The 71,854-nt window shown below is 47.4% G+C and overlaps 1 protein-coding gene across 1 annotated transcript; it reads right to left on the reverse strand.

Moving 5' to 3' along the window:
- Positions 1–7,583: 7,583 nt before the first annotated feature.
- Positions 7,584–24,843, reverse strand: LOC135976357 (uncharacterized). Its single transcript, XM_065571578.1, has 9 exons — positions 24,692–24,843; positions 20,995–21,033; positions 19,831–20,124; positions 19,394–19,459; positions 17,750–17,845; positions 16,247–16,271; positions 11,016–11,071; positions 8,810–8,841; positions 7,584–7,976 (listed from the first exon to the last, which is right to left on the reverse strand). Exons 1-9 carry the CDS (start codon positions 24,711–24,713, stop codon positions 7,905–7,907), a joined length of 702 nt encoding a protein of 233 aa, XP_065427650.1. The 5' UTR covers positions 24,714–24,843; the 3' UTR covers positions 7,584–7,904.
- Between the last annotated feature and the right edge of the window lie 47,011 nt (positions 24,844–71,854).

A 71,854-nucleotide genomic window follows, 5' to 3' on the forward strand; every position in this document is an offset into this window, starting at 1 on the left:
AGAGGAGATTAAAGACAATCTAGGCATGGCGCAATATCTCAATGACTATTTTGCATCGGTGTTTAATGAGGCCAATGAAGGTATTAGGGATACTAGCACCATTACAGAGGGGCATTCAGGATGGGGGATTACCATATCCGAGGTAGAAACAAAACTTGAACACCTTAATGGGGCTAAGTCGGGAGGACCGGACGATCTTCATCCAAGAATATTGAAGGAATTGGCGCGGGAAATAGCAGGCCCATTAGCGATAATATTTAATGAATCTGTAAACTCGGGGGTGGTCCCGTTAGACTGGAGAATAGCTAATGTGGTTCCTATTTTCAAGAAAGGGAAAAAAAAGTGATCCGGGTAACTACAGGCCTGTTAGTTTAACATCTGTAGTGTGCAAGGTGTTAGAGAAAATTCTGAAAGAGAAACTAGTTGAGGACCTGGAGCTTAATGGCAATTGCGATAAATTACAACATGGTTTTACGAAGGGCAGATCGTGCCAAACGAATCTGATCTCCTTCTTTGAGAAAGTAACGGACTTATTAGATAAGGGAAATGCAGTGGACCTAATATACCTGGATTTCAGTAAAGCGTTTGATACTGTACTCCATGAGGAATTATTGGTTAAACTGAAAAACATGGGGATCGATATGAAAATCCAGAGGTGGATAAGGAATTGGTTAATGGGGAGAATGCAGCGGGTCGTATTAAAGGGTGAACTGTCAGGTTGGAGGGAGGTTACTAGTGGAGTGCCTCAAGGTTCAGTTTTGGGACCCATTTTATTTAATCTGACCTCGGAACCGATTGCAGGAGTGGGTTGATAAAGTTTGCGGATGATACGAAGGTGGGAGGCGTTGTAAATTCGGAGGAGGATAGGGATATTCTGCAGGGAGACTTGAATGAGCTTGTGAATTGGAGTATCAGAAATAGGATGAAATTTAATAGTGAAAAGTGTAAGGTGATGCATTTGGGGATGACTAATAACAATTTTAGTTACAAGATGGGGATGCATTGGTTAGAAGTAACGGAAGAGGAGAAGGACCTAGGGGTCCTTGTAGACCGCAGGATGACTATGAGTCGACAATGTGACGTGGCGGTGAAAAAAGCCAATGCTGTCTTGGGATGCATTAGGCGAGGTATATCTAGTAGGGATAAGGAGGTCCTGCTTCCGTTGTACAAGGTGCTGGTGAGACCTAATTTGGAGTACTGTGTGCAGTTCTGGTCTCCCATGTTTAAAAAAGATGAACTCAAACTGGAACGGGTGCAGAGAAGGGCGACTAGGATGATCAGAGGAATGGAAAACCTGTCGTATGAAAGGAGACTAGAGGAGCTTGGGTTGTTTAGTCTGACAAAGCGAAGGCTGAGGGGGGATATGATTGCTATCTTTAAATATATTAGAGGGATCAATACAAGGGAGGGAGAGGAATTATTCCAGCTTAGTACTAATGTGGACACGAGAACGAATGGATATAAACTGGCCGTGGGGAAGTTCAGGCTTGAAATTAGACGAAGGTTTCTGACCGTCAGAGGGGTGAAATATTGGAACGGCTTTCCGAGGGAAACGGTGGGGGCGACAGACCTGTCTGGCTTTAAGATTAAGTTAGATAAGTTTATGGAGGGAATGGTTTAATGGTAAAACATAGTAGTCAAGGAAAACCAAGCAATGGTAGGTAAATAGTATAATGGCTAACAGGGGTCAGGCTAGAGACTCTTGCCTATATGCTCGGGGTCTTACTGATCGCCATATTTGGGGTCGGGAAGGAATTTTCCTCCAGGGTAGATTGGCTGAGCCTCTGGAGGTTTTTCGCCTTCCTCCGCAGCATGGGGCAGGGATCACTAGCAGGAGGGTCTCTGCCGATTGAAGTCACTAAAACACAGGATTGGGGACTTCAACAGCAGAGTCCAGGGAAGGGGTAGGGACGGTTTTATGGCCTGCAGCATGCAGGGGGTCAGACCAGATGATCATAATGGTCCCTTCTGACCTTAAAGTCTATGAGTCTATGAGTCTATGAGTCTATTCACCAGCTGGGGAAACAGAAGATGACTTACATCCTTATGGCATTGGTGAGCACATCTGGCAAGTATGAACCCCACTGGCCTCTCTTATGTGAAACCTTTGGGGAGGGACCCAAGTCACAGAGTTGGAGTGAGAGATAAATCTTGCCCTGAGCTTCCCCAAAGTTTGGAGGAGTTCATATTTCCTATTCTGGTCTGGTCCCGTTCTAGAGATGCTGTTCTAGTCTATATCGGTTCTTATCCCAGTCTCCCCATAGTAGTATCTGAGCGCCTTATATATAATATAGAGATATACCTATCTCATAGAACTGGAAGGGACCTTGAAAGGTCATTGAGTCGAGTCCAGTCCCCTGCCTTCACAGCAGGACGAAGTACTGTCCCTAATAGATTTTTTGCCCCAGATCCCTAAATGGCCCCCTCAAAGACTCACAACCCTGGGTTTAGCAGGCCAAGTGCCCCTCAAAACCTCAGGTTTAGAAGCAGATAAGTTCTTGGAGCAAAATTAATCTCACGCATATATTAATGTGTGTCTGTCCCTCTGTCTCATGTTTTGAAATATGTGTATGCACTTCTATTCAGAGTCAGGATCCCTGGTTCTAACTTATAGACTCTGCAATTGCAAGACCAGAAGGGACCACTGTGATCATCTAGTCTGATCTCCTGTACAACACAGGAAGAGAACTTCCCCCAAATAATTCCTAGAGCAGAGCTTTTAAAAAACACTCAGTCTTGGCCCATCCAATCTGTTGTTACCATGAGTCTGCAATACACAAGGGTTTGAGTTAACAGACTCTGATCATCAGCAGGCAGGATCAAACCTGGGACCTTAGAGCTTAGTGCATGAGCCTCTACAGCATGAGCTAAAAGCCATAGCCCTGTTAACTAAGGCCTGGGATACACTAGCGGTGTGGTTCAAACTAAGCTATGCAACTTAGTTTGACTTACCTGGCCGTCCTCACGGCGGCGAGTTGACTGCCGCGACTCCCCCATCAACTCCGCTTATTCCTCCTGCCGAGGTGGAGTACGGCATCAATTTGCGGATCAATTTATCGCGTCCAGATGAGACGCAATAAATTGATCCCCGATACACCCGGATCAGCGGGTAGTATAGACGTACCCTAAGGCTATAGAGCAGACTCATTAAGCTCTAAGTGGGCTCAGTGGCACTAGCTGGACAGAACACCATACCCAGAAGGTATGTGGGTTACATTAACAGCCATATTCCCTCTGGAGTTCAGGTTGGGCAGTTGAGTTGCTGTGAATGTTCATTTTTATGACGTTTCTCTCTCACACCCTTTGCAGGTTTTGGTCTCTAATGTGGCTTCTCTGAGAGCACAGAGCTCAGTTCTTGCAAACGCTTTGGATTTGTTTTCCTTTTTGTGCATCAGATTTTTTTTTCCCTTTTGGAAACATATTACAGCTCTGAGTGACTGATCTGCTTCAGAAGAACAGCAGCTCAGCTCCCCAAAGAACAGAAATCTGCTCCCTAGCATCCCCTCAGTCATATCAGTCAACCAATAGCTATGCCTTTTGTGGCGCAAATGGCACATGAAAAACACAGAATTTAAGATAGATAAGAAGTTCCATGTTTCATATTTAACATTATATCAGACTATTTATACAGCATGGCCTGGACTGGGAGCTGGGCTCTTATCCTGGCTGTGCTGGCTGGGTGACCTTGGACAAATCACAGCCCCACTCCGTGACTCAGTTTCCCCATCTGTAAGTTGTGGAAAATGACACCAACCTCCTTTGTAAAGCACTAGGAGCTCTAGAGATGGAAAGCACTAGATACAAATCAACTATTTTTACTCCTGATGGCCAGATGCTGCAAACCTCGCTACTAACGAGTAGCTCCATGAGTGGTTGCCTTGAAATCAATGACACTTCTTGGAATAAGATGCTATGAAATGGGTGACATTCACTCCTCTGCCACTTAAGACCTATCTATCACTTAATCAGGGGGTAAGAGGCACATAAGCAGTGCATAAGCCTTGTGCAAAGGCATGAATTTCATTCCAGGTAAACAAAGGCAGAAACATCCAGCCTGTAGTCTCTCTCTCCAATACACAGTAGCTTGCAAACATGTGCTTTCATTTCCCTTCATATATATTTCAGCATTGATGATTTGACTATGTTCCTTCTTTCAAGAAAGCTACTCTCCTTGGGCTAATATACATGCAGTGTTACAAGTTACAAACTGCCATGCACTGTGTGATGCTGGAGAAATGTCTCCACCGGTTACACTGCAGACATTTTGCTTCTTCTCTTTCCCTTTCCACATGCACAGCTATGGCCCATTGATTTATGAAGCAGTTTTGCTGTCCAGTGTGTATGTGAGCCACCCCAGATATTGACAGAGCTGCGAATTCTGGAATTTCACAAATGTACATTGCTGAGATGAAACTGAAATGTTGTCCTGCAAATAAATGTTATTGTACCCTTCGATCTAGAGCCTACTTTTGTTTTGTGTCTAGTGTGTAGCCACAAAGGAAACACAACAATTTCACTTGCTGGATCATCCTATTTATCATTAATATTTATTATTGGGATGATCTTTGTGGTGAAAACACTCGTTTGGGACCCAGAAGATCTGGGTTTAAATCTCAGCTCTGACACAGACATCCTGTGTGTCCTTGGACCAGTCACTTGGGGTGGATAGATGGATACTTAGCAGGATTCGCTAAGCTTCTAGTCGTCTAATCCCAGTAGATTCCAATGGGAGTTAGACACACAGGTGCTTTTCAAACTCGCACAAGGCCCCCATCTACATCTCTAGGTGCCTAAATACCTGAGGACAGGGGGTGGGCAGGATTTTGCTCTCCGAGAAAGAGACCAAGATGGGTGAGCTGCAGCTCATGAGAAAATTCTGCCCCCGTAAGAGAAGCTGTGAGCGGCTAATCACAGCAGTGACATGCACTGGAGGGTCGGACGCCTAGAAGAGGTTTTTGCTGGCTGTCCCCTCCCCTGTAATCCTCCCAGTTATTGCCTAGCTGGAAGCAGCAATGCCAGGGGCTCCTTATCACTGCTCTGCCCCCTGGTCCTTATCTTCCTGCCGCAGGGATTCAAAGTGCAGCAACGGCCTCTCTGGGGTTTGGTGCTTCAGCTCAATTCATTATTCAGACACCTTTGGAGACAGTGAGTAGAGAGAATCCCTGGTGAGCAGAGACAGGGCCGGCTCTAATTTTTTTGCCGCCCCAAGCAAAAAAAAAGAGCGCTGACTCGCCATAACACACACACCCCCAGCGCCACGCCGCCATAACACACACCCCCAGCGCCGCCCTGCCCCACCGTAACACCCCCCCCCCCCCCAGCACCGCGCTGCCAAAATCCCCCCCACGGAGCGCCGCACCGCCGAACACCCCCCGCAGAGCACCGTGCCGCCGAACACTCCCTCCCCACGGAGGGCCGCACTGCCGAACCCTCCCACCGAGTGCCGCACTGCCAACCCCCCCCGCCACCGAACAGCCCCCGCTGAGCGCCGCGCCACTGAACCCCCCCACCTCGTGGAGCGCCACGCCGCCAAACACTCCCTCCGCCGAGCACCCCGCCACCACCCCCCCACCAAGCGCCCCGCCGCCGAACAAAAACAACCCACCCCACCCCCAGCGCCGCCCGACCGAACCAAAAAAAAACCCAACCCAACCGTCCTCCCGCCACCCCAAGATTGGCCGCCCCTTACCAGGTGCCGCCCCAAGCACGTGCTTGGTCGGCTGGTGCCTGGAGCCGGCCCTGAGCAGAGAGCTGCCATGTATGGAAAATCACCCAGTAATAAGGGAAATGGAGGGCCAAAGGTATACCCTGATTTCTGAGCATCTCTGTGCGGAGGCTGGGATGACAAGGATTGGAGGGTAGGGCTGCTGTGCATTAGAATGAGGTGCAGTGTAATAGTCGAAGGGCTAGTAGATTTCTTTTGTTGGCTGATGGTTATGAAGTTAGCAGGCCTCGTTCAAAATTTTCCAACTAAACTTTTATTTGTCAGAAAACTGGATTTTCAACTAAACAAAAAGTTTTGCAAAAAAAAGTGTCTGCTTTCCTCCAGCATTGTCATTTATTTGTTGGAAAACCAAGAGCCTGAAAAACAAACATTTTCAGCCAAAATAAAAATATTTTGGTTGTTTTTTTTTTTATTTGCTCCTCTGCAGTTTTTGGCCTAATTTTTTTGGCTTTCAGTTCCAAAAAACAGAAATATTTTGGTTTGGGGGATTTGGGGGTTGGTTTTTTTTTTTTTTTTTTTTTTTGCTTGCTTGTTTTTTTGTTTATTTAAATAAAAAGTTAACATTTTACAAGGGGGAGGGAAGAAATTCTGACCTACTTTACCAAGAGACAAAAGGGATTGGATATTTTATGGATAAGAAGAAGATCCAGAGTTTATAATATTTACTGCTAAATCAAAGCATATAGAAGAGATGTTCTAGCTCATACTTCAGGGTTTAAACCAACCTTTGACTACCGGGGTTCAGAATGGAACCTGGAGGGTTCACCCATCACTGTCTATTGCGGGGTCTTACACTTTCATCTGAAGTATTTGGTTTTGGCCACAATCAGCGACAAACTACTGCACTACTAGATAGACCTCAGTTCTGATCCCCAGTGGGTTTGTCTAGTCTATAGCTTGTGGCCCTGTGGTAACTCAAGTTGATTCATTACCAATTAATTCATGTTAACTACCAGAGTTAGAAGTCTAGTCCAGACACTCCACATGCATTTGCGACCACAGATTCTCCATGTGTCTGAAGAAACCATTTGTGGGGTGGGTAGATGATCATTTGCAAAGGTGTTTTAGTGAACTCCAGTTCACTGGCAATCGAGAGTTGCAATGGGTCCCCAAACTCTAGCCTGGACATAGTGAAAGAGGGCAGTGCAGTCCCGTGGTGTAACGGTTAGTAATTCAGCTCATCTCAGGCCAGGTCTACACTAGGAAATTAGGCTGGTATGACTATGTCACTCATGGGGAAAAATCCACACCCTTGAGCGATGCAATCAAACCAACCTAACCCCCGGGGTAGACAGCACTAAGTCAACAGGAGATGGATTAACTACACTGATGGGAGAAGCCCTCCCATGGACTTAGTGGCATCTTCGCTGAAGCACAACAGTGGTGCACCTGCAGGGTTTTAAGCATAGACCTGCCCTCAGTGGGACCTGTATGTTTCACAGCTGGAGGGCAGGGAGAGAGACTGAGAGGAGAGAGGCTGCTGGGCTGTGCAGCATCCCTGCCTATGGGGCCTGGTTTTGGCCAGACTTCAGTCCAGGCTGGATCTGCTCTGGAAACCACGAGGAAATTTCTGGTTGGGCAGATAAGAGCTCTGAGATTAGGACCCTGCTGTTTATGTGCCGGCCGGCCAGGCAGTACTGCAGGGGGGCAAACGCTAGGGTCTGTGTGTTTGAGTTTCACACAGTGAGGATCAGGAGGTGTTTGGAAACCTTCATCTCCCCCCTGTGCTCTGTACCCAGCCCCCTCCTGGCCGGCCCAGGCCTGTGGGGAGCACGGGGTCCATGGCTTGGCAGAACTCCCTTGTTCTGAATGGGAGCCGAGCTCATGAGCATCCAAGAAGGAATCACCATTGCACAAATTCACACTGCAGGTTTATTGCAATGGGAATAAACACTCTGACATCTGACCTGGTGTCTATAAAACTCCAGACAATGGAGGTGAGCAGGGATGGGGGAAGCTAAGAGAAATGCACAGAGAGAGCGCTGAGATGTTGGAGAGTGGGTAAGAGTAGGGAGGGGTCTGAAGTGAGCGGAAAGACTTTCCCTAAAACTTTGCAAAGTTCTAAGGCTACTCAGCCACTAGCCCATACAGGAGCCACTGGCCTCTTCAGCTCCCATCATTTCAGAGTCAATGTAGACCAGAGGTGCAGGCTGGGCCATGTGTTTTAGAAGCCGGAGCATTATCTGGGCCTGCCATGGCCTTTCCCTATGACAGCGTATGTTGTAGTCTCATTTTCCAGCACCTGAGGAATCTTTAAAACAAAAATAAAATCCTGTTATTCATGTGATAACCCCAAACCCCAACAGCTAGAGAATGACACCGCAGCAGAATAGTCCTTTGAAGGGAGCTTCGGACAAAGCAGCTGGTCAGAATATGGAGAAACAATTTTTCAAAAAATATGTGGATTTGGTTGCAGCTCACTGGTTTCAGATGGAGCTGGTTTTTCTTTTTGCACGGTTTGCCATTAATTTTTTTTATCAGAATTCTCAACAAATGTTATCAAAATCATTATAATTGTTTTTGTTTACTGAAAATTCAATTATCAGTAAACAAACAATTTTAGTGACCACTTTGATATAAATGTCCACCAGATTGTTGCATACAGAATAGAAAATTTCAAAAGAATCCTGCAATTTTATTGAAAATTTTTATTTCAGAAAAAAAGGTCACTTTTCTACAAAAAATGATTCTGTTTGAAAAATTTCAATCAGCTCAAGTACACAGGCAGGAGCAGGTAGAGCTAGAAAACTGGGCAGAAGGAGAGAGAAATCTTGTCCTTTTCATGGGTAGTTAAAAGCAATAATTGCAGTGGCAGAAATTCTGGGCAGGACATAGGAATCACTGGGTGAGACCCTGCAGGAGTGCAGAGCAGGAGTCCCTTCTGCATTACAATCTCTGAGGCAGCTCCCTGTGCACAGCAGGGCAGAGAGAGAGATGCTAATCCTGTCTCACACCCCCAGCACTGGGGTCAGCCCTGCTGTGCTCCTGCATTGGACAGTGTCTCTTGGCACAAATTCCTGCTGGGATGCCCCAGATCCTGAGCCTGAAATTCACAATCAGGATTCAACCAACACCGTGACTCACCCTGGCTGTGCCAAATTCGCCGATGGCGGCATCTGGGGAGAGAGTTAGCAGAGAGCAGGGGGGTAAGTGCTGCTCCCTGGGAGAGTCCCCCACAGCCCCTCTCCCAGGCATGCAGCACCCCCTGGGAACACCCACCCAGCCCCCCATCCTCTCCCATCCCCACACAACCAGCGCCATGCAGGGGCCAGGACCAGAGGGGCAGGAGAGAGGCTATTGTGGCTGGGGATGACTTGCTCTGTGTCTCTCCAGTACCTCCAGGACCTAGGGGAGGGGGATGGGCCATTCCCACTTCAGCAAAGAGGTCTGAGGAGCTGCTGTGATTCTTACGTGGGCCCAGCTGCCCCAGGTGCCTGTGTTAAGCTCAGTACCATGCTGTGCTTTGTGGGTGTCTCAGCTCATGCCCCACCTCACAGGAGCCTGCTGAATGCTATCACAAGGTGGGGCAGAGGACATGCAGGGCCAACTCCACCCCACATGAGCCATCACTTTCTGCCCCTCACCCTTCTCAGCAGCGGGGTCCGTCCCCCGGGGACATCAGTGGATCTAAGTTCTAGTTCTCTGCCTACTTACACAGCCCCTAGTGCCACCCATGTTCATGGAGTTATTCTCCCAACCCCTCCAGGTGCAATCGGACTGTGTCAGACTGTGTTATACAGGAGATCAGACTTTATGATCACAATGGTCCCTTCTAAACTTGGAGTCTATGAAAAAGCTCATTAAATTGTTTGCCACCATAACTCCGATTGGGAGGCTGTTACAGAACCTCACCCCTCTGACAATTAGAAACCTGGTTTCCAGCCTCAATTTATTCCTGGCTAGTTTATTGCCATTTATTCTTGTGCCAGCTTTATCCTTTAGCTGAAATAGGACAGGCCCTCCATGTTCCTGATCATCCCTGTAGCTCTTCTCTGCACCTCTTCCTGTTTGAATTCATCTTGCTTGAATATGGGTGACCAGAATGGTGTACAGCATTCCAGAGGAGGTCATACCAGTGCCTTGTACAACGGCATTAATACTCCCTATCACTACTGGAAATACCTTGCCTGGGATCACATTTGCCTTTTTCACAGCCCCAGCACATTGGCAGCTCATAGTCATCCTGTGATTGACCAAAACATTCCGTTATTTCTCCTCCTCTGTCACTTTCTACTGATGAGCCCCAACTTGTAGCAGAAATTCTTGTTATTAGACCTTACATTTTGTATTCTTGAATTTCATCCCATTCCATTAATCCAGTCCTCCACATCATCCAGTTCTTCCTATATCATATTCCAATCTTCCTCTGCATTGATGATGCCTCCATCTTTGTGTCATCAGCAAATTTCATTTGCACCCTCCTACTTTTTGTGCCAAGGTCATCCATAAAAATATTAAATAATTGAGGTGGGATTTTTTTTTTTTTTTTTTCAAAAAAACAAACCCCTGAAAATCAAAATATTTCAGTTCTGAAATCCCACCACTGTCCCTCTTGGGAGTTATAGTCTGGTATCCTCATGTGTCCATTCTCTTCTATTGTGGGGGCTCCCCATCTGGATTTTATCCTCCATGATGCACTGTGATCAGGATGCACCTAGAAGGGAGTCCATGGTGCATCATGGGAGATGCAGTCCAACCACAGTGCATAGAGGAGAATGGAAGCATGAGATATATGAAGTATAACTCCCATGATGCACCACGTTGGGGCCAAAATAGTTCTAATTTTTATTTTTCCCAAAAAAATGCAAATTTTCATAATAAAATTTCCCATGAAAAAAGAAATTCTGACCAGATCAGTTCTGAAATACCAGGATGGGACTGAAGTTCAGCCATTGTTTTGATTTTTAGCTAGATGGGATTCAACCCAGATGCCACCAATAGGGAATAAAAGTTAGAGATCAAGGTGCCATCTGACAGTTCTCATAGCTCCAGCCCCAGGCAAATAACTTGAATCACCAGCAACTGGCAAGGAATGACCAGGGACAACACTGACAATGGGAAATCAGTAGCTCTTAGACTTCACAGCCGCTGGCCCCTAGAACTCACTGAACTCTCCTCATCTGGTTCTAAAGATACTTTTTGTACTGCAAGCTGCTGGCAAGGCAATGTGGTTAACTAGCACGCTGACCATCCATACAACCACCCATATGATGATCCATACCCCGTGTATCGAAGAGACCACTGGGCCTTACCCATCCAGAACTGAAAAGGGAAAAAGGCAGGTTCTTACACTGAATCAGATCATCTGTGCCCATGTTCTTGGTGTTACTGCTTAGACCTTGTTCCCTGTGGACAGCAAGAATGAAACACATCAGTGTAGCTGGGAATTTCTCTGTGTTTATGCCGCACACCTGCCTTCAGGCAGTGAGGTGTGAAAAGGGGTCACACTCCCTGGGTAGCTATTTCTCAGACTGGAGTATGGCCACCAGAACTGGCACTGACATAAGAACAGCCATATTCGGTCAGACCAACAGTCCATCTAGCCCCGTATCCTGTCTTCCAGCAGCAGCCAATGCCAGGTGCTTCAGAGGGTACAGAACAGGTCAATTATCCAGTGATCCATCTCCTATCATCCAGTCCCACCATATGGCAGTCAGAGACTTAGCCATCCTGGCTAATTATGGACAAATTGGAGAGAGTCCAGAGAAGAGCAACCAAAATGATTAAAGGTCCAGAAAATATGATCTATGAGGGAAGATTGAAAGAACTGGGTTTGTTTAATCGGGAGAAGAGAAGACTGAGAGGGGCCATCCTAACAGTTTTCAAATATCTAACAGGTTGTTACAAGGAGGAGGGAGAAAAATTATTCTCCTTAACCTCTGAGGATAGGACAAGAAGCAATGGGCTTAAATTACAGCAAGGGAGGTTTAGGTTGAACATTAGGAAAAACTTCCTGTCAGGGTGGTTAAGCACTGGAATAAATGGCCTAGGGAGGTTGTGGAATCTCCATTATTGGAGATTTTTAAGAGCAGGTTAGACGAACACCTGGCAGGGATGGTCTAAATGATACTGGTCCTGCCATGAGTGCAGGGGACTGGACTTGATGACCTCTCAAGGTCCCTTTCAGTCCTACAATTCTATGGACCTGTACTCCGTGGCCTTTTCTAATTCTGTTTTGAACCCAGTTACACTTGACACCAAGAGAAAAGCAGGGCAATCCCAATTCAGCATAGGAATCATAGAAATGTAGGGCTGGGAGGGACCTCAAGAGATCATCTAGCCCCTCCCCCCCCCCACACTGAAGCAGTATTAAGTATCCCTAGACCCTCCCTGACTCCTTGACAGGTGTTTATCTAACCTGTTAGAGTTGGGAAACTTTTCTTAATAGCTAATTTTCACTTACTACAGATTAAACTAATCACTTCTTCTCCTGCCCTTGATGGACATGAAGAGCAATGATCACCATCCTCTTTATAGCATGCCCGATTTTTAACCTTTCCTCATAGATCAGATTTTCTAAACATTTCTTTTTCCATTGCCGTTGCTGTCCTCTGCACTTTCTCCAGTTTGTCCACATCTTTCCTAATGTGTATTGTTCAAAACTGGACACACCAGCTGAAGTCAGACCAGTGTTGGGTAGAGCAGGACAGGTACCCTCCACCCCCATGTCTGATATATGCCTCTCACTGCTAATATGCCCCAGCATGATATTAGCCCTTTTCACAACTGCATCACATTGTTGACTCATATTCAATTTGTGATCCACTATAACTCCCAGATCTGTTTCTGCAGTGATACCACCAGTTCGTCCCCATTGTGTAGTTGTGCATTTGATTTTTCCCTGCTCAGTGTAGTCTTTATTGAATTTCATCTTGTTTATTTCAGACCAACTCCCCCTTTTATCAAGGTCATTTTGAATGCTCATTCTGTCTCCAAGGCGCTTGCAACCCCACCCAGTTTGGTGTCATCCCCAAAATTTATAAGTATACTCTCCACTCCATCATCCAAGTCATTAGTGATGATAAAGAATAGTACTGGACACAGGAAAGACCCCTGTGGGCAGGGCCGCCTCTAGGCACCAGCAAAGCAAGCAGTTGCTTGGGGCGGCAGATTTGCAAGGGGTGCAAGAATCCAGCATGGGAGCTAAGAATCAACAGGGGCCCCTGGGAGCTGTAATTCCTTGCTTAGCCAGCCCTGGATCAGGGAAAGAACTACATTTCCCAGCATTCCCTTGGCCACTAGCAACAGGAAGGGGTGTGGGAAAGGAGTATGGAACTGAAATCTGCAGCTTGCTGTGAATGGTAGGAACAGAGCCAGCTCTAGGTTTTTTGCCGCCCCTCCCCCCCCCCGCCCTGGGCTCCCCCCCGCCCACACCCCCTACCGACCCAGCTCTGGCCCCGACCTGCACCCTCCTGCCGCCCCGCCCTGGGCTCTTCCCCCCCATCCGCACCTCCTGTCGCCCCAGCCCTGGGCTCTCCCCCAAAGAAGGAATTGGGGGGACTAAATGGACGGTGCACCTCTCTATCTGAAGCCTAGCAAGGGAGGTATGTGGATCCCACTAGAATTTAAAATGAAAAGTAAGGGAGGGGAGGCTCTAGACCTGGGGAGCTTTAGATACAGTACCAGGCACTTAGGTAGGGTTACCATACGTCCTCTTTTTCCCGGACATGTCCGGCTTTTCGGCAGTCAAACCCCCGTCCGGGGGGAATTGCCAAAAAGCGGAACATGTCCGGGAAAATGGCGGCTCTGTTTAAGAGCCGGGCTGCCTGAACGCTACCGGCTTCGGGCAGCCCCGTGCCTGGAGACCCTGCACCGCCAGAGCCCGGGAGGGGAAGTGCCCGGCTGGGGGCGCAGGGTCTCCAGGCACGGGGCTGCCCAAAGCCGGTAGCTCTCGGGCAGCCCGGTTCTTAAACAGAGCCTCCAGCGGCTAGGGCTCTGTGTAACTGACACTGTGTCAGTTACACAGAGCCCCGGCGGCTGGAGGCTCCAGTCCCCGCGGCTCTATTTAAGAGCCGGGCTGCCCAAGCACTACCGGCTTCGGGCAGCCCCGTGCCTCCAGACCCTGCGCCCCCAGCCGGGCACTTCCCGTCCCGGGCTCCGGCGGCGCAGGGTCTGGAGGCACGGGGCTGCCCGAAGCCGGTAGCGTTCAGGCAGCCCGGCTCTTAAATAGAGCCGCGGGGGCTGGAGCCTCCAGCCGCCGGGGCTGTGTGTAACTGACACAGTGTCAGTTACACAGAGCCAAAGAGGAGAAAAGCTTCCAGCCCCCGGGGCTCTGTGTAACTGACCCAGTGTCAGTTACACAGAGCCAAAGAGGAGAAAAGCCTCCAGCCGCAGGGGCTCTGTGTAACTGACACAGTGTCAGTTACACAGAGCCCCAGCCGCTGGAGGCTCTGTTTAAGAACCGGGCTGCCCGAGAGCTACCGGCTTCGGGCAGCCCCCTTGCCTCCGGACCCTGCGCCCCCAGCCGGGCACTTCCCCTCCCGGGCTCCGGCGGCGCAGGGTCCGAAGGCACGGGGGCTGCCCAAAGCCGGTAGCGCTGGGGCAGCCCGGCTCTTAAACAGAGCCTAAGAGGAGCAGAGCCTCCAGCTGCGGAGGCTCTGCTCCTCTTTGGCTCTGTGTAACTTATACAGTGTAAGTTACGCAGAGCCGCCGGAGCCCCGGAGGGGAAGTGCCCGGCTGGGGGCACAGGGTCCGGAGGCATAGGGGCTGCCCAAAGCCCGAGCGCTACCGGCTTCACGGTTTGCTGGGCAGCCTCCAGACCCTGCGCCCCCGGCTGGGCGCTTCCCCTCCCGGGCACGAGCTGCGCTGGGGAAGCGCCGGCTGGGGGCGCAGGGTCTGGGGGCTGCCCGGGAAACCGTGATGCTGGTAGCACTGGGGCAGCCCTTTCCCCCTGGCTGGGAGTGGGAGGGAGGAGGGGGCGGAGTTAGGGTGGGGGAAGGGGCGGGGTTGGGGCGGGGCTAGGGGTGGGGAAATGGGCGGGGCCATGGCCCGTGGAGGGTCCTCTTTTTTTATTTATGAGATATGGTAACCCTAACTTAGGAGGATTTCCAGTTCTGAGCCATGGAAGCAGAAATTGACTTTTCCTCTCCAGATAGAGCTAATATTCAGAAAGGGAATCTAGCACCTGCTTTCCAGATTTGAACACCCTCAAAATTCAGGAGTGCTCAAGCTCAATTTGGGCAGCTGTTACTTCATTTCCCCCAAATCAAATATACTGATCCACTGTAACTTGCTGTAGAAAAAGTAGAATAAACTGAGCAAGAAATGCTTCCCAGTGGTTATTAGGACTGGAATTGCTATTTTCAACAGCCATTGCTTTTTTTTTTTTTTTTTAAGTTTTAGTTTTATTTGCTTAAAAGGAAGACCGTAATAGTGCATTCCCCATAGAAACAAAGAACAGAACAAAAGAATAATAAAGGCACCTCAACTTTTCCTCATTTATGTAGGACAGTCTTATAATGTGCATCCAGATATCCTCCAATCACACAAGCTGAAAAATGTTCCACTTTACTGCAGTTCTGTAACCATATGGGAACCAATCCTGTCTGTGTTCTGTGCACATCCAAAATTCCTGCTGAATGACCCGCCCTGGGAGCAAGTTACCAGTGACCCAGGGCTGGGGCAGCAGGAGGGTGCAGTTGGGAGGGGGAGAGCCCAGGGCTGGGGTGGGGGGCAGCCAAAAAAATTTTTGCTTGGGGCAGCAAAAAACCTAGAGCCGGCCCTGCCTGTGGGACGCTACTAAATATACCCTCCCTGTTTGACAGTGAACCATTGCTAACTACTCATTGACTAAGGTTTCTAAATCAGCTGGGCATATTTCCCTAGTTTATATAGGAGAATGTCATGTGGGACTGTGTTAAAAGCTTTACCAAACTCAAGCTATTTCATGTCTACTATTTCCCCCATCCATTAGGCTAGAAACCCTGTCAAAGAAGAAAATTAGGCTGGTTTGGCATGATTTGTTCTTGACAAATCCATATTGGCTTTTTCTTGTAACCTGTTATCCTCGATATGCTTACACATTGATTGTTTAGTAATTTGTTCCAGTATCTTTGTACATATTAAAGTCAGGCTGTCCGGTCTATATTTCCCTGGATTCTCTTTGCCCCCCTTTTAAAAGACAGGTACTATATTAGTTGCCATTCTTCAGTGCTCCGGGACCTCACCTGTGCTCCAGGAGTACTCAAGAATAAATGCTAGCGGTTCTGAAATGGCTCCAGCCAGTTCCGTAAGTACCCTAGGATGAATTTCATCAGGCCCTGTCAACTTTAATACATCTAACTTATCTACATATTCTTTAACTTGCTCTGTCCCTATTCTGGCTTGTGTTCTGTCCCCGTTATTGTTAATGTTAATCATGTTAAGCATCTGGCCATGATTAATTTTTATTAGTGAAGACTGGAAATCACTGCCATGACATTCACCAGGGAAATTCCAGGGCAGCTGAGCCCGCAGTTTCCTTCCCTGCCCCATCCACTCCCATCTCCTTTCACCACACACTAAGGAATTATTGCTTCCTACCTTTCACGGTGCTGTTTAGGTGCAACTAAAACAAAAAGGAAAAAAAGATTATTGGAAAGCCTCCCCTCACGCCCCTCCTGGCAAAGAGATGGAATCAGCGATGTTGTGACCAGGGGCTGGACTCAGCACCATGGTCAGTGTGGGCTTTTCAAAGGTGCCAAAGGGATTTGGAGGCCCAGTTCCCAAATTAAAGAGTCCAAAACCCCAAAGCAGGTTTGACAAATTGAGGCATGAATGCATCTGCACGTCTGCCTTCAATGGGCCAAACACAGCTCAGTTTAGCCACCTTATTATTAGTAGTATTAGTATTAGTATTACGGTAGCACTTCTCAGCCAGAAAGGAGAGCAGAGAGCAGGATTTTAACCAGTCTATCAACAGCTGATCACTACTCTCTCCACCCATCCTTCTTGCCTTTGGAACCCAGCAGTGACTAGGCATTTTCAAAGCATGTAAATCAATTAGGAGGCTAAGCCGTGTCGCCAATCCCAGATGTTCAGAAATCATGTCTCAGGCTCCAGAAATCACAAGATTGGCTTAAAGATCATGAGATTTTAAAAAAATAAAAATTTTAAATTAATCTTTGGTTTCTCAGCCTTAATTGGACTCAGGTCACATTTTCAAGGTTTTCTCTGCAACTACAAGGGATAGAAACTTGCTTTTTTTAAAAAAAGTTGAGATTCTCCCACAATCTGTTGATTCCATCAGCTGGGACTATTAGGAAAACACCAAGTACCACGAGAATCACAATTAGAGGTGAGCGAATAGTTGATTATTCAGTGCAGGGGCCAAACTGAAAAAATCTAACCCCCTGCCCCTCCCCCCAAAAATCAAATGAACTATTTCAGTTTTTCTTGCCAAAACGGAAAAAAAAATGTTGTTTGAACTGAACAAAACATTTAATTCAACCCCAAACAATCTTTTTTTTTTTTTTTGGTCATTTTGGGATATTTTTCCTCCTTTTAAAAAAAATTAGCTAAATTTCTAGATGAAACTGTTTCAAAGGGAAACATTGAAATATTTCATTTTGAAGCAGTCAAAACAAACTGCTTCAATTTAAAAAAAATAAAATAATTTGTTTCCAGTTGAAAGTTTTTATTGAATTTGAACCAGATTTATAAATAATATCTGTACCCCAAAAATGCATTTTGGGGTAAATTGCTATTTACAAAAAAAAAAAAAAATTCCAGCACTACTCAAGGTAAAATCACAAGAGACAGCAACTCTACCAGAGCCCCATTGAAACTATCACTTGAAACTTGACTCCCAAAGCTTTCACTGGGACTTTGGTTTTTTGGAGAATGTTCCTGTTCATCTCCCATTGGCTGACAGGGCTACCTGACTGTGAGGAGCCCGGGTGGTGGGCAGTCTGGCCTAGGGGCAGGAGAAGGAATCAGGCTTAGTGGGTGGAACGAGGGTCAGAACTGGAGTGGGAGATGCCAGAGCCCAGGGTTGAAAAAGATACAGAGCCAGGAATCAGAGCCCAAGGTCAGAATATCACCTACCTTTTTTCATCAGAAGATAAGTCACTGGAGCAAGAATCAGACAGGAACCCACTGCAATACCAACTGCAATGCCCAATATAATCTCTAGTCGCAGTCCTGGGGAAAAGAAATAAACATGAAACGTCCTGTTCTGGCAGAGAGCTAATACCATAGGTCTTACTGCCCGAGGAAGTCTTCTGAGTTATTACTGGACAGTGCATACAAATGCTGTAACCACATGTTTGTGCTCTCTCTCCCTGCCACACTGACCCCCGAATAAGGCAGCTGTTGTGTTTCAAAACATCCAGAAAAGTTAGATTAAAAAAACACATTACTTTATTTCTTAGAATCCAGAACCTTAAATTAGAAGAAACAAAAACAGAGAGAGAGAAAGCAGGCTGCTCCGTAAGGCAAAGAGGCTCAACTCGCCCCACTTTGATCCCCACTGGCTCTTGGTGGACTGACTACTGCTAGACTCAGATTGCACGCTTTCCTACAGAGCTCTCAGCCTGCAAGCAGGACCAGGTAACCCCCCTGAAGTTGAACATGAAAGCTTACAATTTTAACATGGTTTTCCATATCCCACATCAGCAAAGCCACAGCAAGTGCTGGACAAGGATGGAAGGAACCTCAGAACAAATACGCAGAAGATCTAGGGCATTTCAGAGCCACACAGCACTTTCAGGACCCATGAGACAAATCAAAGTAATGGGAATAGATCCCTAGAGAGACCAAAACCAGCATTTGCAGTTCAGGAGGGAGCATGTAGCGGGGGAGGAATCATCGAGGGATGGAGATATTACACAAGTGGCCTGGGACGCAGAGGATACTGAATGTGACTGGATGATCCACACAATTTCTCTCCCCACATTACATTACATTTCCCTGTCCTAGACACACCCAGAACAGTGCTGGGCATTTTGGGAACCTGGGCCACTCACCCCCCCACCCCGCGATGGAAGGGGCTAGCCAGACCCCTGCTGGGGGAGAGAGAGCATCCCTTGGGCCAACCAAGATTGGGGCCCGCTATGCTAGGTGCAGTACAAACAGAGAAATAGATGGCCCCTGCCCCGCACTCCAAACAGACCCAGGGTGGAGGAAAGAGTAGGGCGCACCGGCAGAATGAGCAGTATGATGGCAGCAAACAGCCTGTTGGTGCCAGGGTGGAGTTTTTTGGTTTTGTTTTTTTGATGGGTTTAGTTAGGAGAGGACCAGCATAATGGGAAAAGTGAATGCTGCAATTCCAGCTGTGCGGGAGGCCCTTAAAGGGGCCGAAGATGCCCTACCTGGCTGGGTGGCAGTGACCCCTAAAATGTGCCCTACCCCTCACACAAGCCCTGGGAGATGCTGCCAGCTGTGATAGGGGGAGTGGCTCTGCAGAGACATACGGTTAGAATCTCTCTCAGCCCTGGGTACTCCTCAGTGTGCTGCTCCCCCCACGCTCCCTGCTGTGGGGCAGGTTGGATGGGGGCTGCTCAAGGCCACGCCTACAACAGGACACTCCCCTCCCATCTCTGAACATGGGAGGCACCCGGCATTCGGGCCTGACCCACAGCCCACTGTGCTCAGACAATGAAGGGGAGATTTTGAAGAGCTCTGAACCCAAAGTGCTCTCAGCATGCTGAATGCTGTGGAATCAGGCCCGTGGTGAATACAGTCACTCACCTTCCAGAGGTGGAGTTTTCTCAGGCTGGCTAGTGACTGGGCTGTCATCAGGGGGAGCCTTTCTGTCTGGGCAATAAACACAGGAAATACCACAGTGTCTTAGCTGGGAATGAATTCAAGTGGGGTCTGCATCTTACCATGTCTGAATACCTTTACATGTCTGGCTCCTGGCTCCCCTGTAGCCATAACTCGACTTTTCAATACATGTGAAATCTACAAACTGCCCTGTCTTCACTACAGTTTTACCTCGAGTTAGTTCTAGTGGAGGACACAGCTGTTTTCCTATTGAATGCACAGCCCCTGGAGCAGAAAATGATACAACGACATCTGAGATGGCCGGGTAGAGCAGCGGTAGCACAGAATAATGTACTAAGTGCCTGATACCTGCCACTTGAGCCCTTTCCCCTGCCCACACTGTGTAGCTTGCAGCTGCTCACCTGTGACCTTCAGTTGCAAGAGGGCACTGTGGTTGGAATTGGCCACCTGGTTTTTCTCATCCTTGTGCTGATACCCACAGGAATAGCGCCCTGCACTCATCATGGAGGTGTTAAGGAGCAAGGTATAACTAACTTGTCCTGGTTCGAATTTTTGGCTGGAAAGCTCCACCCCGTCTTTGCAGAAAATAACTTTGGTAACAAGAGAGTTTGGAAGATCTGCACATCGGGCTAAAACTGGGTCCCCCTTCAGAGCTGATGTCGTATTCAGGAACAATCGAGGCGCAGAGAGATCGCCTGGAACAACAAAGAGACACGAATGCGTGTTCCTGAGGGGAATGACAGGGAGCTGAGCGTTAGTGATCACTGAGATGAGAAATGCAGTGACTGGTGAAAGAAGAAGGGTCTGTTCACTTGGGAATTCACATTCATACACCAAGACACGTGTCAGACTTGCTTATTTAGTCTGTTTTATTTTGGGTGGGTGTGAATTCCTGCTACACTGGGCTGCTATAAACTGGCATTGTTCCACTGGAGTCAATGGGCCAGATCCCAGCTGGTGTAAATCAGCCACATCTCCATTAGAGTCAATAGGGCCGGAGCCACAGCCTGTGTAACTCAGCCATAGCTCCACTGGAGTCAATGGGGAAAATACCCAGCTGGTGTAAATTGGCCCCACTCCATTGGAGTCAACAAAGCTACACCCAGGGCCGGCTCCAGGCACCAGCTTGTCAAGCAGGTGCTTGGGGCGGCCGCTCCGGAGAGGGGCGGCACGTCCAGGTATTCTGCGGCAATTCGGCGGACGGTCCCTCACTCCGCCTGGGAGCGAAGGACCTCCCGCCGAATTGCCACCGCGGATCGCGACTTTTTTTTTTTTTGTTTTTTGTTTTGGCTGCTTGGGGCAGCCAAAACCCTGAAGCTGGCCCTGGTTACACCCCCTTACACCATATGAGAATCTGCCCCAAACACATTTCCTTTTCGTTAATACGTATGGCCGACCAGTGTGAGAATTAATTGCTTAATTAACAGCGTCATTAACAGGATTTCAGGCAGGGATCGCATAGAAGGTTTCTCCCCTCCCATCTCCCCCCATTGCAAGGGCCTGGGCATTTTGTTCCTTGCCTTGCCAATGTTTTTCCTTCCCTTGTCTCTTGTGCTCTCACTCACCTGGGGAGCTGCAGAAGTCCTGGCCAGTGACCCCAGCACCTGCACCAAACAGCAGAGATGTTGAGTAGCAGACAGGGCATCTCTATCAATAACTAGCCTGCGCTGGGGAAATGTTAACATTGACATTTAAACAAATAACAGAAATTCCAAGCAATCAGAGGCCCCTGCCCTTTAGTGAGATCCATGCTGACGCAGGTTCCTCATACCTGATCTGACTCCAGGATCGGATTCGGGGCCTTAACTGCGTCTTGCATACACTCACCGCACCATGGCTTCTAGGATCACACAATGCTCACAGCAGTAAGAGACGTGCAGGGTTACACCATCCTGTCCAACCCTCCTTCCCCTTTCCCCCACCCGGCACATGGCCAGAGCAGAATATTCTCTAGGGTTTGGGCCATCTCTCTCTCTCTCTCTTCCCCATCACCATAGCATGTAAGCACCAAACATTAATGGATTGATGGATTATACTTCCCCAGTGAGATGGGGAAGTATAATTATCCCTCCTGTTACAGGTGGCACCTGAATCACAGAGCGATCTGGGGTCACACTTGGACTCAGTGGCAGAGCCCCAACTTCACCCCAGATCTCTCGGGATATCAGGCTGGGCATTAACAACAACCCCAGCTGCCTCCCCTTTCTCCAAACAATTTTGAAAAGTCTCAACCGATGGGGTCACAGCCATGTGCAACGACAGACCTAACTGCTGAATGCCAAAACCTCCATTTACTGAACTAGACCAATGAACACTCACTACTTAGAGTTTGAAGAACTTGGACTTTTGTAGACATTTCATATTCTGCTTGCACAACAGAGGAATTTTAATAAATGTTATTGTAATTATTAAGTAATATTAGTCCTGTATTGAGGTAGCGCCTGGAGATTCCACCTCATTGTGTCAGATGCTGAACACAGTCATAACTGGGTTTGGCAGAAGGCAATCTTTATTTTTTTTTATAATTTCAATGGATAATATTAATGGTTTAAGCATTTTATTTCAATTTTATCAATATAAATGTGCACAGTTGAAGGAAATTATGGTGGCAGACAACCGGAGGGTCAGCCAAAAATTATTTAATGACAGTCAATGCTGAGACTCAAAAAATGAAAGCTTTAGAGCTATTAAAGGACAAATTGTCAACAGCACATGTCAAAATATACAGAGTAAACATCCTTAAATCAAACTCAATAAGGTCTCAGGCAGCACTTTTTTCTGTGCCCAGCTAGACATTTGCATTATTACTGATGGAAATATTGATTTATCAATTTCTGTGTTTGTATAGTAAAATCTACATTTATTGGCATGTACTGATAAAAATCTAATCCTTCCAAGCCTAAATTGTAATAAAAAAAATAGTCACTGCACTTGAGAGTTTACAGCTTAAATAAATGATGCATAATTTAGCCCCTGGTCCTTCACACAGTTAAGTATGTGCATAACTTTATTCATGCGAGTAGCCCTGTTATCTTCAATGGGATTACTCACAAGAGTAAAGTTATGTACTTGCACAAGTGATAGCAGGCGCAGGGTCTCAGTAGTTAGGGGTTTTTTTCCTTCCAAACTAGCAAAGCCAGGGTTCCTAACTGGGGTACGGCCATGTAGAAAGTGTGACATTTTAAACTTCATCCATTTAGTTCAAACTTCGTTGTAACAATGTTTTTTGAAGTGAGAAATACAGCTTTTCCCTTCTCACCTGTCTCTAAAACAATTGAACAACCTTGTAATATTAATTAGGGGGGCTCTTTGCAAAGTCTCCTAGTTGATGTAGAATATTCCCAGATTGCTTTTCAATATCATAGTCTTACCACTGTAGGTCACTGTCCATATCCCCATTGTACAGATGGGGAAACAAAGGTTGGATGAAAAACTAGGAGAAGGGAGCAGGGGAAAAAAGCAAACATTTTGTCTAAAATTTTCCCATTTATTTGCAAAGTTTAAAATATTCTCAAATTTTTGACCACGTCTAATCCCCCTTGTTTTCTGCAGACTTGATTTATTAATCTTCCCAGAATCCCATGCACTGCTACAGACTAGGGACCGAATGGCTAGGTAGCAGTTCTGCAGAAAAGGACCTAGGGGTCACAGTGGATGAGAAGCTGGATATGAGTCAACAGTGTGCTCTTGTTGCCAAGAAGGCTAACGGCATTTTGGGCTGTATAAGTAGGGGCATTGCCAGCAGATCGAGGGACGTGATCGTTCCCCTTTATTCGACATTGGTGAGGCCTCATCTGGAATACTGTGTCCAGTTTTGGGCCCCACACTACAAGAAGGATGTGGAAAAATTGGAAAGAGTCCAGCGGAGGGCAACAAAAATGATTAGGGGTCTGGAGCACATGACTTATGAGGAGAGGCTGAGGGAACTGGGATTGTTTAGTCTCCAGAAGAGAAGAATGAGGGGGGATTTGATAGCAGCCTTCAACTACCTGAAGGGGGGTTCCAAAGAGGATGGAGCTCGGCTGTTCTCAGTGGTGGCAGACGACAGAACAAGGAGCAATGGTCTCAAGTTGCAGTGGGGGAGGTCCAGGTTGGATATCAGGAAAAACTATTTCACTAGGAGGGTGGTGAAACACTGGAATGCGTTACCTAGAGAGGTGGTGGAGTCTCCTTCCTTGGAGGTTTTTAAGGCCCGGCTTGACAAAGCCCTGGCTGGGATGATTTAGCTGGGAATTGGTCCTGCTTTGAGCAGGGGGTTGGACTAGATGACCTCTTGAGGTCCCTTCCAACTCTGATATTCTATGATTCTATGATGTGTGATAAGTCTCAACGTGGATATCGGTGGAAAGAGCCAGTTAGGAATATGACAAACTCTGGCTAGTTACAAGAGAGGATTATAAAGTCTACAGTAGAGTTTGAGGGTTTGACAAGAAGTCAATTGAAATCAATGGAAAAAACTCTCCTTGACTTCAATGATCAGACTGTAAAAAAAAAATTACCTTTAATAAGAAAGAATCCCCCACAATTCCCTGGGAAACTCAGAACATGGAGCATGGGAACATTTTCCAATATTTTACACCTTAATACATCAGAGTTTTTGAGTTTGAAACCTCAATAACATTCTTTTAATGTAGTTTCTTTATGTGTATTATTAGTATTCTCTACTGTAGTGGCACCTAGCACTGCCTGTTATAGACCAGGGCCCAATTGTGCTAGGGGCTGTACAAACTCAGAACAAAAAGATGGCCCCTATCCCAAAGAGTTTACAATCCAAGTAAACTCAGGTTCTAATTTTCAAAGCTTCTACGGGATTTGGATCCAAATTGCATAATTTTTAATGGGAAATGGGTGTTTCAACAACTAGGCTGCTTTGAGGGTACATTATATATATATATATATATATATATATATATATATATATATATATATATATATGATCCTATGATGCCTTCACAAGGGCACATAGAGCAGGATGTTACAAACATAGGAAGAAGATTGAAAAATCATGTCAGACATTGTAAGAAACTGCACGCCATGAATTTATCACCAGCTTTTCAATCTGAGATGAAATAACTGTCCGAATCCCGGTGAAATAGCCATGAGTAGCCCCCATTTCAAATGTTTTTAACATAATTCTGACCCCACGCTGGTCCCCACATCCCCTCAGCCCAGGCAGAGCCATAAACCTACCTCTCTCCCTGCTCCCCACACCCAGAGACACCCCCTGCCCAAGCCCGTTAGCAGAAAGCTCCCCAAACTTACAGAGCAGCCACAGCAGGATCATGGGGAGTGGGAGCCGGTGACCAAGCCAGGAGATTCTGCAGCAGCGTCTGGGCCGCCGAGGAGAACCCCCGAGGCTCGGTGCCTCCAGTCCCCTCCTCCCCAGGGGAGTGGAAGAGGAACTGGTGGGTTGTGGTCTCTTGTAGCATGTCTGGGAGCAGCCCTGATGTGTGTGTGGCCAGAGGGGCCCTCCCCCCTTGAGATGTGAGTGGAAACATTTTCCACCATTCCCCTGCACCACAGACTGGTTTCTGTGTCTGCGATGGCTGAACGCGCTGGTTTCCCATTTACATTTCCCAGCACACAGACTACTAGCCACAGGTCAAGGCTGGTCTCACTCACAGGGAGCAGTCACACTCTCCCCACCCTCAGGCCAGTGCTCCAATGGGGACCCCATGGCTCACAGCGGGGGCAGTGACCTACATCAATAGTGTGAAATCCACAGAGGTTCAGCATCACAAACAGAGGCACTTTCCCAAGGACAATTTTTAGGTTCATGAAATACTCAGACAGGACACAAAGGGGCATGTGGTTGGCAAGAGCTGGTGTCTGTCCACAGAGTCGCCACAGCCTCCCAGGCACATTGTACCCAGAGCAGGAGCTTAGCGTGTGGGTAAGTTTATCAGCAACCCAGCACGGTATTATTGCCTAGGTCGACAAGGCCTAGGTCTAGGGTGGCAAATTTGCAGGGGCGGAAGCTCCCCTCCGCGCCCCGCCCCCCTGCTCCAGCTCACCTCCGCCTCCTCTGCAAGCGCGCTGCCGCGTCCTGTTTCTCTCCCCTCCCAGCGCTAGCGCTGTGAAACAGCTGTTTCGCGGGGCAGGGAGGGAGGGGGGAGGAGGGGGAACACCGCACTCTGGGGGAAGAGGCGGGGCCAGGGGCGGGGATTTGGGGAAGGGATCCAATAGGGGAAGGAAGGGGGCGGAGTTTGGGCGGGGACTTTGGGGAGGGGGTTGGAATGGGGGTGGGAAAAGGGTGGAGTCGGGGTGGGGCCAGGGCAGCAATTATTTCCCGGCCTAGGGGTGGCAAAATTATTAATCCGCCACTGCAGCAACCACTGAGCGAGTGACGTTAACATGAGCTCTGACCTCCAGCCCTGCTCTGGTAGCATCAGCCCTCATCCACTGCTCTTCACCTTGCACCCTCAGCCCAGCCCCCTGAGCGCCCCTCCAGGGCCCATGTGTCCCTGTCACACAGAGCCAGTCCCACTCAGCCCAGACACAAAGCTCATACAGACATCATGTGACTGTAAGGGTACATCTACACTACAGGGGGGAGTCGATTTAAGATACGCAAATTCAGCTACGTGAATAGCGTAGCTGAATTCGACGTATCGCAGCCGACTTATCCCGCTGTGAGGACGGCGGCAAAATGGACTTCTGCGGCTTCCTGTCGATGGCGCTTACTCCCACCTCCGCTGGTGGAGTAAGAGCGTCGATTCGGGGATCGATTGTCGCGTCCCGATGGGACGCGATAAATCGATCCCCGAGAGGTCGATTTCTACCCGCCGATTCAGGCGGGTAGTGTAGACCTAGCCTAAGACAACCAGACATGTGCATGGAGGGAATGAAAACCTGGCACATTGCAGGTGTTTGGGCATCCCATGGAAAACGGGGACTGTTCTGCTAATACAGGACTTGTGGTCTCTGCACAGCACTCCCATTGGCTAGAGGTGATACAGCAGCTGGGGATTGGGTGGCTTCAGGAAAGTCCTGGCCATGCCCTCATTCCCAAGCCATGCCCCCTCTCCAAGTTCAGAGTGGAGAAATTCAGACTAGCCAGGGATTGGCTGGGCAGAGGAATGTCCTGGCTCTGCCCCCTTTCCCAGGCCACACCCTATGCCAGTAGCTGGTTTATGGCAAGTCCAGTTGTCACATGCTGCTTTGAGCTATTAGCACAGCCAGCTAATAGCCATGGGAACGGGGTCAGTGAGGGAAGAGGATCCTGCACTGCAAACACTGTTGATAATGCAGTAAACACAGATGGGGTGGGGCCTGCGGCTCGGTCTCTGGGTCTGTATATAGCGCAGACAGGCAGGTCCCTAGATGGGTCAGTAACCACAGCCCCATCTATATTCATTTACAGGCAGCTCCTATTTTGTCTGTTTCCTCCATCTACTTTTGCTTGTTATATTTAGGAAACTTCTTTAAAATGTGCCTTAAAATTTGACCTCCTTATGGGATGGTTGCACAGCCTGGGCCCCATAGATCCATGGATATTGAGGCCAGAAGGGACCATTGTGTTCCTCTATTGTGACTCCCTGCATCACCCAGGCCTGAGAATCTCATCCACTGACCCCTATATCCAGCCCATAGCTTGTGGTCGAGTTAGAGCGTGTCTTTTAGGCACAACTGTTAGGATATAGATATTCTGGCCTGTCTGCAAAGGCCTATACTTTAAGAATTTAGGTGTATTCTTATAACTTAGCTAGTTATAAAGGTACAAAATAAGAATCTAAATCACAGTCTGCCTGTTTATAGGCCTTCTCTCACTATGATAGTCTAAGGCCGTGTTCTTAGGCTAAGATCTTTTGCTAAGCAGCAGAGGCAGCCATAAGCTTGGAAGCGAACGGTCACATCCTCACCAGTCACACGGAAATAAAGTGCTATTGGGCTGTTAGGAACACAGTCCTGTCCTGGATTGTATTCCTACAATCCTGGATTGACATGCTTCAAAAAGCCTAAGAACAAAAGGGACTCACGAATATATAAACTAACCACCCTAACCTAGGAGAATTTACATAAGACTGTGACCAAGAGAGACTGGCTCTAGGGAAAGGACCTGAAGGACTTTAATCCTGTTATGGTCTCCATGTGGGAAATGCATGACTGCCTGGTAAATTCAACATCCATATCCACTGTTAATTGTTGTCATGATCCGTTTTCTCTGTAATGGTTTTGTTCTGAATAAATAGTACTTTGCTTCATGAGAGCCGACTGGTCCCTGGTTAACTTTGGGAGAAGGGGACGGCAGGTGCTGAGCTGAAGTCAGACCTTCTGGGTTGATCACAGTGAATTGCGGCATAACTCCCCGGTCTGGAGAGTAAGGCATGCAGTTTCCTGCCCCTAGAAAGGTGGTGGGCTGGAGGCCCGAGACCTACATGTTCTGCCCACGAGGAGACCATCAAGGGGTCAGAGGTGCAGTTACCTCAGGAAATATGAGAGTGGCCTCACTGTGAAATGCCACTGAAACGGCACAAAGGGGTTGTGTAGCAGCAGGAGCAGATGAGTCATGTTCACTCAAGCTATAGCCCATTCCCCGATGGACCAGCCATCGAGTGAAGTGTGTGTCTGGGACTTGCGTTAGGGGCAGCACAAGTTGTAACTGGAGCTGCCTGTCCCATGAGGACAAGCCCTGAGAGGGATGTAGAGTAAGGAATCCCCACTGATTCTCCATGCTCTAGATTCACAGAAGACCCAGAGCAAGGGTCAGACTGCAGCAGGTTCACCAGCCTCCCTGAGGGGAGACCCGGCTGTTGTTTATCATGCAGAACAGAGGGAATCACTTTCACTATCTATGTGGATCGTGTGTTATCGGCTGGGAGTTTGCTGGTGCCATGCTGTGGGGTATTTCCTGTCACTGCCATAGGGACGGCTGTGGACATCTGCATCCTGGGCCAGATCTCCAGCCTGTGTAAATCAACCCAGCTTCACTGCAGCAATGTCGATTTACACCCTTTGGGGATCTGGCCCATGGACTCCAATGAAGTGACACTGATTTATGCCAGCAGGGGATCTAGCCCCACTGACACCTATTAGGATATAGATATTCAGGCCTGTCTGCAAAGGCCTATACTTTAAGAATTTAGGTGTATTCTTATCACTTAGCTAGTTATAGAGGTGTATAAAAGAAAGAATCAAAATCACTGTCTGCTGGTGTAAGGGCCTTCTCTTACTGTGACAGTCTGAGGCCCTGTTCTTAGGCCTCTGGCTAAGCAGCAGAGGCAGCCATAAGATGGGAAGCGTACGGTCACATCCTCACATTCCAAACTAGTCACATTGAAATAAGGTGCTATTGGGCTGTTAGGAATACAATCCTGTCCTGATATTCCTATCACCTCCAGAGAAAGGGAAGAGCCTAGAAGATGTAAAAGGAAACTTTGATAGCATCCTGTCTGGCAAGAACTCAGCTGGGGTGTGAAATCCTCATTTCTTTGTTGTTCTATCACTGTAGTCCCCATTTCCCTATTGTTTGTCTGTATAATCTCTGTCTGGTTCTGTGATTGTTTCTGTCTGCTGTATAATTAATTTTGCTGGGTGTAAACTAATTAAGGTGGTGGGATATAATTGGTTAGATAATCATGTTACAGTATGTTAGGATTGGTTAGTTAAATTTCAGTAAAATGATTGGTTAAGGTATAGCTAAGCAGAACTCAAGTTTTACTATATAGTCTGCAGTTAATCAGTAAATGGGGGGGGGTGGAATGGGAACAGGGACACAGGGAAAGCTCTGTGGTGTTAGAGCTGGGAAGGGGGACACTAAGGAAGGAAATTGGAATCATGCTTGCTGGAAGTTCACCCCAATAAACATTGAATTGTTTGCACCTTTGGACTTCAGGTATTGTTGCTCTCTGTTCATTCAAGAAGGACCAAGGAAGTAACCAGGTGAAGGAATAAGCCCCTAACAACACCAATGGAGTGATGTGGATTGACACCAGCTGTGGCTCTGGCCCTCTGACATTGATACCCCTAGCTAGACTATGTTCCTTTAGATCCACATATGTAGGATCCATTCTATATGCATCCGAAGAAGTGGGCTGTAGTCCACGAAAGCTTATGCTCTAATAAATTTGTTAGTCTCTAAGGTGCCACAAGTACTCCTGTTCTTCTTTTTACATATGTAGGAGTCCTCCATGCACACAGGGGAAGGGGCCCAGGTCCCTCAGTGGCACCGTCCCCCACCATAGAGACTGCGGGAGCTTATCCATGCAGGGAGGGACACCTAGATTGACCCAGAGTAGAGGGAGGGACTGCCAGGGCCCAGATCACAGGTACAGAACTGGAGAGGCCAGGTTTAGGGTGACTTTTCTGCAGGGATTCAGACTGCACAGCTCCAGTGCAGGGGAAAGGGGGGAATCTCCATGGAGAAATCTTCAAGGAGATGTCCTGGCAAAAAGTCTCCCCCTGGAGTTTTTGCATGGGAGGCAAGGATCAGTCCCTATTTGCAGAGGCTTTGTCACAGCAGCAGTGAGCATGCACCAGTGTTCAGGCAGGGACGATACATCCATGGCCTGGGTGGCATCGTGTCTGTTCTGGAAATATCTGCATAGAGCTGATTTGAAATTACAACCAAAAACGCTTGGAAAATATTTAGGAAGTTTTCATTTACATTTGTTGGTTGATTGGTTGTTCATATTTTGTTCTGTTTGTTCTAACACAGGAATCGCTTCATACTCCCCTTTCTATTTCTGACAACAGTGTGCGGCTCGTAGCCCTTTCCTCACCCCCCTCCCCATAGCCTGGCCTCAGAGAAGCCACTAAGACATATGCTGAGCTTGGTCCCATGGTATCGCAGTTAGCCCTGGCTCAAATCTTGGTGAGGCCTGGCTTTTCTATGTCCTGATTCTATTTTTCCTCTTGCATGGGCCAGACTCATGAGGTTGATTTTTGAGGGGAGATTCACAGCTGTAATAAGGCCAGAAGGAATCATTCTGACCCTCTAGTCTGACGCTGCACAGCACAGGCCAAAGAATTCCATCCAGTGAGTCCCCTGCGGAGTAGGGAAATATTCTTCTCTAAGAGCCCATTTCCAGCAGCCTGTGAATGAGCTAGCAAGTAGACAGGTTTGAGTTTCTTCACGCTCACTCATTGGAGGCTGATTATTGTTTCCAGAGCTCATGAGATTTCTTCTGTTGGCTGATAGTTATGCATTTATTGAAATTTTTCCATCTAAATTTTTGCTTGTCAGAAAATTGGGTTTTCAACTAAACAAAAACTTTTGCAAAATAGTGTCTGCTTCCTGGAGGAGTAATGGTCTCAAGTTGCAGTGGGGGAGGCTTAGGTTGGACATTAGGAAAAACTTTTTCACTAGGAGGGTGGTGAAGCACTGGAATGGGTTACCTAGGGAGGTGGTGGAATCTCCTTCCTTAGAAGTTTTTAAGGTCAGGCTTGACAAAGCCTGGCTGGGATGATTTAGTTGGAGATTGGTCCGGCTTTGAGCAGGGGGTTGGACTAGATGACCTCCTGAGGTCCCTTCCAATCCTGATATTCTATGATTCCGCCAACATTTTCAATTCTTTGTTGGAAAACCGAGAGCTAGAAAACCAAACATTTCCAACCAAAAACAAAACAAACAAAATAGCACAAAATGGTTTGGTTTTCAGCAGCTTGCAGCCAATTGTTTTTTCTTATCTGCAGTTTTTGGCCAAAACTGTTTGATTTTCAGTTCCAAAATCCAAAAATATTTTAGTTTGTTGTTGTTTTTTTTAATGAAAAGTTTACATTTTTCAAGGGGGGTAGAATTCTGACCCATTTTACCATGATGCAAAGAGGGATTGGACTTTTTTATGGGTAACAAGAAGGTCCAGAGTTTATAATAGTTACGGCTAAATCAAAGCATATGGAAGAGATATCATAGCTCATGCTTCAGCCCTTAAACCAATTTCTGACTACCTGGGTTCATGATGGGACCATCAAGTTCACCCATCACTGTCTGTTGCAGAATTCTTACCCCTTTGTCTGGAGTATTTGGTTCTGGCTGCAATCAAAGACAGGCTACTGCACTAGATGGACCTCAGTTCTGATCAAATCTGGGTATTCCCAGTGGGTTTGTCTAGACTGTAGTTTGTGGCCCTGTGGTAACTCAAGTATACTCATTGCCAATTAATTCAATTTAACTACAACATTGGAAGCCTAGTCCAGATGCCCCACACACATTTGTGGGTGACCCTAATGCAACCACAGAGTCTCCATGTGTCTGAAGCAACCATTTGTGGGGTTTCTAGATGAACATTTGCAAAGGTGCTTTAGTTAACTCCAATTAACTAGCAATCAAGAGTTGCAACTGATCCACAGACTCTAGACAGGACAAAGTGAAAGCCAGCAATGCAGTCCCATGGTGCAATGGTTAGTACTCTGGCTCTGAATCCAACCATAGGAAATTAGGTCGGTATGACTAAGAGTATGTCTACACTACGAAATTAGGTTGAATTTATAGAAGTCGATTTTTTAGAAATCGATTTTATATAATTGATTGTGTGTGTCCCAACTTAAGACCATTAAGACCATTAACTCGGCGGAGTGCGTCCACAGTACTGAGGCTAGCATCGACTTCCAGAGCGTTGCACTGTGGTAGCTATCCCACAGTCCCGCAGTCTCCACCGCCCATTGGAATTCTGGGTTGAGATCGCAATGCCTGATTGGTCAAACATTGTCGCGGGTGATTCTGGGTACATGTCGTCAGCCCCCCCCTCCATGAAAGCAACGGCAGACAATTGTTTCGAGCCTTTTTTCCTGGGTTACCCGTGCAGACGCCATACCATGGCAAGCATGGAGACCGCTCAGCTCGCCATCACCATACGTCTCCTGGGTGCTGGCAGATGTGTTACTGCATTGCTACACAGCAGCAGCTCATTGCCTTTTGGCAGCTGACATCGTCGTCTCCCGGGTGCTCTTTTAGGCGACCTTTGTGAGGTTGGTCAGGGGCACCTGGGCAGACATGGGAGTGACTCCAGGTCATTCTCTTTTTAAGTTTCATCTCATGGAGATTCAGTCCTGCCTGCAGTCGTACTGCACCGTCTTCTGGCGAGCAGCCAGGAGACGACAATGGCTAACAATTGTACTGCACCGTCTTCTGGCGAGCAGCCAGGAGATGATGATGGCTAGCAGTCGTACTGCACCATCTTCTGGCGAGCACCCAGGAGATGACGAAGGCTAGCAGTCGTACTGCACCGTCTGCTGCCAGCCTAAGATGTATAAGAGAGATGGAGTGGATCAAAACAAGAAAGAGACTAGATTTGTTTTGTATTCATTTGCTCCCCCTTCCCTCCCTCTGTGAATAGTGATAGCTCAGTGGTTTGAGCATTGGTCTGCTAAACCCAGGTTTTTGAGCTCAATGCCTGAGGGGGCCATTCTGTGTGACAGTTGTGTATGTTTCTCCTTGATGCAAACCCACCCCCTTTGTTGATTTTAATTCCCTGTAAGCCATGTTGTCAGTCACCCCTCCATCTGTCAGAGCAATGGCAGACAATCGTTTTGCACCTTTTTTCAGTGCAGACGCCATAGCATGGCAAGCATGGAGCCCGCTCAGATCACCGTGGCAATTATGAGCACTGTAAACACCACGCACATTATTCTGCAGTATATGCAGAACCAGAACCTGCAAAAGCAAAACCAGGAAGTGACGGCAGCACGGTGACGAGAGTGATGAGGGCATGGACACAGAATTCTCTCAAAAGCACGGGCCCCGGCAATGTGGACATCATGGTGTTAATGGGGCAGCTTCATGCCATGGAATGTCGATTCTGGGCCCGGGAAACAAGCACAGACTGGTGGGACCGCATAGTGTTGCATGTCTGGGATGATTCCCAGTGGCTGCAAAACTTTCGCATGCGTAAGGGCACTTTCATGGAACTTTGTGACTTGCTTTCCCCTGCCCTGAAGTGCAAGAATACCAAGATGAGAGCAGCCCTCACAGTTCACAAGCGAGTGGTGATAGCCCTCTGGAAGCTTGCAAGGCCAGACAGCTACCGGTCAGTCGGGCATCAATTTGGAGTGGGCAAATCTACTGTGGGGGCTGCAGTGATCCAAGTAGCCAATGCAATCAAAGAGCTGCTGATATCAAGGGTAGTGACTCTGGGAAATGTGCAGGTCATAGTGGATGGCTTTGCTGCAATGGGATTCCCTAACTGTGGTGGGGCAATAGACGGAACTCATATCCCTATCTTGGCACCAGAGCACCAAGGCAGTGAGTACATAAACTGAAAGGGGTACTTTTCAATGGTGCTGCAAGCACTGGTGGATCACAAGGGACGTTTCACCAACATCAACGTGGGATGTCTGGGAAAGGTACATGACGCTCGCATCTTCAGGAACTCTGGTCTGTTTCAAAAGCTGAAGGAAAGGACTTTCTTCCCAGACCATAAAATAACCGTTGGGGATGTTGAAATGTCTATAGTTATCCTTGGGGACCCAGCCTACTCCTTAATGCCATGGCTCATGAAGCCGTACACAGGCAGTCTGGACAGGAGTCAGGAGCTGTTCAACTATAGGCTGAGCAAGTGCAGAATGGTGGTAGAATGTGCTTTTGGACATTTAAAAGCGTGCTGGCACAGTTTACTGACTTGGATTAACCTCAGCGAAACCAATATTCCCATTGTTATTACTGCTTGCTGTGAGCTCCACAATATCTGTGAGAGTAAGGGGGAAACGTTTATGGCGTGGTGGGAGATTGAGGCAAATCGCCTGGCCGCTGATTACATGCAGCCAGACACCAGGGTGGTTAGCAGAGTACAGGAGGGTGCGGTGCGCATCAGAGAAGCTTTGAAAACCAGTTTCATGATTGGCCAGGCTACGGTGTGAAAGTTCTGTTTGTTTCTCCTCCCCCACCCCTCTTGGTTCACTCTACTTCTCTGTAAGCTAACCACCCTCCCCTCCCCCTTCAATCACCGCTTGCAGAGGCAATAAAGTCATTGTTGCTTCACATTCATGCATTCTTTATTAATTTATCACATAAATAGGGGGATAACTGAAACGGTAGCCCAGGAGGGGTGGGAGAGGAGGGAAGCACTGGGTGGGGTGGGGGAGGAGGGAACGACAAGGCCACACTGCACTTTAAAACTTATTGAATGACAGCTTTCTGTTGCTTGGGCAGTCCTCTGGGGTGGAGTGGTTGGGTGCCCAGAAGCTCCCCCACCGCGTTCTTGGGCGTCTGGGTGAGAGGCTATGGAACTTGGGGAGGAGGGTGGTTGGTTACAAAGGGGCTGTAGCAGCGGTCTGTGCTCCTGCTACCTGCCCTGCACCTCAACCATACGCCAGAGCATATCAGTTTGTTCCTCCAGTAGCCTCACCATTGCCTCTTGCCTTCTGTCAGCAAGCTGACGCCACCTATTATCTTCAGCCCACCACCTGTCCTCGCGTTCATATTGTGCTTTCCTGGACTCTGACATTGTCTGCCTCCACGCATTCTGCTGTGCTCTTTCAGTGTGGGAGGACTGCATGAGCTCAGAGAACATTTCATCGCGAGTGCGTTTTTTTTTTGCCTTCTAATCTTCGCTAGCCTGTGGGAAGGAGAAGATAGTGTGAGTGTTGAAACATTTGCAGCTGGTGGAGGGAAAAAAAGGGAGAGTTGTATTAAAAGACACATTTTAGAGAACAATGGGTAGACTCTTTCATGGTAAACCTTGCTGTTAACATTACATAGCACGTGTGCTTTCAATGCAAGGTCACATTTTGCCTCTTATTGAGGGTATGCCGGTTTGGTGTGAGAGATCACTCACGCAGGGCCAGGCAACAGAATTTGGCTTCCAGACAGCCATGGTAAGACACAGTCTTTTGGCTTCTTTAACCCTCATAACATGTGAGAATGGTTTCAAACAGCAGCACCCTCATTTCCCATACCAAGCAGCCATTGAAAATGGGTTGGCAATTTAAAAGGAGGGGCTGCGGTTTTCAGGTGCAGCACAAACCCAACTAACCCCCCCCCTCCCACACACACACACACAATTCTCTGGGATGATCACTTCACCCCTCCCCCAACCGCATGGCTAACAGCGGGGAACATTTCTGTTCAGCCACAGGCAAACATCCCAGCAGGAACGGGCACCTCTGAATGTCCCCTTAATAAAATCACCCTATTTCAACCAGGTGACCATGAATGATATCACTCTCCTGAGGATAACACAGAGAGATAAAGAACAGATGTTGTTTGAATGCCAGCAAACACTGGGACCATACGCTGTGTTATGCAATGATTCCAGACTACGTGCTACTGGCCTGGCGTGGTAAAGTGTCCTACCATAGAGGACAGAATAAGGCTGCCCTCCCCAGAAACCTCTTGCAAAGGCTTTGGGAGTACATCCAGGAGAGCTTTATGGAGATGTCCCTGGAGGATTTCAGCTCCATCCCCAGACACGTTAACAGACTTTTCCAGTAACTGTTCTGGCCGTGAATGCCTGGGCAAATTAATTATTAAACATGCTTGCTTTTAAACCATGTATAATATTTACAAAGGTACACTCACCAGAGGTGCCTTGTGTGCCCTCAGGGTCTGGGAGCACGCCTTGGGTGGGTTCGAGGGTTACTGGCTCCAGGTCCAGGGTGAGAAACAGTTCCTGGCTGTCGGGGGAAATGGTTTCTCCGCTTGCTTGCTGTGAGCTATCTTCAACCTCCTCATCCCCAAAACCCGCATCCCTGTTGTGTGCTACTCCACTGATGGAGTCAAAGCACAGGGTTGGGGTAGTGGTGGCTGCACCTCCTAGAATGGCATGCAGCTCATCATAGAAGCGGCATGTTTGGGGCTCTGACCCAGAGCGGCCGTTTGCCTCTCTGTTTTTTTGGTAGGCTTGCCTCAGCTCCTTAAGTTTCATGCGGCACTGCTGCGGGTCCCTGTTATAATCTCTGTCCTTCATGCCCTTGGAGATTTTTTCAAAGGTTTGGGCATTTTGACTTTTGGAACGGAGTTCTGATAGCATGGATTCGTCTCCCCATACAGCAATCAGATCCCATACCTCCTGTTCAGTCCATGCTGGAGATCTTTTGCGATTCTGGGACTCCATCATGGTCACCTCTGCTGATGAGATCTGCAATCACCTGCAGATTGCCACACTGGCCAAACAGGAAATGAGATTCAAAAGTTCACGGGCCTTTTCCTGTCTACCTGGCCAGTGCATCTGAGTTGAGAGCGCTGTCCAGAGTGGTCACAATGGAGCACTCTGGGATAGCTCCTGGAGGCCAATACCGACGAATTGCGACCACACTACCCCAAATTCGACCCTGCAAGGTCGATTTCCCCTCGTCGGGGGAGGAGTACAGAAATCGATTTTAAGAGCCCTTTAAGTTGAACAAAATGGCTTTGTCGTGTGGATGGGTGCAGGGTTAAATCGATGTAATGCTGCTAAATTCGACCTAAGCTGATAGTGTAGACCTAAGTCACTCAGTGGAGAGGGAAGGTAAAAACTGACACCTCTGAGCAATGCAGTTAAACCAGACTAACCCCGGTATAGACAGTGCTAAGTGGACTGTAGGCGGATTAACGACACCAATGGTAAAAGCTCTACCATCGGCATAGTGGTGTCCTAACTGAAGCACTACAGCACCACAGCTGCAGGGTTTTAAGTGTAGCCCTGCCCTCAGGGGGACATGTATATTTCACATTCTGATTTTATTGTTCCCTCAGCACTGTGTGGCTGAACGTCTCAGACTGGTTTTGAGGGCAATGGAATGTCTGGTTTCAATGACTGTGCAGCCGAATGGAGGGGCTGTCTGGTTTTGAACCAGAAAATTAATCATTCCTTATTAGGCTAAATAGTGTTTCACTTTTACTCATGCCTGACCTTTCGGTTACATTATCAGAGCTATCTAGAGCACGGGGCTGGGCTGTGCTCAGCTGACTGCTGGAGCCCCTCATTTGCACGACAAATGGTCACTGCTGCAGCTAATTCAAAAGGGGAACAGAAAAAGTAGGGTCTGGGAGTGAGATGATAAGATGAGGCAGCAGGCTGGCTGGGCTCCATTCCCAGCTCTGGGAGGGAAGTAGGGTCTAATGGCCAAAGGGGGAAGGGATGGAAGCCAGGACTCCTGGGTTCTACCCCCAAATCTGGGAGGGGAGAGGGTCTGTGGGTCTGAGGTGAAAGCTCAGAACTAAGATCTCTTGCTGGGGGTTGAGAGGCGCCTATCCAGGCAGAGCCCTGTGATACAAAGGGAGGGAAAGCAGTCAAACCACACATGAGATTCAGATAAGCCCTGACCATGAACCCAGATGGGAAGGGGACAGTCAGAACAAACAGCTGTGGGGAGGGCTCTCGTGCCATCTAGAGAGGAGAAGGAAGCATGGCTCTAACCCCCAGCCCTGGTGTGGCTGGGCCTTGGATTGAAATGTCCTGCAGGGCCACCCGGGGGGGGGAAAGTGGGGCAATTTCCCCAAGGCCCCAGGCCCCGCAGGGGCCCCCACGAGAATGTCTGAGGCTTCCCCCTGGCCCCGCCCCCACTTTCCCCCATCCCCTGGCGCCTTGGCACGCCACGTCCAGGAGTGGCCCTGGACAGCGCTGCAGCAGCGTGGCTCCAGCAGGACCTGAGCTCCTCCCCGCTCAGAGCCGCATGGTAAGGGGGCGGGGCTGTGAGCTCCGGGCTGAGCGGGAGGAACTCAGGTCCCACTGGAGTCACGCCACTGCAGTGCTGTCCAGGGCCGCTCCTGGAAGCTGCTCGCTGAGGCTTCAGGAGAGGGGGGGAGGCAGGGGTAAGCAGCATGGTAAGGGGGCCGGAGCCGGGGGGGTTGGATAAGGGGCAGGGAGTTCCGGGGACAGGCAGGGGACAGGCAGGGGGCAGAGGTTCTTGTGGGGGCAGTCAGGGAATGGGGCTTGGATTGTGGGCATTCCGGGGGTCTGTCAGGACTTGGCGGGGGGGTGGATAGGAGTTGGGGCAGTCAGGGGACAGGGAGCAGGGAGGGTTGGTGGGGGGTGGGGTCCCAGGGTGGTGGTTGGAGGTCTCAGGGGGGCAGTGAGGGGACAAGGAGCAGGATGGGTCGGGGATTCTGAGGGGGGCAATCAGGGGGCTGGATAGGGCTGACCCCAGTGCCTAAGCTGTTATCCTTTCCCTTAGGGCTACCATCCCTTTCACTTCTCAAATGCCAAATTATAGTCTACATTTAATTTCAGTGCCATAGGGAGATTCATGTCAGGGGAGGGTAGTTTCATTTAAAATTCGCCACTTTAGATTAACAGTGATAGAGCCAAGAGAGACATGGGGGAGGGATCACATGAGAAGAGCAATATCCTACACCACCTATCTACTTCCCAACCCTACCAAGGGAGACCCCCCCCCCCCTCCCCTGCATTCCCCGAGGCTCCAGAGGGGTTAATTCAGTGGTTCTCAAACTTTTGTACTGGTGACCCCTTTCACATAGCAAACCTCTGAGTGTGCCCCCCTTTATAAATTAAAAACACTTTTTTATATATTTAACACTATTATAAATGCTGGAGGCAAAGCGGGGTTTGAGGTGGAGACTGACAGCTCGCAACCCCCAGTAATAACCTCGTGACCCCCTGAGGGGTCCCGACCCCCAGTTTGAGACCCCCGGGTTAATTTAATTTTAGCACCCTGTGTCCATTCACATGCATGTGCTATTTTGAGCATTTCAGTTTTCACAACATAGGCTCATCCCAGATTCTGGAACAAGCTCAAATGCTCAGTTCATGGAGTATGTATGTAACCCTTCTGCCCATCTAAGTTGGCAGCAACAAGGGCCGGGTTCTGTATCTAGGGGTTCCGTTTCAATAACGCAATGCAAAACCGGCTCGAGCCCCCACCCAGTGACCTGGGACAATTACATACCACCCCCTGGGCGCCTCTAAGAGGCAATACTTCCCCTCTCGCAAGCACAGAGTCTGAGTGTAACAGAAAATGTTTAATAACATGAGGTAAACAACATCAGCGTTAAATTGGAAAAACACCACAAACAGGCTTCATGAGCAAAAAAAAAACTCACCCCAGCAAATTGGGCTGTGTCCTTTCCCTTGGGTTCTTGAAACCAGCAACCCAAGGATCACCAGAGTCCCAAAAGTCCAACAACCCCCCAAAGTCTCTTGGGTCCAGCAACCCAAGGATCACCAGAGTCCCAAAAGTCCAACAACCCCCCAAAGTCTCTTGGGTCCAGCAACCCAAGGATCACCAAAGTCCCCAAAGTCCAACAACCCCCCAAAGTCTCTGTCCCTGGTCAGTGCAGCCCCAGAGTTCAGGCAGGGGGGGGGGAGGCACACAGGGTGTTAAGGGGCACCTTACGTGATCCAAGGCCGACCGGCTGCCTCTCCGTGGGGTTCCGCCGCAGCCTTCTCCACGAGCCGCTCCACTCCACCAGCTGTCCCATGAGCCGCTCCCGCCGTCCACGAGCTGCTCTGGCAGCTGCTCCGCTCTGCTCACCGACCTGTGAGCCACTCAACTCTGCTCCACGTCAGCCGTTCCTTGGGCCGCTCTCACAAGGCTCCGCTCTGCTCTGCTCGCTGCTCCTCCAGCCGCTCCGCCCTGCTCACCGACCTGTGAGTCGCTCAGCTCCACTCCAACCATCCCTGTGCGGCTCCACTCTGCTAGCTGCTCCACCAGCCGCTTAGCAATATAGCTTCAGGCTCCCCCACTAGTTAACACAGCCTCAGTGATCTCAGCTCTTTTGTGATTTCAGCTCAAAGTAGGGGAGCCCCAGTGCTAGTGCACCATTGGCCCAAAGTGAATTCAGCTCAGCAGTCTGTAATTAGACTTCTAATGGAATCAAAGTTAGCTCTGACATTCAACAGTGGAGAGAGGAGGTAGTGCAATTGGTGTTTCAACCCCTCAGGGAGGGGGCCATACCATCAGGTACAAATACCTGTCCCCATCCTCTCTCTATTCACTGGGTTTTGTAACCCATGCCCCTTGTCAAGCAAGTGCTACTTAGGTAATGGTGATGGACTCACTCAGTCCTTCTGTCATACAACAGGTTCACTGCCCTTGATTCACAGAATCAGGGTAACAAAACTTTATTCTTCCTGCCCCAATAACAAAGAAACTGGGGATCCCACACCAGCCAAAGTAACCACTTTGAGTTGCTCTTGTTTCATGCCAGGCGAGTGGGTGTGCCTATGCAAACAAGATCAGCCCCTGGAGTTCTTTTCCACACTCGCCATAATTCACCACCGGATGTCAGGGTAGAGCTCATCCTGATTCTGCTTACATGTACATAAGCTATACTAAAGACAAACCCACAGTAACCGTCTCCAGTTTGTGAGGGACCCCATGGAGCCAGTCTCTAGGAAACAGATAAATTTATGGAGGTTAAGTCCATTAATGGCTATTAGTCAGGACATGTAAGGAATGGTGTCCCTAGCCTCTGTTTGTCAGAGGGTGGAGATGGATGGCAGGAGAGAGATCACTTGATCATTGCCTGTTAGGTTCACGCCCTCTGGGGCACCTGGCATTGGCCACTGTCAGGAGACAGGATACTGGGCTGGATGGACCTTTGGCCTGACCCAGTATGGCCATTCTTATGTTCTAACCTAAATGAACCCAAAGTTATGGAGACAGGTATGAGTCAAGGAAGCCAGCAGAGTATCAGAAACCTGGAAAAATCTCTGACTGGATGGGCTCAGGCGTTTGGTCACAAGCTGAGGTGGTTCAAAAGTTTTGGATTTTTTTTAAGCAGAATTTTTTTATTGTTTCTTTAAACAATCAAACACAGCAAGCAGCAAATATTTGGCCACACACTTCTGAAACCCCAAACCATGTTCAGGTTTTGGCAGACTAATTTCAGCTTTTCAATTAAAAAAAAAACACAACAAATTTTGAAGGAAAGCAGACATTGTCCATGATTTTTTTGCTTTTTAAAAACCCCTAGTTTTCGATCCAAAACAGTTTTGATGGAAAATATTTGTCCAACCCTTTTAATGAGCTTTAGTGCCTTTTAGCACTAGCTGATGCTGAGAACCAGTGATACCTTGTAAAGGTGACTTGAAAAGAAGTTTTCTCAAAACTGGGTTTGTGCCGAGATGCGGAAGGTTTTTAAATTTGTATTTTTCCCAGGGCCGCCTGGGGGGAGAGCAAATGGGGGCAATTTACCCTGGGCCCCACAGGGGCCCCCACGAGAATATAGTATTCTATAGTATTGCAACTTTTTTTATGGAGGGGGCTCCTGAAATTGCTTTGTCCCAGGCCCCCTGAATCCTCTGGGCGGCCCTGATGTCCTGGGAGGTTCCCCAGAAAACTCAGAGCTGGGCCCTAGACAGGGGATCAGTGACCCTCCACCCCTAATCCCCACTGCACATATGTCCTACAGAGACGGGATAGTGAGATGCAGCCCTGGCTGAGGAGAGCAGGCACTGATGAGGAGCTGTGTGAGCCCAGGAAGGGGGGAACTGACCCCAGCTGAAGTGCAGAGGCCCTAGGGACACACCAACTGGGGGGGGCAGAGATAGGGGGAGGCTGCTGTGCCCTGTTATTGCCAGACTGCTGGACCATGTGGCATCCCTGCCTATGGGGCCTGCTCATGGCCAGACTTCAGTCCAGGCTGGCTCTGCTCTTGGACTGGGATTCTGGTCCCATGAGGAAGTTCCCGGTTGGGTGGGCAGATGAGATCTCTGAAATTAGGCCCCTGCTGCCCAAGTGCCGGCCAGCCAGGCAGTACTGCGGGAGGACAAATGCTAGGGCCCGTGTGTTTGAATTTCGTGCCCTGAGGATAAGGAGGTGTTTGCCTTGGAGACCTTCATCTCCCCAGTGTGCTCTGTACCCAGCCCCTTCCTGGCCTGTGGGGAGCGCGGGGTCCATAGCTTGTCAGAACTCCATTGTTCTCGAGGGGAGCTGAGCTCCTGAGCATCCAAGAAGAAATCAGCACAATTTACGCTGCAGGTTTATTTCAATAGAAATAAACACACTGACATCTGCCCTGGTGTCTGTAAAACTGCAGACAGTCAAGGGGAGCAGGGATGAGGGAGGCTAACAGAAATGCACACAGAGCACGCTGAGATGTTGGAGAGTAGGTAAGAGCAGGGAGGTGTCTGAAGAAAGAGACATGGAGCAGAAAGACTTTTCCAAAAGTTTGAAGGCTACCCAGTGATTAGCTCACCGGCCTCTTTGGCACTCACCATTTCAGAGTCAATGCAGGCAGCAGGTGCAGGCTGAGCCATTGTGTTTCAGGAGCCGGAGCATTAGCTGGCCCTGCCACAGACTTTCCCTACAACAGCATATGTTGAAGTCTTTTTTCCTGCAACCAAGGAAGCATTAAAACATAGGCATACACACAGGGTGTGCCAGGTGTGCTCAGGCACACCCTAATGCCCGTGGGCAGGATCCGGCCCCTCAGGGCTTTTGATCCAGCTCATGGGATTTGCCCCCTTTGGTGCTGCAGGCCCCGTGCTGCTCTCAGAAGCAGCCGGCACAGTATCATATCCCTGGGGCCCCGGAGGGGGGCAGAGGGCTCTGTGCGTTGCTCCAGGCACCGCCCCCCGCAGCTCCCATTGGCCGGGAACGGGGAACCATGGCCAATGGGAGCTTCGGGGGAGGTACCTGGAGGTGTGGCAAGGGCAGTGCGCGGAGCCCTGTGCCCCCCGCCTCCCCAGTGTCCGTGCAGGGATGTGATGAGAGGCGTGGCGTGGGGCCAGGACAGGCAGGCAGGGAGCACGTCGCTGCAGGTAAGCGTTGCTGGGCCAGAGCCCGAACCCTTCATGCACCCCACCCCCCAACTCCCTGCCCTGAGCCCCCTGCCTGCACGCCGTACTCCTCCTGCACCCCAACTCCCTGCCCTGAACCCCCTGCCACACACCCCACCCATCCTGCACCCCAACCTCCTGCCCTGAGCCCCCTGCCTGCACCCTGCACACCTCCTGCACCCCAACCCACCCCCCTCCTGCACCCCGCACCCCTCCTGCACCCCAACCCTCTTCCCTGAGCCCCCTCATACACCCCGTACACCACCTCTGCCCCAATCCCTTGCCCTGAGCCCCTTCCTGCACACCGCACTCCCTCCCACATCCCGCACTCCCTCCCGCACCCCAACCTTTATGATGTTCACCTTTAAAAAAAAAAAAATTCCCTGGGTGCACACCCTAATGAAATGTGCTGCGCAAGCCTATGCATTAAAACAAAAATAAAACCTTTTAATCATCTGTTAACCCCAAACCCCAACAGCTAGAGATGGACACTGCACCAGAATAGCTCTTTGAAGGGAGCTACATGCTGAGGGAACTATTTAGTCTGCAGAAGAGAAGAATGAGGGGGGATTTGATAGCTGCTTTCAACTACCTGAAAGGGGGTTCCAAAGAGGATGGATCTAGACTGTTCTCAGTGGTACCAGATGACAGAACAAGGAATTATGGTCTCAAGTTGCAGTGGGGGAGGTTTAGGTTGGATATTAGGAAAAAGGTTTTCACTAGGAGGGTGATGAAGCACTGGAATGGGTTACCTAGGGAGGTGGTGGAATCTCCTTCCTTAGAGGTTTTTTAATTCAGGCTTGACAAAGCCCTAGCTGGGATTATTTAGTTGGGATTAGGTCCTGCTTTAAGCAAGGGACTAGATGACCTCCTGAGGTCCCTTCAAACCCTGATATCCTATGATTCTATTAAAGCAGCTGGTCAGCATATGAAGAAACAATTTTGCAAAAAATATGTGGATTTGTTTGCAGCTCACTGGTTCCACATGGATCCGGTTTTTCTTTTTTCTGTAGTAACTCCAGAAGCAGTTTCTCCTCCCTTGGTGTTCACACCTCAACTGCCAGCAGAGCACCTCACCCTCCCTGATTGAACTAACCTCGTTATCTCCATACTGATTTATACCTGCCTCTGCAGATTTCCATTACTTGCATCTGAAGAAATGAGGTTCTTACCCAGGATTATGCTCCCAATACTTCTGTTAGTCTTAAAGGTGCCACAGGACCCTCTGTTGCTTTTTACAGATTCAGACTAACACGGCTACCCCTCTGATACTTAGCACTGAGATAGTTTTATAGTGAAAACAAGGATAGATTTATTATCAAAGATGAGAGATTTGAGTAACAGTAAGTAAGAATATTGGAAACAAATGGTTACCTATCAAAGAGAAGCATAAGGGAAGGGAATGACCATATTACACATGAGCCCCACACCCTCCTTGGGCCATACATCCCGGTGAGAACCCAGAGCTCAGCTACCTTGGCCTGTTGGTTGGACTCTCTCAGCCACACGTCCACCCAAGTCATTGTTATTATTGGTTATTCGGGGCAGTGCCACAATGTGCCAGATGCCTCTCAGACCCTGCAGAGGGAACAATCTCTGAGGAGCTCATAGTCCAATGATGGACAGACAGACAGAATGGGGGCAGGGAACAAGACAAGGATTTTCTTTGCAAGTCCCCATGATTTACTCTAGGCAGATGGAGCAATGGGATTGCTCAGAGAGACTGATACATGGAGAGAGGAGGGCTGTGGGGATGAGCACAGAGCAAAGAAGATGTATGAGAGGCAGTAGAATGAGGACTGTGTTGGGGAACTGGGAGCTGGATAGACAAAGCTGGGGGCGCAGGCTGGAGGAAGGGATGGGACCATGACACATCCCCTTGGGACTCTGGTCTGCTGGCTCAGGATGAGCAGTGGCTTGTTCTCTCCAGGACAATGGTGATGATTGGGGCAGACACCAGGAGGAGAAGGACCAGAGCAGACCGGAGTATCCAGATGCAGAGAGACACAGCCGGGCCTGAAATACACAAGGGGACATTTGATGGGTGGCTGGGGGGAAGGCAAAGGGCTCTAGAATGGGAAGCTGTGTCCCCCCCAGAACTCCCGGGCAGACCATGTTCTGAGAAGATGAAGCCCAGTGTCATGAGACCTCGGAGTAAATCCCCTAGAGGGGCTGGGACAGTTCTGAGCTGCACAGTATGTTCAGCACACAGGGGACACAGGGAACTAATGCACTTGGATAGAGACCCAAAGGGACCCCAAGTAGGGACTGTGATACCAGGACAAGCACTCCCCTTGACTGTTCTCCTGGAGGGGGACAGCGGACAGGAGCTATGCATCAGAATAGTACACTGGGGGATAACCAGACCCTGCACCTATCTCTGTATGATTCTCACACGTTCCCTCCCTAGGTTACGGACCAATCTCCCTGCCCTAGACACACCCAAGCCACTGATGGACGATCTGAGCCCTGGTTGCTGCTCTGGGGAAGGGAAAGATTTTGCAGATCAGGGAACGGAATGCTGAACTGTATTATACTATTCATCCAATAATTAGCACTGTATGTAAAACATCTTATTTAAGCTAACCTCAGCCATACCATTACAGGATCTTATGGTGAGCACATCTAAGAAGGAAGCTGTGTAGCCAGTTTGTATCTGGTATCAAAATATGACATGGTGTCAAAAGTAAACTAGAGCCAGAGGAGAACAGAAACAGAAGGAAAACAGCAACAAATGTTGCAGACAGAAGCAACAAAGCAACATAGGTTGCAGGATTTCATCAACATTACTCTTCAATGACCCTGAGAACTACACCTGTGACAAACCTTCACAATGGACAGACTGGCAACAATATTTCGCAAGGTATTGAATTGTGAAAAGGCTCCAAAAAGGAACTGGAGATATCTGGGTATCTTCTGTAATGTCTGCTCTGGGGAAGCCAGCAGAGCACATCTTTAAATCCTGTGACTTTACTGAAGACAGTCACAAAGATGACTGTGAAAGGATTCTGGCTATGCTTGATACCTCGGAGAAATGTGGTTTATGAAAGAGCATGTTTCCACCAGAGAATTCAAGAAACAGGGGGGAATGTTGACTGTTTGATAAGAGATCTGCATACATTGGCTGAAAACTGTGACTTTGGGAATGCAAAACATGCAAATATCAGAGACTGTCTGGTAACTGGGATAACAGATAATAACCTTGAACAAGAGCTACAGCACACAGATATACATAAAGTAAAGCAGTCTGAACTGGTGAGACAGCAAAAGCAAGAACAAGTTGCTACACTTGAAAAAAAAAAAGAAACTAGCATAGAATCTGTTAATAGATGCAATAGGAGCACTAAAAGTCACTGCCATAAGTCCCCTGAGGCAAGGAGAGAGAACTCTCAGACTAAACGGGACAAATTCTAGCCTACATGCACAAGGTGTGGAAAAAGTCACATCCCAAGAGATGATGCTTGTCCAGCCAGAGGCACATGGTGTAATACATATATGAAATATGGATATTTTGAAGCTGTTTTCTGCACCAAAGCAGTCAGGGAGGTGACTTATGTTATAGACTATCAGGAGCCATTAATTCTGGAATCGATGATTTATCATAACACATAGCCTGCCTAGAGAGTGAATCTGAATATTCATAGCAAGACTATTAACTTTAAATTGACTCCTGAGCAGATGTCATAGGCATCAGAAGGGACTTGCAATCACCTTCAACCCTTCCCAGAGCTGAACTCACCCAACAGAGCTCTGACTAGCCTGGAGATATTCTAAATTGCATGGGCCAGTTCACCATAGATGCAACTTACTAAGACAAAAGCCAAAGAAAGTGCTAAACTGACTACATTTTATCACACCCTTTGGGAGATTTTGCTTTAGATAATTACCTTATGGGGTTACCTGTTCACCTGAAATTTTACAAAGAAAGATGGTAGAATTATTAATGAACACAAATAGAGTTTTAGTTTTCATGGATGAGGTTCTGATATATGGGTCTTCTGTAAAAGAACTCAACAGAAACCTTGGTGAAGTCCTAACCCTAATCAGTCAGTCTGGACTGAAGCTAAACAAGGAAAAGTTTATTTTCCACCCACCCTGAATCATGTTTTTGGGACAGACAATAAACAAAGATGGAATCTGTCCTAGCCCTGAGAAAGTATAATCAATAATGTACTTCAAAGACAGAACATGTTGCAATGTTAGGGGAAAATCAAGAGCACTTTTGTTCATTTCACTATTCCAAAGCAACTAATGGACAAAGGAACACAATTCACTGCAGCAAAATTAAAATCATTGCAAACAAAATATGATTTTGATCATATTACTAGCAGCCCACATTATCTACAAGTGAATGGAGAGGCTGAGAGAGCTGTACAGACAGTCAAGGAAATCCTACAGCAGGAAGATCCATTCCTTGCCCTTCTGAGTTACAAATCAACGCCAATAGCAGCTACTGGATATAGTCCAGCACAACTCCTGATGGAAAGACAACTCAGAATTACTGTTCCAACTTTGAAAAAAAATCTGTCTCCAAAGTGACCAGACAAGTAGGCCAAATCAGATAAAAAGGCTAAAACAACTTATGGGCCTTTTTACAACACCTGTCACTCAGTTAGAGAACTGTCAATTCTAGAACCTGGTGGCTGTGGTTGTGTGAAACTGGATGGAGAAAAAGGCTGGACAACTCCAGCTGTCATAAAGAAAAAGAATTCTGCACCCAGCTGAGATGTGATCGAGACTGACAGTGGGGAGTTCAACAGAAACTGCCAACATCTACAGTTAGTTCCTGAGAAAGAACAATCAACAGAGCAAACTCTATTCATGAGGTAAGATTGAAAGAACTGGGTTTGTTTAGTCTGGAAAAGAAAAGACTGAGAGGGGACATTTTAACAGTTTTCAAGTACCTAAAAGGTTGTTACAAGGAGGAGGGAGAAAAATTATTCTCCTTAACCTCTGATGATAGGACAAGAAGCAACGGGTTTAAATTGCAGCAAGGGAGGTTTAAGTTGGACATTAGGAAAAACTTCCTAACTGTCAGGGTGGTTAAGCACTGGAATAAATTGCCTAGGGACATTGTGGAATCTCCACCATTAGGGATTTGTAAGAGCAGGTTAGACAAACACCTGTCAGGGATGGTCTAGATGGTGCTTGGTCCTGCCATGAGTGCAGGGGACTGGACTTGATGGCCTCTAGAGGTCCCTTCCAGTCTTATGATTCTATGATTTTATGATAGCGGATGCAGAACAAGAAGAAGACTCAAGGAATCCAGACCAACCAAAGCCAGTTGTTGAGACTAATGGACAGACAGATGGCTAAGCTGTTATGGACTGGGGTCGTGTCATTAAAAAAACAGCATGATTCAGAGACACTTGATGGACTGATCAGTACTGAACTTCAAAGACAGAGTGATAATGTGAATATTGTACATGGTAAGTATTTAGAACTTAAAGGGGGAGACATAATGGATGTTAAACTGTATGATACTGTTCAGCCACTCAGTGGCTCTGTGTGTAAAATACCTTGTTTAAGCCAACCTCAGCCACATTGGCAGGGCATTAAAGTATCTTTTGATAAACCCATCTCGCTAAGAAGCAAGCTCTGTATCCATTCCATATCTGATACAGAACCATGACAGATCAAGTCCCCCGCCCATTGCTGGTGGTAATGGGGAGCTGTGCAGCAGCAGCCCCCCAAAAAACATTACCCCGTGCACCCTGCCCCTCACGTTAGCCCTCGGAGATGCTGCCAGCTGCAGGGTGAGAGTGGGGAGCTGCTGGGTCCAGTCAGGCCACTGATGTGTGTGCTGCTCTCCCCACATTTCCTCCTGTGGGGAAAGTTGGAGCGGGGGTGCTCAGGGACAGGCCTAGAAGGGGACATGACCTCGCACTGAACATGGGACACACCCAGCATTCGGGCCTGATCCACAGCCCACTGAGGGGGAGATTTTGAAGAGCGCTGAACCCAACATGCTCAGCACTGTGGAAACCAGGCCTGTGGTGAACACAGTCACTCACCTTCCGGAGGTAGATTTTTCTCAGGCCAGCCAGTGACTGGGCTGTCATCAGGGGGAGCCTTTCTGTCTGGATAATAAATACAGGAAATATCAGTGTCTTAGCTATGAATGAGTGAAACTGGGGCCTGCATCTTACTATGTCTGAAAACCTTTACACATCTGGCTCCTGGCTCCCCTGTAGCCATAACTCGGCCTGTTAACACACGTAACATCTCAAACTGCCTTGTCTTCACTACAGTTTTAACTCAAGTTAGTTAATTCTACTGGAGGACACGACTGTTCTCCTATTGAAGGCACAACTTTGGGGCAGAAAATGATACAACGACATCTGAGATGGCCGGGTAGAGCAGCGGTAGCACAGAATAACTTACTAAGTGCCTGATACCTGCCACTTGAGCCCTTTCCCCTGCCCACACTGTGTAGCTTGCAGCCGCTCACCTGTGACCTTCAGTTGCAAGAGGGCACTGTGGTTGGAATTGGCCACCTGGTTTTTCTCATCCTTGTGCTGATACCCACAGGAATAGCGCCCTGCACTCATCATGGAGGTGTTAAGGAGCAAGGTATAACTAACTTGTCCTGGTTCAAATTTTTGTCTGGAAAGCTCCACCCCGTCTTTGCAGAAAATAACTTTGGTAACAAGAGAGTTTGGAAGATCTGCACATCGGGCTAAAACTGGGTCCCCCTTCAGAGCTGACGTCGTATTCAGGAACAATCGAGGCGCAGGGAGATTGCCTGGAACAACAAAGAGACACAGATGCGTGTGCCTGAGGGGAATGACAGGGAGCTGAGCGTTAGCAATCACTGAGATGAGAAATGCAGTGACTGGTGAAAGGAGAAGGGTCTGTTCACTTGGGAATTCACATTCATACACCAAGACACGTGTCAGACTTGCTTATTTAGTCTGTTTTATTTTGGGTGGGTGTGAATTCCTGCTACACTGGGCTGCTATAAACTGGCATTGTTCCACTGGAGTCAATGGGCCAGATCCCAGCTGGTGTAAATCAGCCACATCTCCATTAAAGTCAATAGGGCAGGAGCCACAGCCTGTGTAACTCAGCCATAGCTCCACTGGAGTCAATGGGGAAAATACCCAGCTGGTGTAAATTGGCCCCACTCCATTGGAGTCAACAAAGCTACACCCCCTTACACCATATGAGAATCTGCCCCAAACACATTTCCTTTTTGTTAATACGTATGGCCAACCACTGTGAGAATTAATTGCTTAATTAACTGAGTTATTAACAGGATTTCAGGCAGGGATCGCACAGAAGGTTTCTCCCCTCCTATCTCCTCCCATTGCAGGGCATGAGGATTTTGTTCCTTGCTCTGCCGTTCCTTTCCTTCCTTGTCTCTTGTGCTCTCACTCACCTGGGGAGCTGCAGAAGTCCTGGCCTGTGACCCCAGCACCTGCACCAAACAGCAGAGATGGTGAGTAGAAGACAAGGCGCCTCTAACAATCACTAGCGTGCATTGGGGAAATGCTAACATTGACATTTAAGCAAATAACAGAAAATCCAAGCAATCAGAGGCCCGCACCTTGCAGTGAGATCCATGCTGGCGCGGGGTCCTCACACCCGATCTGACTCCAGAATCGGAGCTTTAACTGCCTCTTGCATATGCTCACCACACCATGGCTTCCAGGATCACACAATGCTCACAGCAGTAAGAGACGTGCAGGGTTACACCATCCTGTCCAACCCCCCCGCCCATGGCCAAAGCAAAATATTCTCTAAGGTTTGGGCTTCTCTTTCTCTCTCTCTCTCTGCCCCATCACCATAATGTCTAAGCACCAAACATTAATGGATTGAGTCTGGTGAGATGGGGAAGTATAATTATCCCTGCTGTTATAGGTGGGGACTGAATCACAGAGCAATCTGGGGTCACACAATGGGACTCAGTGGCAGAGCCTGAATTTTACCCCAGATCTCTCAGAATCCCAGGCTGGGCATTAACAGCAACCCCAGCTGCCTCCCCTTTCTCCAAACAATTTCAAAAAAGCCTAAGTGATGGGGTCACAGCCATGTGCAACTACAGACCTAAAGGCTGAATACTGAAAACCTCCATTTGTTGAACTAGAACGATGAGTACGCGCTACTTAGAGTTTGAAGAACTTGGACTTTTGTAGACATTTCATATTCTGCTTGCACAACAGAGGAGTTTTAATAATTGTTATTGTAATTATTAAGTAATATTAGTATTGAGGTAGCACCAGCTCATTGTGCCAGATGCTTAACACAGTCATAACTGGGTTTGGCAGAATGCAATCTTTTTTTTTTTTTTTTTTTTTATAATTTCAATGGATAATATCAATGTTTTAAGCATTTTATTTTTCAATTTTAATCAATTTAAATGTTCACAGTTGTAGGAAATTATGGGGGCAGACAACCGGAGGGTCAGCCAATAATTATTTAATGACAGTCAATGCTGAGACTCAAAAAATGAAAGTTTTAGAGCTAGTAAAGGACAAATTGTCAACAGCACATGTCAAAATATACAGAGTAAACATTCTTATATCAAACTCAGTAAGGTCTCAGGCAGCACTTTTTTTACTGTGCCCAGCTAGACATTTGTATTATTACTGATGGAAATTTTTATTCATCGGTTTCTGTGTGTGTGTGCAGTGAAATTGACATGTATTGGCAGATAGTGATAAAAATCTAATCCTTCCAAGCCTAGTCTTAATAAAAAGACAGTCACTGTCCTGGAGAGTTTACAGTTTAAGTAAATGACACATAACTTTAGCCACTGGTCCTTCACACAGTTAAGCACATGCATAACTTTATTCATGGGAGTAGCCCTGTTATCGTCAATGGGATTACTCACAAGAGTAAAGTTATGTATGTGCACAAGTGATCGCAGGCACAGGGTCTCAGTAGTTAAGGGGTGTTTTCCTTCCAAACTAGCAAAGCCAGGGTTCCTCACTGGGGTGTGGCCATATAGAAAGTTTGATATTTTAAACTTCATCCATTTAAGCAGAAACTTCATTGTAACAATATTTTTTGAGGTGAGAAATACAGTTTTTCCCTTCTTGTCTGTCTCTAAACCAGTTGAACAGTCTTGTAATATTAATTAGGGGGACTCTTTGCAAAGTCTACTAGTCAATGTAGAATATTCCCAGATTACTTTTCAATATCATAGTCTTACCGCTGGATGGGGAAACAAAGGTTGGATGAAAAATTGGGGGAGGGGGCAGGGGAACAAGCAAACATTTGTCTAAAATTTTCCCATTTATTTGCAAAATTTAAAATATTTTTGATTTTTTGACCCTCTCTAATGATCTTTTCTGCAGATTTGATTAATTAATCTTCTCAGAAAGTTTGATAATAAACAAGAAACAATCAGTGCATGTGTGATAGGTCTCAACGCGGATATGGGTGGAAAGGCCGAGTTAGGAATATGACAAAGTTGATACAATTACAGGGGAGGATTATAAAGTCTACAGAAGAGTTTGAGGGTCTGACAAGAAGTCGATTGAAGTTGATGGAAAAAAAACTCTCCCTGACGTCAATGATCAAACTGTAAACAAATTACCTTTACTAAGAAAGAATCCACCACAATTCCCTGGGAAACTAAGAATATGGAGCATGGGATCATTTTCCAATATTTCTAAACCTAAATACTGGCATTTTCTAACATCAGAGTTTTTGAGTTTGAAACCTCAATATCTTCCTTTCAATGTAGTTTCAGTGTATGTATTATTAGTATTCTCTAGTGCAGTAGCACCTAGGAGCTCCTGTTATAAACCAGGACCCCTGGGTCTGTACAAACACAGAACAAAAAGATGTCCCCTACCCCAAAGATTTTACAATCCGAATAAAATCAGAGGTTCTAATTTTCAAAGCTGTCTATGGGGTTTGGATCCAAATTGCATAATTTTTAATGGGAAATTACTGTTTCAACCACTAGACTGCTCTGAAGGTACATTATATATATGATCCTATGATGCCTTCACAAGGGCATGTAGAGCAGGAGGTTACAACATTGGAAGAAGATTGAAAAACATGTCAGACGTAAAAAAATTGTGCCCTGAATTTATGACCAGCTTTTTAATCTGAGATGAAATAACCATCCGGATCCCAGTGAAATAGCCACATGTAGCCACCATTTCTAATATTTTTAACTATTCTTACCCCACGCTGGTCCCCCCATCCCCTCAGCCCAGGCAGACCCACAAACCTACCTCTCTCCTTGCTCCCTACAGCCCAGAGACACCCCCTCCCCAAGCTCATTGGCAGAAAGCTCCCCAAAACTTACAGAGCAGCCACAGCAGGATCATGGGGAGTGGGAGCCGGTGACCGAGCCAGGGGACTCTGCAGCAGCGTCTGGGCCTCCGAGGAGAACACTGGAGGCTCGGTGGCTCCAGTTCCCTCCTCCCCAGGGGAGCAGAAGAGGAACTGGTGGGTTGTGGTCTCTTGTAGCATGTCTGGGAGCAGCCCTGATATGTGTGTGGCCAGAGGGGCCCTCCCCCCTTGAGATGTGAGTGGAAACATTATCCCTCCCCCCCAGGTCTCTGTCTGCGATGGCTGAATGCGCTGGTTTCCATTTACATTTTGCAGCACACAGACTACTAGCCACAGGTCAAGGCTGGTCTCACTCACAGGAAGCAGTCACACCCTCCCCACCCCCAGGCGAGTGCTCCAATGGGGACCCCCTGGCTCATGGGGGGGCAGTGACCTACACCAATAATGTGAAATCCACAGAGGTTCAGCATCACAAACAGGGGCACTTTCCCAAGGACAATTTTTAGGATCATGAAATACTCAGACAGGACACACGGTGGTGTGTGGTTGGCATGAGCTGGTGTCTGTCCACACAGCTCTAGTCTCCACAGCCTCCCAGGCACATTGTACCCAGAACAGGAGCTTAGCATGTGAGTAAGTTTATCAGCAACCATTGAGTGAGTGACATTAACATGAGCTCTAACCTCCAGCCCTGGTCTGGTAGCATCAGTCCTCATCCACTGCTCTTCACTTCACACCCTTAGCCCAGACCCTGAGTGCCCCTCCAGGGGCCATGTGTCCCTGTCACACAGAGCCAGTCCCACTCAGCCCAGGCACACGGATCAGACACACACCGTGTGACTGTAAGACAACCAGACATGTACAAGGCAGGAATGAAAACCTGGCACATCGCAGGTGTTTGGGCATCCCATGGAAAATGGGGACTGTGATACAAATACAGGACTTGTGGTCTCTGCACAGCACTCCCATTGGCTAGAGGTGATACAGCAGCTGCAGATTGGGTGGCTTCCGGAAAGTCCCGGCCATGCCCCCATTCCCAAGCCACTCCCCCTCTCCAAGTTCAGAGTGGAGAAATTCAGACTAGCCAGGGATTGGCTGAGCAGAGGAATGTCCTGGCTCTGCCCCCTTTCCCAGGCCACCCCCTATGCCAGTAGTTGGGTTGTGGCTAGTCCAGTTGGCACATGCTGCTTTGAGCTACTAGCACAGCTGGAGCCATGGGAACAGGTTCAGTGAGAGGAGAGGATCCTGCACTGCAAACACTTCCGATAATGCAGTGAGCTGGGTCTCTGGGTCTGTATATAGTACAGACAGGCAGGTCCCTAAATGTGTCAGTAACCACAGCTCCATCTATATTAGTTTGCAGGCAGCTCCTATTGTGGCTCCCTCCTCCATCTACTTTTGCTCATTTTATTTAAGAAACTTCTTTAAAATGTGCCTTGAAATTTGGCCTCCTTATGAGGTGGTTGCACAGCCCGGGCCCCATAGATCCATGGATGTTGAGGCCAGAAGGGACCATTGTATTCTCTAAACTGACTCCTTGCATCACCCAGGCCAGAGAATCTCACCCACTTACCCCTGCATCCCGCTCGTCGCTTGTTGTCGAGTTAGAGCATGTAAACATGTAAAATCATCATTGATAAAGTCGGCAGAGGAGACAAAAATCAGGGGACAGGTAAATAATAACTAGGGCAGGTCACTGATTCAGAGCCACCTAGATCAATTGGTAAACTGGGAGCAAGCAAACAACATGCATTTTAATGCAGCTCAGTGTAAATATGTACATCTAGGAACAGAGAATGTAGGCCTTACTTGCAGAGTGGACGACTCCATCCTGGGAAGAAGTTACTCTGAAAAGATTTGGGATTGTGGCAGATCAGCTGAACATGAGCTTCCAGTGCGATGTTATGGCCAAAAGGGCTAATGCGATCCTGGGATGCATAAAAAGGGGAATCCTGAGTAGAAGCAAAGAGGTTATTTTACCTTTATATTTGGCAGTAGTGTAACCACTGCTGGAATACAGTGTCCAGTGCTGGTTCCTACAATTCAAGAAGGATGTTGATAAATTGGAGAGAGTTCAGAGAAGAGCCACAAGAATGATTAAAGATTAGAAAACATGCCTTATAGTGATAGACTGAAAGAGCTCAATTTATTTAGTTTAAAATAGAGATGGTTAAGGGGTGACTTGATTACAGTTTGTAACTATCTTCATAAGGAACACTTTTTTAAATAATGGACTCTTCAGTCAAGCAGAGAAAGATATAACATAATCCAATGGCTTGAAGTGGAAGCTAGACAAATTCAGACAGGAACTAAAGTGTAAATGCCATGTGATATGTATGTAAGCAGTTCATGAATTTCCCTTCCCTAAGGATGGAAATAAAAGAAAATTTTCTGCTCAGCATTACAAGAGGAAACTCGTTAATGGGGAAGAAATTCATCTAAACTGGTTACAATATTCAATGTCGAAGGACTCTGTTTTGCTTTTGCTGCAAGTTGTTTAGAAATTAAGCAGTTGGTACATCACTTACTGAAAATGGTTTGAAGGACTGGAAAAACATATCTTCAATTCTCTCTTCACATGAAAGAAGTACAGAACATTTGGAATGTTTTCAAAATTGGAAAGAACTTGCATTACGATTGAAAACAGGAAAAACTATCGATGAAGAAAATTTATGTGTGATCAAGAAAAAAGAAGAATATTGGCAACAAATATGTGTTTTAGTGAGAGTTCTTGGTGGTCAAAATTTAGCATTCCATGGCCATGGTAGAAATGAAAAATTATACACTCCAGGTAATGGAAACTTTTTAAAATTTGTTGAATACGTAGCTTTGTTTGATCCAGTCATGAGGGAGCATCTACGTAAAATAACTAATCATGAAACACAGGTTCATTACTTAGGAAAAAATATGCAGAATGAACTGATTCAAATCCTAGCAAATGCCATTAAAAAGAAAATTGTACAAGCTGCCCATTCTGCAAAATACTTTTCAATAATACTGTACACCAGATGTGAGTTATGTTGAACAAATGACAATGATCATTCATTTTGTGGATATGGAAAAGTCTGCAGATTAAGATAATGTTGAAGTGCTCATAAAGGAACATTTTTTGGGTTTCGTACCACTGAAGGAGACAACTGGTGCATTTATGACTGAAACTATTCTACAAGAGCTTGAAACAATGTCATTATCTGTTGAAAATTTCTGTGGCCAAGATGATAATGGGAGTAATATGAATGGTAAAGACAATGGTGTTCAAAGGAGAATGATGGAAATCAATCCTAGGGCCTTTTTCATTCCTTGCAGTGCGCATTCTCTGAATTTGGTTGTCAATGATGCTGCTAGATGCTGTTTGGGGGCAAGCAGTTTCTCTGACCCGGTGCAACGTGTTTATGTGTTTTTCTCAGACTCAACACACTGTTGGGAAAAAGAACAGGAGTACTTGTGGTACTCGTGGACTACAGTAGTCCACGAAAGCTTATGCTCTAATAAATTTGTTAGTCTCTAAGGTGCCACAAGTACTCCTGTTCTTTTTGCGGATACAGACTAACACGGCTGCTACTCTGAACACTGTTGGGAGATTCTGACTTGCCATGTGAATTCCCTAACTGTGAAACCACTTAGTCAGACAAGATGGGAGAGTCACATTGATGCTTTGAAGCCTCTTTGCTATGAACTTGGAAACATTTATGATGCCATAATTGAAATTTCTGATGATACTACTTTTACTGGATCATCTGGCAATGCAGCACGTTCAGATGCAGAAGCTCTTGCAAATGGCCTTTCCAAGTTCAAATTTGTGACTTCACTCATTTTGTGGTATACTATCCTTTTTGAGATTAACCTCACTAGTAAGCAGCTTCAGGAAAAGAACTTGAACATACATTCTGCTATTCAAAAACTTCACAAACTAAAAATATTCTGGAGGAATTCAGAAGTGATGAAGGGTTTGAAAGAATACTGATAGATTCTCTCGAATTTGCTGAAGAAATAGATTTTCCGACAGAATTTGAACCAGACACATCTCGCATTAGGCAAAAGAAACAGCAGTTTTTGTATGAAGAACGAGACACACCTATTCAGAACCTAAAACAAAGGTTCAAAGTGAATTTCTACTTCACAGTCCTTGATACTGCTATTCACTCAATTGACGAAAGATTTCAACAGATGCAGCAGCTAGAGTCAGTATTTGGCTTTCTATATGAAAGTTTGCAAAAGAAAACAGCAAGACAGATAAGAGAATTTTGTATAATACTGGAGTTGGCATTGACTCATGAAAATTCAGAGACATTGATGCTAAAGATTTGTGTAGTGAGCTTCAGGCTTTTTCAAGACGACTTAAGAAACATTCCTGAACTACTGAAGAAGTACTGAAGAAGTACTGAAGTTTGTTTGTGAAAATAAACTCACAGAAAGTTTTCCAAACATTTTTATAGCTCTATGCATTCTTTTAACTTTGCTAGTTTCCGTAGCTAGTGGGGAACATAGCTTCTCAAAATTAAAATTGATAAAAACGTATCTGCATTCAACAATGGTGCAAGAGAGACTTGCTGGACTTGCCACAATGTCAATAGAGCATGAAATAGCTGGAAAACTGGATCTAAAAGAACTAGTGACTGAATTCTCAAAACTTAAAGCAAGAAAAGTCATGTTTTAAGAGCATAGAGTGTTTTTTTATTTGGAGTGTTTTGTAAATACAGGTTAAAGTTCATTGAAGAGTTTTCTTATTTCTTTCTATATTGGATGTGGTGGTAATGGCAGTTAAAGCAGGATAGCATAATGGATGATAAAAATTCGAATTAACATTTTCAATGCATTTTTATTTGAAATCGGACTGAAATATCATCTAGCTGTCGTGTACAAATCTATTCTGAAAATTTCGTGTCTCTATTTTATCTGATCTCAGAAACATTGGTTGGACAGACAAACGGAGGACAAACTGAATGATTAAGCCTCTGTTTGAAAAAAAATGCTTAAAAAACATGAAAAGGAAAAAAGGGGCAAAATGTTTCCCAGTTTACCAAAAACCTCAGCCTAGATCTGCCCTTGGAGTTTGGGGGTGGGGTCACCAATTGCATGGTTTGCCTAGGGTGCCCGTTGCTGGCAGCTAGTCTAGGGCCGCCCCTGGTTGTAAGCAAAACACAAGAAGAAATTCTTCCACTCTACTCTGTGCTGATTAGGCCTCGGCTGCAGTATTGCGTCCAGTTCAGGAAAGATGTGGAGAAATTGGAGAAAGTGCAGAGAAGAGAAACCAAAATGATTAAAGGTCTAGAAAACATGACCTATGAGGGAAGACTGAAAAAACTGGTAACGAGGCCAATTCAATTAAGGAGGAAGTGGGGGATCAGTGCTAACAAGGCCTTAATTGAATTGGCCTCGTTAGCACTGACCCCCTACTTGGTAAGGCATCTTTTCATGTACTGTATATATACACTGCTTACTGTATTTTTCACTCCATGCATCTGATGAAGTGGGTTTTAGCCCACGAAAGCTTATGCCCAAATAAATGTGTTAGTCTCTAAGGTGCTTCAAGGACTCCTCATTGTTTTTGCTGAAACAGACTAACATGGCTACCACTCTGGAACCTGAAAAAAAATGGGTTTGTTTAGTCTGGAGAAGAGAAGACTAGGGTCACCCACAAATGCATGTGGACTAACAGTTTTCAAGTGCATAGAAGGTTGTTACAAGGAGGAGAGAGAAATTTGTTCTCGTTAACTTCTGAGGATAGGACAAGAAACAATGGGCTTAAATTGTAGCTAGAGCAGTTTAGGTTGGACATTAGAAAAAATTTAAAACACACAATACACAATAGTCAGCTAGGGAGATAAGCCTCTCCCACCTCCTGCCTGGTGGAAACTGTTTCAAGGTGAACTACCTCTGGGTGACCTTGGATGGGTAGATGCTGCCACCACCCAAGTGCAAAAATACACTTTTACAACCCAGGAAGGTGAACTTAGGAATTCCTTCCTGTGGGGTACCCTCAAGCCCTTTAACACACACAGCCCCGGCGAAGAGCTGAGAATGAAAAACAAAGGAAATCAGCTGTTGACACCACCTAATTAAACAACATGTGCACAAACCTCTTAGGATACAAAAACCCAATCCTGTTCTTTAAAAAGGTAAATTTTATTAAAAACAAAAAGAAAGAAAATACATCTGGAACGTAGGCTATTGCTAGATTCAAAAAGAGCAAATATAATAATTAATTAAGCTTAAAGGTTACAAGCAAAACAAAAGCATTTGGGGGTTAGCACAGAGGAGTCCACAAGCCATAAAGAAATAAAAGAGATAAACCTAATCGTGTCTTCTTAGACATTTCCTGATCTACTTACATATCTGGGGTTTCAAATTAGTAGTTTCTAGGTATGATTTGATCATTTTTTATAGCTGGTGCAAGCTCTTACAGCATAGCTCTGCCTTATCTCTCCTCTCCAGAAGAACAACACAGAGACAAAGGGACAGTTTTTTCCCAATTTTAAAAGGTTCTAGCCTTCCCATTGGCTCTTTTGGTCAGGTGCTCACTCCCTTCCTTTTACCTATGGACATTTCAACCCTTTACAGGTAAAGCAAGCAGAGAACAGCTACTAACAGGGATTTTATAGCTAACTGGCTGGCGGGGTGTCCATAAAAGGGAGCTACCCCCACCTTCATTTATCACACGCCTCCCAAATAACAGACAGTGCTGGCCAGCCTGGTTCAGGTCGGGTCCACACCGGCTGGAATTTCTTCCTGGAGGTTTAGGAATCAGAGTTAATAAGATACATGCACCTCTAATTTTACTAACAATTACATGAAGAACTAAACAGTATTTGTTTATATTTTAAGGACTACAATGACTTAGAATACAGGGTCATTTTCACCTGGCTGATTCAGAGACACCTTCCCAGGAGAGTGCATCAGCCACTTTGTTAGAGGCTCCTCAAATGTGTTGTATTTCAAAATCAAAGTCTTAAAGAGCTAAACTCCACTGAAGAAGTTTTTTGTTAGTCTCTTTGACTGTGTGAAGCCACTTCAGTGCAGCATGGTAAGTCTGCAGCTGGAAATGCGGCCCCAAGGTATAAGCGTAGATTCTCCAGAGCATACACAATGGCGTAACATTCTTTTTCTGAGACTAACCAATGGCTTTCCCTCTCAGAAAGTTTTTTGCACAGAAACACGACAGGATGAAATTGTTCATCTGGTCCTTCCTCCATTAGAACTGCTCCTACACCATTAGAATCATAGAATATCAGGGTTGGAAGGGACCTCAGGAGGTAATCTAGTCCAACCCCCTGCTCAAAGCAGGACCAATTCCCAACTAAATCATCCCAGCCAGGGCTTTGTCAAGCCGGGCCTTAAAAACCTCCAAGGAAGGAGATTCCACCACCTCCCTAGGTAACGCATTCCAGTGCTTCACCACCCTCCTAGTGAAATAGTGTTTCCTAATATCCAACCTAGACCTCCCCCACTGCAATTTGAGACCATTGCTCCTTGTTCTGTCATCTGCCACCACTGAGAACAGCCGAGCTTCATCCTCTTTGGAACCTCCCTTCAGATAGTTGAAAGCAGCCATCAAATCCCCCCTCATTCTTCTCTTCTGGAGACTAAACAATCCCAGTTCCCTCAGCCTCTCCTCATAAGTAATGTGCTCCGACCCCTAATCATTTTTGTTGCCCTCTGTTGGACTCTTTCCAATATTTCCACATCCTTCTTGTAGTGTGGGGCCCAAAACTGGACACAGTACTCCAGATGAGGCCTCACCAATGTTGAATAAAGGGCAATGATCACGTTTCTCAATCTGCTGGCAATGCCCCTACTTATACAGCCCAAAATGCCATTAGCCTTCTTGGCAACAAGAGCACACTGTCGACTCATATCCAGCTTCTCATCCATTGTGACCCCTAGGTCCTTTTCTGCAGAACTGCTACCTAGCTATTCGGTCCCTAGTCTGTAGCAGTGCATAGGATTCTTCCGTCCTAAGTGCAGGACTCTGCACTTGTCCTTGTTGAACCTCATCAGGTTTTTTTTGGCCCAATCCTCTAATTTGTCTAGATCCCTCTGTATCTGATCCCTACCCTCCAGCGTATCTTTCATGCCCAGTTTAGAGTCATCTGCAAACTTGCTGAGAGTGCAGTCCACACCATCCTCCAGATCATTAATAAAGATATTAAACAAAACTGGCCCCAGGACCGACCCTTGGGGCATTCCATTTGATACCGGCTGCCAACTAGACATGGAGCCATTGATCACTACCCGTTGAGCCCGACGGTCTAGCCAGCTTTCTATCCACCTTACAGTCCATTCATCCAGCCCATACTTCTTTAACCTGGCGGCAAGAATACTGTGGGAAACCGTATCAAAAGTTTTGCTAAAGTCAAGGAATAACACATCCACTGCTTTCCCCTCGTCCACAGAGCCAGTTATCTCATCATAGAAGGCAATTAGGTTAGTCAGGCACGACTTCCCCTTGGTGAATCCATGCTGACTGTTCCTGATCACTTTCCTCTCCTCTAAGTGTTTCATAATTGATTCCTTGAGGACCTGCTCCATGATTTTTCCAGGGACTGAGGCGAGGCTGACTGGCCTATAGTTCCCCAGATCCTCCTTCTTCCCTTTTTTAAAGATGGGCACTATATTAGCCTTTTTCCAGTCATCCGGGACCTCCCCCAATCGCCATGAGTTTTCAAAGATGATGGCCAATGGCTCCGCAATCACATCCGCCAACTCCTTTAGCACCCTCGGATGCAGCGCATCCGGCCCCATGGACTTGTGAACGTCCAGTTTTTCTAAATAGTCCTGAACCACTTCTTTCTCCACGGAGGACTGGTTACCTCCTCCCCATACTGTGCTGCCCAGTCCAAAAGTCTGGGAGCTGACCTTGTTTGTGAAGACAGAGGCAAAAAAAGCATTGAGTACATTAGCTTTTTCCGCATCCTCTGTCACTAGGTTGCCTCCCTCATTCAGTAAGGGGCCCACACTTTCCTTGACTTTCTTCTTGTTGCTAACATACCTGAAGAAACCCTTCTTGTTATTCTTAACATCTCTTGCTAGCTGCAACTCCAAGTGCAATTTGGCCTTCCTGATTTCACTCTTGCATGCCTGAGCGATATTTTTATACTCCTCCCTGGTCATTTGTCCAATCTTCCACTTCCTGTAAGCTTCTTTTTTGCGTTTAAGGTCAGCAAGGATTTCACTGTTAAGCCAACCTGGTTGCCTGTCATATTTACTATTTTTTCTACACATCATGATGGTTTGTTCCTGCAATCGCAATAAGGATTCTTTAACATACAGCCAGCTCTCCTGGACCCCTTTGCCCTTCATGTTATTCTCCCAGGGGATCCTGCCCATCAGTTCCCTGAGGGAGTCAAAGTCTGCTTTTCTGAAGTCCAGGGTTCATATTCTGCTGCTCTCCTTTCTTCCTTGTGTCAGGATCCTGAACTCGACCATCTCATGGTCACTGCCTCCCAGGTTCCCATCCACTTTCACTTCCCCTACTAATTCTTCCCGGTTTGTGAGCAGCAGGTCAAGAAAAGCTCTGCCCCTAGTTAGTTCCTCCAGCACTTGCACCAGGAAATTGTCCCCTACACTTTCCAAAAACTTCCTGGATTGTCTGTGCACCGCTGTATTGCTCTCCCAGCAGATATCATGGTGATTAAAGTCTCCCATGAGAACCAGGGCCTGCGATCTAGCAACTTCTGTTAGTTGCCGGAAGAAACCCTCGTCCACCTCATCCCCCTGGTCTGGTGGTCTATAGCAGACTCCGACTACTTCTCAACTTTATCCAGAGACTCTCAGGTTTTTCTACAGTTTCATACCGGAGCTCTGAGCAGTCATACTCCTCTCTTACATACAGCGCATCTCCCCCACCTTTTCTGCCCTGCCTGTCCTTCCTGAACAGTTTATATCCATCCAAGACAGTACTCCAGTCATGTGAGTTATCCCACCAAGTCTCTGTTATTCCAATCGCATCATAGTTCCCTGACTGTGCCAGGACTTCCAGTTCTCCCTGCTTGTTTCCCAGGCTTCTTGCATTTGTGTATAGGCATTTAAGATAACTCATTGATCGTCCCGCTTTCTCAGTATGAGACAGGAGTCCTCCCCTCTTACGCTCTCCTGCTTGTGCTTCCTCCCAGGATCCCATTTCTCCACTTACCTCAGGGCTTTGGTCTCTTTCCCCCAGTGAACCTAGTTTAAAGCCCTCCTCACTAGGTTAGCCAGCCTGCTTGCGAAGATGCTCTTCCCTCTCTTCGTTAGGTGGAGCCCATCTCTGCCTAGCACTCCTCCTTCTTGGAACACCATCCCATGGTCGAAGAATCCAAAGCCTTCTCTCCGACACCACCATTCGTTGACTTCCATGATTCGACGGTCTCTACCCAGGCCTTTTCCTTGCACAGGGAGGATGGACGAGAACACCATTTGCACCTCAGACTCCTTTATCCTTCTTCCCAGAGCCACGTAGTCTGCAGTGATCCGCTCAAGGTCATTCTTGGCAGTATCATTGGTTCCCACGTGGAGAAGCAGGAAGGGGTAGCGATCCGAGGGCTTGATGAGTCTCGGCAGTCTCTCCGTCAAATCGTGAATCCTAGCTCCTGGCAAGCAGCAGACCTCTCGGTTTTCCCAGTCGGGGCGGCAGATAGATGACTCAGTCCCCCTGAGGAGGGAGTCCCCGACCACCACCACCCTCCTCCTCCTCTTGGGAGTGGTGGTTGTGGAACCCTCATACCTAGAACAGTGCATCTTTTGCCTTCCAATCGGTGGAGTCTCCTTCTGCTCCCTTCCTTCAGAAGGGACATCTAGTCCATTCTCCGCATTAGTACCTGTAGAGAGAACATGGAAACGATTGCTCACCTGTATCTCCATTGCTGGTACATGGACACTCCTCTTTCTCCTTCTGGAGGTCACATGCTGCCAAACTTCTTCACCATCCTTCTGTCCCTGCTGCGCCTGCTCTGAATCTTCAGAACATTGTGGCCGTAGAAGCATCTCCTGACGTCTGTCCAAGAAATCTTCATTTTCCCTTATGCAACGTAGAGTCGATACTCATTTCTCCAGACCTCGAACCTTCTCTTCCAATATGGAGACCAGCTTGCACTTTGTACAGACAAAGTCGCTTCTGTCCTGTGGAAGAAACACAAACATGGCACAATCAGTGCAGGTTACAACAGCTGATCGCTCATCTTCCATGTCACCTTCCTCTTAAGAGCTTCCTCAGCTGTTGCAGTAACTACTCAGAGAAACCCGCAGATGAAAACCTCAGTGAGCTCTCCCCAGGTGAACTCCCAGGCAAACTCCCTCTGTTAGCCTCTGCTGTTCGCTGCTGACTGCTCTTATATACGAGGCCCACTCAAGGCCCACCTGGAACAAAGCACTCCTAATTCACACTTTTCAAACAAACAAGCAAGCAATCAAGCACACGGTCAAACTGACAAACTGTCCCAGCAACCCTTTGAGCTGTGGCACAAACCTAGTATCTGTTCTTATGCATCCGAAGAAGTGGGCTGTAGTCCACGAAAGCTTATGCTGTAATAAATTTGTTAGTCTCTAAGGTGCCACAAGTCCTCCTGTTCTTCTTGTCCCAGCAACAGACACTCAGATACTCACCAACACAGCCCCCCTAATGCAGCACTTAGTGTACCTCCTCTCGGACAGATCCCAGGCAACTCCCTCTGTTAGCCTCTGCTGTTCGCCGCACCTCTCAGGCTCATCTGTGGTTATGACAAACGGTTGGTTGAAGTCCAGGGCCCTTAGTACAGGGTCAGACGTAAGGGCCGCCTTAAGGTGGTTAAAGGCTTTCTGACACTTCTCAGTTCACTGAACTGCATTTGGCTGTTTTTTCCTGGTCTGTCAGTGGGGTGGCAATTTGGCTGTAATGTGGTACAAATCGTCAGTAATCAGAGGCGGATTTAGAGTTAGTGGGGCCCTGTGCTCAGCTTCATTTTTGGGGCCCCTCCTTGGGACCCAGCCAAGAAAAAGAACATTCTCTCTAATCTCCCTCCTGCCCCCTTTTTTATTGTCTTTTTCTTCATCTGCCTCCTATAAGTAATAGGAAGAAAATGAAAATAAAGTGAGGTACCTTAATTGTTTTTGTAGTCTAACTTATTTTTCCACGGACCACTTGAAAATCACAGAGGGTCTCAGCAGACCACTTAACGATCTTTCCAAATATTGTTTGTACCCTTAGCTAACTATTGTAAAGCGCTTTGGATAAGAGCGCTTTATAAAAAAAATGTAAAAAACCATTGGGGTGTGGGGTCTGGCCAGGACTTAGGGTGTGGGAGAGACTCAGGTCTGTGGGTTCAAGATCTGGGAGGAAGTTAGGGTACAGGAGCAGGCTGGGAGTTGGGGTGCAGGGTCTGGCCAGGAGTTAGGGTGCAGGAGGGGGCTCAGGGCTGGGGCAGGGGGTTGGGGTGTGGAGCGCTTACCTGGGGCAGCTCCCATTTGATACAAGGGGTGCAGGTGGTGATGGGGGGGTGCAGGAGTCAGGGCATGGGATGTGGAGGGCTGGGTATGTGTGGGGGATGCAGGAGTCAGGGAGGGCAGGGGACTGAGGGTGTGTGAGGGGGGTGCAGGAGTCAGGGCACAGGCCTGGGGGTGTGGGTGGGGTTGTGGGGGTGCTCCCAGCCCCCTGCCCCACCCCAACCCTCTGCCCTGAGCGGCTCATGGCAGGGGGAAGGAGGTATGTGTAGGGGGAGTGCAGAGGCTCCATCTTTGCTTTGCTCTGCCCCAATTCCACTCCCTTCCCCAAAGCCCCACCCCCGCCTCTTCTCCGCCTCCTCCCCTGAGCGTGCTGAGGCCCCGCTCCTCCACCTCTGTCCCAGAGCGACCTGAGCACCGGCAAACAGCTGTTCAGCAGTGGTAGCAGTGCTGGGAGGGAGGGAAGGGGCGGGAATGTTGAACGCTCAGGGGAGGAGGTGGGGTAGAGGAGGGAGACTGGGGAGCTTGGCTGCCGGTGGGGGCACCCTGTGTTTTACTGTAAATCCGCCTCTGCCTCAGGGCGTCCTTCACCTCCTTGTTCCTCAAGCTGTAGATCAGGGGGTTCAGCATGGGGATCACAAGGGTATAGAACACAGGCACCATTTTCTCCCGGTCCACTGAGCTGCCAGATGAGGGTTGTAAATATGTAAAGATCAGGGTCCCATATAAGATGGAAATGACAGTCAGGTGGGAGGCGCAGGTGGAGAAGGTTTTGTGCCTTCCTGCAGTGGCGCAGATCCTCAGGATGGCAAAGATGATGTAAATGTAGGAGATGAGGATAATGAGAATGGTGCCTATTGTTTCTATGGCTGCAAGATGAAATGCATGAGCTTATTGATGCTAAAGTCAGAACACGAGCTTTCTTGGAGTGGGTGAATATTGCAGAAGAAATGACCGAGGACATTGGAGTGGCCAAAGGACAGACTGAATACAGTAATGTGGCTATTTTGGTACTAGATTTCTAAAATTCTTTACCTTATCAATGTGAAAAATTAAAACAAACGTGCGCACGCACACACATACACACACGTTTCAATTGTCCTGTTTGAACTAATCACATTTCACCATAATATGAAACCACAAGAAACGTCAAGAGAAAAAAAATTATATTAAACAGACCATTGAAAAATAAAGTACTTTTTCCACAAAATGTAATTGTAATGCATTATTATATTCTTTATCATTTCCAGGTTTCAGAACTGATCCTAAAACATCATCAACTCTTACCTTGTTATAACAACACAATATCCAGAACATTTTCAAATGCTGTGTTCCCTCTTAACTGTGATGTAATGTGAGATAAAAAATAAATTAATTCAAGAATCATTACCAGCCAAAATTGCTAGTAAAGTAAACAAAAAATCTAATTTCTAAGTGAATCACACTGATACTGTAGCTATTCTGAGAAACTGAACTGAAAGACAATGGCAGAGAAAAAGAATTATTTTAAAAAGAAGGAGGTGAGCATTTTGGAATTTCAAAAGTCTGCTTGCTTGGAAGCGATTGACGATTGCAAATGGTTTTTTTTCCAAGTCAGCATTTTTGAAATGTCAACCACAAACAATGCAACGTTGCCAATTGCAAATATAACTTTCTTATTATGAAACTAAAAAGCCAGGCCACAGCCACCTGATCTATGGCAAGGAGGTGCTTGGAGTTGTTGGTGTCACTAGGCATAGCTACCAGGTAACTCGGGAGAGTGGAAGGCCAGAAGTGCCGATGAAGCTCTTCTGCTCTGGGTCTAAATGAGCCACAGTGACTCCATCTTGTGAACATTAACCAGCCTAAAGTGCTGACAGCCTAAAAAGCAAAATATATAATGGTCAGCTTTTCTAGCAGACAGCTGCTGTTTTGCTCACTCACAAACGCTGTAGTGATAAGAGCGGGGGAAGGAAGAGGGAGGGCAAGACTGCATGTGCACAGGCCTGCGAAGGTCGAAAGATAAGCATGTGAATGGGAAAGTTTCTAACATGCACACTGTGTACCTGCTGTAATTGTTGTCTGGAAGGGAGGGGTAAGGGTGAAATAGACAAAGGCTTGCACAGAAACTGCTTGGAATATAAAAGGGAAAACGTGTTTGTATGCACTGCACTTGATTTGAGATATGTTGGTCTCCTAGTGCCTATTCTGAGATCTCGAATAAATTTGCTTTGTTTCTCCACCTTGGTGTCTGGCAACACCAACCTTTTAGGCTGGCAACAGTTTTGGCGTCCCTAGGGTTACCATATTGAACAAATAAAAAAAGAGGACCCTCCATGGGGCCCTGGCCTCGCCCATTTTCCACCCCAGGCCCGCCCCAGCCCCGCCCCAACTCCGCCCCTCCTCCCTCCCACTCCCAGCCAGGCGAAAAGGGCTGCCTGAGCGCTACCGGCTTCACGGTTTGCCGGGCAGCCCCCAGACCCTGCGCCCCCGGCCGGCGCTTCCCCAGCACAGCTGGAGCCCGGGAGGGGAAGCGCCCAGCCGGGGTCGCAGGGTCTGGAGGCTCCCCGGCAAACCATGAAGCCGGTAGCGCTTGGGTTTTGGGCAGCCCCTATGCCTCCGGACCCTGCACCCCCGGCCGGGCACTTCCCCTCCCGGGCTCCAGTGGCGCAGAGTCCAGAGGCATGGGGGCTGCCCAAAGTCCGTAGCGCTCGGCTCTTAAACAGAGCCGAAGAGTCAGGGGAGGAGCAGAGCAGCCGCGGGAGGGGAAGTGCCCGGCCGGCATTTTCCCGGACATGTTCGGCTTTTTGGCAATTCCCCCCGGACGGGGGTTTGATTGCCGAAAAGCCGGACATGTCCAGGAAAAACCGGACGTATGGTAACCCTATGGCGTCCTGGGTGGGCTCGAGGCTGAAATTTAGCCTTGTCCGGATCCCTCCTGGCGGCCGACGGATTACGACACCGCCCGACACCCAGAGCGCTCACCGATGACTTCATTGGGGGCCTCGGCGGAGACGTGATTTGCTCGACCCCAGAGGGCACAACGGTGCACGCACTCGGACAGTGGAGAAGCAGCTGTGGGCGACGGTGCAGAACCAGACCCTTGGATAAGGTAGGAACAAGTCCAGTGGGGACTTTATCTGTTTTGACCTGGGGATGCCCAGAGTCTCCCTAGAGTATGGGGCAGGAACAGAGTACAGTTGGCAGGGTACAGTTTACACCCTTAGAATGCATTCTGGGGAACTGGAAAGTGTTTGGATCTGACCAGTTGATTAAAAGTAAATTGAAAAGGTTCTGTACAGTTGATTGGCCTCCGTATCAGCTAGAGTGCCAAGAAAGGTGGCCACCGGAAGGATCACTTAATTACAACACGATCATTCAGTTACTTTTGTTTTGTCAAAGAACAGGTAAATGGAATGAACATCTCCATGCGTATACGTTTATGGTGTTAAGAAATAGGACTGATATTTTGCACAAGTGCCATTTGACTCCGACAGACTCGGTAGTAACGGCTGCTAAACCCCAGAACCCTCCCACAGTTGTAATGGCAGAATCGGTGTCCCCTTCGGCTCCTCCACCCCCACAGGCTCCAGAGAGTACCCCTTTGGTGGGATTGTATCTGTTGATTACTGAGAATGTGGTAGCCCATCCAGGAACACAGGATCGTGCAGCCCAGATTGTGTCTGTGTATTCTCATGTGCCTTTTAACCCTGTACATCTAGCTGCTTTTAAGGCAGAGGCAGGGGAGTTCTCAACGTATCCAAGCAGGTTTATTTCAATCTTTGAAGGGTGTCTGGCTAGCCATAAGCCTGACTGGGATGATTGCAATATACTTATGAGAACCTTGTTGTCTGAGGTGGAGCGGAATCAGGTTATAGCTAAGGCTAAGGAGGAAGCACAGAGAAGGCATTTAAGGTTTAAAAGGAAAGCTATTGGACTCCAGAGGTTGTACAGAGTGGAATCCTCAGAAGTGAGTGTGCTCGTCCTGGTTTGTTGCTTCAAAGCTCTTGTCATAACTATAAAGGGAAGGGTAACAGCTGTCCTGTGTACAGTACTATAAAATCCCTCCTGGCCAGAGACTCCAAAATCCTTTTCCCTGTAAAGGGTTAAGAAGCTCAGGTAACCTGGCTGGCATCTGACCTAAAGGACCAATAAGGGGACAAGATACTTTCAAATCTTGGGGGGAGGGAAAGGCTTTTGTTTGTGTTTTTTGTTTGGGAGTGCGTTCGCTCTTGGGACTGAGAGAGACCAGACATCAATCCAGGTTCTCCCCATCTTTCTAAACAAGTCTCTCATATTTCAAACTTGTAAGTAAAAAGCCAGGCAAGGCGTCTTAGTTTTACTTTGTTTTCTCAACTTGTAAATGTACCTTTTACTAGAATGTTTATCTTTGTTTGCTGTACTTTGAACCTAAGACTAGAGGGGAGTTCTCTGAGCTCTTTAAGTTTGATTACCCTGTAAAGTTATTTTCCATACTGATTTTACAGAGATGATTTTTACCTTTTTCTTTAATTAAAAACCTTCTTTTTAAGAACCTGATTGATTTTTCCTTGTTTTAGATCCAAGGGGGTTGGATCTGTATTCACCGGGAGTTGGTGGGAGGAAGGAGGGGGAATGGTTAATTTCTCCTTGTTTTAGATCCCAGGGGGGTTGGAACTGTATTCACCCGGAGTTGGTGAGAGCAAGGAGGGGAATGGTTAATTTCTCCTTGTTTTAAGATCCAAGGGGTTTGGATCTGTATTCACCAGGGAATTGGTGAAGGTCTCTCAAGGCTTCCCAGGGACGGAATCCATTGGGATGGTGGCAGCGGACCAGAGCTAAGCTGGTAGTTAAGCTTAGAAGTTTTCATGCAAGCCCCTACATTTGTACCCTAAAGTTCAAAGTGGGGATACAGCCCTGACATGGTGGCAGAGGTGGGATCATTTTAAACCCAAAAGCCAGTAAGATTTTTTTTTCCTTCTAGCTGCTTGGAAAGCAGAGTTGAAGGTAGATGCATATCTTATCTCTCCTTCCCTGAAGGCAGAGGTGTTAAGTTTTTTTTTAACAAGGTCCTTTGTTAAGAGAAGTGTTCAAATGAGCAAACAAACGACTGGTAAAAGGAATTTACAAGCTGAATTGTTTTTTTTTCTTTTTACATCCTCAGGAGTAGCTAGTTAGAAAGTCTCTGTTAACTCAGCAGCAGCCAGAGCTGAGAGCTTCCCAGTTTCAGTCAACTGCAGAGGGAGTGACCCAGCACAAGAAAACAGGAAAATGACTACAAAAGAAGAAAAAGCCAAAGAGGAGGCCCACAAGAGAGCTCTGGAGCTGAAAGAAAAAGAGATAGAGCTGAGAGACAGAAAAGAGAAAGCCAAAGAGGGGGCCCACAAGAGAGAGATGGAGCTAAAAGAAAGAGAAGAGAAAGCCAAAGAGGAGGCCCACAAGAGAGAGATGGAGCTGAAAGAAAAAGATATGGAGCTGAAAGAAAAAGAGATGGAGGAGAGAGAAGAAGAAAGGAAGCATGAACTGGAAGTAGCAAAGGCTAAGCCGGATACAACAGCCAATCCTAACAACCCCTCTCCAGGTACCACTTTCCATCCCAGAAAATTCCCCACCTACAAGGCAGGCGATGATACTGAGGCCTTCTTAGAAAATTTTGAAAGGGCCTGCCTTGGATACAACATCGCTGCAGACCAGTACATGGTAGAGCTGAGACCGCAGCTCAGTGGACCCTTAGCAGAGGTGGCGGCTGAAATGCCTAAGGAACACATGAACAGTTATGAACTTTTTAAAAACAAGGCCAGACTCAGAATGGGGCTAACACCCACCTGACAGTTCTGTATAGAAGTTATGTTACTGAAAGGATGTATAATGGCAATGTGTATGCGTTCATTGTTGGAGAAAAGGTGTCTGAGTGAAAAGTGGAAGGTTCCTTTGTAAGTTAGAAGAAGCCGAGAAATGGAGAAGGAAAAAGCACAGAATGAGTTAACTGGGAAAATATAGCTAGCAAGCTCAGTCATGCTGGCCCTATCCAAGGACATTGTTCACAGCCAAGACTTGGCTGACAACCAAGAGAAAGGGGGGCCTGAATGTGCCCAAGCAACTATGAGATCTGCAAAATACTACCAGGCATAATGAGGACAACAGAAGGGTTTAAAAGCAGCTTTGCTGGACAGTATTGGCCCAGGGATTTAAAAATTCCCCCACTCTGTTCGGACAGGCT

The sequence above is a fragment of the Chrysemys picta genome, chromosome 17 (assembly GCF_011386835.1).
Source record: "Chrysemys picta bellii isolate R12L10 chromosome 17, ASM1138683v2, whole genome shotgun sequence".
Lineage (NCBI taxonomy): Eukaryota > Metazoa > Chordata > Testudines > Emydidae > Chrysemys > Chrysemys picta.

Excerpts from the sequence above, each read along its gene's own strand:
- LOC135976357 (XM_065571578.1), bottom strand. The coding sequence starts at position 24,713 with ATGATCCTGCTGTGGCTGCTCT. Across the intron at positions 19,460-19,830 it reads CTTGCAACTGAAGGTCACAG|ACAGAAAGGCTCCCCCTGAT; the intron begins GTGAGCAGCTGC and ends TTTATTGCCCAG. Across the intron at positions 11,072-16,246 it reads CCTAAACAGCACCGTGAAAG|GGAACAAGGTCTAAGCAGTA; the intron begins GTAGGAAGCAAT and ends TGCTGTCCACAG.